Source organism: Echiichthys vipera (genome assembly GCF_963691815.1).
Source record: "Echiichthys vipera genome assembly, chromosome: 21".
NCBI lineage: Eukaryota > Metazoa > Chordata > Actinopteri > Perciformes > Trachinidae > Echiichthys > Echiichthys vipera.
Window position 1 is genome coordinate 20,166,855 of NC_139846.1, and position 72,089 is coordinate 20,238,943.

General features: G+C 42.0%; 1 protein-coding gene across 6 annotated transcripts; it reads left to right on the forward strand.

The window, feature by feature from the left end:
- Positions 1-19,048: 19,048 nt before the first annotated feature.
- Positions 19,049-42,401, forward strand: pfkpa (phosphofructokinase, platelet a). Of its 6 annotated transcripts, XM_083936594.1 has the most exons (23): positions 19,049-19,263; positions 23,743-23,816; positions 24,330-24,407; positions 24,715-24,904; positions 25,663-25,828; positions 26,705-26,749; positions 26,863-26,971; positions 27,737-27,832; positions 28,608-28,700; positions 30,207-30,332; positions 31,276-31,340; positions 31,648-31,717; positions 32,728-32,874; positions 33,914-33,984; positions 34,460-34,547; positions 35,309-35,461; positions 36,675-36,827; positions 37,901-38,065; positions 38,286-38,347; positions 38,731-38,842; positions 39,432-39,531; positions 40,390-40,495; positions 41,544-42,401. In XM_083936594.1, the coding sequence occupies exons 1-23, from the start codon at positions 19,170-19,172 to the stop codon at positions 41,698-41,700; spliced, it is 2,520 nt and encodes an 839-aa protein (XP_083792720.1). In that variant the 5' UTR covers positions 19,049-19,169; the 3' UTR covers positions 41,701-42,401. The 6 variants fall into 6 exon arrangements, with proteins under 6 accessions (XP_083792720.1, XP_083792716.1, XP_083792715.1 ...); XM_083936590.1 differs by lacking the exons at positions 27,737-27,832; positions 36,675-36,827 and adding an exon at positions 27,226-27,321; XM_083936589.1 differs by lacking the exons at positions 27,737-27,832; positions 35,309-35,461 and adding an exon at positions 27,226-27,321.
- The last annotated feature ends 29,688 nt before the right edge of the window (positions 42,402-72,089 follow it).

A 72,089-nucleotide genomic window follows, 5' to 3' on the forward strand; every position in this document is an offset into this window, starting at 1 on the left:
TTTCGTGTAAGAGCTTTAGACTCAAACGATTCTGCTCTATTCCTTCTGACCCGCCCCCACTATCAATCAAGCATCTCCGACTGTCAGCTGTGAGAACTGTTCGATCATTTATGATGACAATTTGCATCTTGTTTGTCATGATTGCTTTACATCAATATTCTATCCTCCAGCCCTCCCAGAACTTAGTAGCTGACATATTACCCCCGTCAGCTCTGGGTCTGCTTCTCCTTTCGGGGCTTCCTGATCTCGTACTGCCGCCGCTGCGGGCTTTGTTTGCTCATTGGCTGGGGCTCCAGCTGTCAAACAAGGGGAGACTGGCAGACAAACGGCACCTTTGTTTTTTAACACTGGATGTTGGGCTTTGTTTGGATGTTTTTTCGCCAGTAGGCTTCACGTCTGGCTGGACACATCAACACAAATGTCACTTTTTGGGGACAGTTGGTACATAATGTGAAGGGGATCCCTGAGATTACTTTGGTTTTATGACATATTGTGTTTGTTTCCAGACAAACACATACCTGCTGGTGTCAGTGCCTTAAAATACCACAGGGACAGCTCATTTAAGCCTCTATTTCCTCTGTGTGTGAATAAGCACATGCAAAGTCTGGTACATGCTCTGCCAGGCATGGTTGAGCTAATGGGACAGGCAGGGATGCGCCTTTGATAATTGCTCAGATGAGGTTTGACGTCACTCTACATTCTCACAAACCCATGACGGAGAATGCTGAGGCGCTTCATGCCGGGGCACATACTCCTCCATGATTGATCACTCCGCTTATAATTTCCTAATTTCTAATCCACTGGGGGACTTAACTGGAAGTTGCCATTTTTCCTGAGCACCGACCAGCTTCCTTTTATTTCCGCACAGGGCTAAATGGGAAGAATCTTCCAGCCCATTAAGCACACTTTCTGTGTCATAAAAGTTTGGTGACAGAGCCTGTTTCTCTCTCCCTCCCTCTCTCTCCCCCTTTCTCTCCCTCTCTCAGCAGCATGGAACAGCCAGTTTGATCTGCAGGCTGCAGGTTAATAGAAATCAGCCTGCTCATCAGCAATAGTGGATTGAACTTAACCACCCACCTCCGCCCCGTCAATTCAGATTTGAAAAACCCCACTAACACTGGCCGTGGTCTCATTTCCCTCTGTCAGGTAATCAGTATTTCACTATAATCCTTTTCAGGAGTAAAATTACAATGACCTATTCCTGGTTGCTGAGCCCGGATGGAGAGTTTGGTTTTGGGAATATGAGCCACAGTGTGTAAACCCTAAAAACCCAGAAAAATGTGCTATGGTGCTGATATAAAGATATTTGCCAATCCCACGATTAAAGAACACAACTAACGTGGTGTCTAATTAAACCAATGCAGCAATTTCCTGACATTTAAAGAATAGATACATGAATATAGAATATGGCACATCTAAGGCTTAGGATGGTAAATGCAGCATCTTAGTTAATTCTCGGTTGAAGTCAGTGATGTCTGTGCTGACCATTACCTCGGCTGAGTTGACCACCCTCCAGTCAAGCTGCAGCCTCTCAGAGGATGCATTTTCCAGACCCAGAGAATTCCCCATGGTCTGAAAAAATGAAGCCAACACCAAAATCTGCAGTTCATCAAGCGGCCATATGAGGCTGGCTAGTAAGGCGAGTCAATCCCCATGCCCAATTTTACAGCAGACATAAGCTAGACTTTCCCATCTCATCTCATCTTCATCCGCTTATCCGGGGTCGGGTCGCGGGGGCAGCAGCTTTAGCAGGGGACCGCAAACTTCCCTTTCCCAATTGATGAAAACTTGGTGGGGGGATGGGAGGCTTGACCCGATGTTTTATATAAGTCATCCATTTAAATTATATTAAAGCAACTCTTACCTCTCTGATATGATGCACAGCACTTCAAAAATTAAAAATTTGAACATGAACAACTCCGCCTCCCTCCAAAGTCCCACCCACTTCCCACTGCCTAACCTCTCATGACAGGCACCGCCAAGACGAGCTGAGCTTCATTTTGGCTATTGAGAAACCAACAGGTGATATCACGGATACTATGTATTTTTATACAGTCTATGATTGACACATATAACCTCTTGGACGTCACCCACAGGTTTCTGAAGAGTCAAATGAAGCTCAGTATGGGAAGCTCCACCTACTCCAATTTTGACTAATCAACACTCTTTCAAATTTCAGCTTTTGTACGGTTGAAAACAAAGGACATGTTATTAGTTCATTAGGACAAAACCAGGCTAAATGTAACACCCTTCTTTTAGTCTTTATCCTAAGCTAAACTAACCCCCTCCTGGCTCAGGCTTCATACTGGTACTGATCTTCTCATCTAACTCTCGGCAACATAGCGAAAAGGCATATGCTCCAAGACGTCAAACTATTTCTTCACGCTGTATTCAGTGTGATGTAATTAGGGCTGTTTTCACACTGTGCGTAGCCCCCCATGCTCAAGCCAGAACTCCTGCACAAAACTGGTCTCTTTTTGCACGACTGCTCATCTCAATTACAAGATATATGTCTCACACATTTTTTGGAACCAATATGAACAGACACCATTGTCAAAATATACACAGAGCCATTTACAAAAGTGTCAAATTCCATTTTGTAACTATAGCACGCTTCTTCTTTTGACTGAATTAAGGTGCCTTTCCAAAGTACCAGTCGAGTTTTCACACATCCGATGACACTCGCTTGCGTGTCCCAGAATCTGCTTTCGCGTGATTCTGGAGTCGCCTCGCCGCGTGCAGCTTTTTCGTCGTACACAGTGATAAGGAAATATCACATCCGTGTCAAATGTGAAGAAAAAAAATTGAGACAAAGTTTTGGCTGTGGTGTCAGTTTATCTGAGACCTTCGCAGCCTTCGCGCTCTCTGACTGGCCAATCAATCACTGAGAAAACATCAAGCCCGAGATTATCAGTCTGCAACTTGGTTTAATGTGTTGGGTGATGGAACGGTGCTGCGTTGACTGAGGTTGTAGTGAAAGATAGTGAGTCCAAACAAAGAGGGGTTGTGATACACAGCACATTTACTGACCTTAACACCATTAACAGATTAATTGAAATTAATGGAGAGAGGATTTTAGGATAGTGAAGGAGGCAGAAGGACCACTGTATGTTTGCATGTTACAATCAGGTGTTGATTAAAGACCTCGCTGCTGATTGAGAGACTTCAATCAGCGAACTAAATACATCTCCATAAGCAGTCAGGTGAGGGAACTTCAATCATCATTTAATCACTAATTAATAGTGATGAGGAAGAGATGCAACTCCGCGGTATTCCACTTTAGATACTGGGTGAAAAACAAAAGAAGGAGTGACTCTCTTGTCTGCGATGCGGCGTGAACAGAGCAGAGGTTAAAAATATCTATAGAGAGTTTGAAATGTGTTATTCAGAGGAGCCAAAAGTTAAGAACATGAACTTTTTTTTTCTTTGCTTCCCTTTTCTTGTGTTTGGATTACGTCTCTGAGCGGCTGGATCAAACTTTGCCGAAATGAGGAGGGGAACGCGTTTGCTTAAATTCACTTCACTTTGACCCTTCACCCTTCAATTTCACTTCGAAGGGAAGTGGGAGCCTGAAGCGGCCCTGCACAGAGTGGATGACTGTGTGTGAACCTGAGTCCATCTCTTTTATTTTCTTATTTATCACCTTCTCTTCTATGCCAGGGTGTCAGACCAGCTGAACTGAACGGAAGGGTAGGTTCATGGACATGAGGTCAACCAATGTTATCCTCCTGTAATTCCTCTACAATGAAAAGAATCAATAATAATTAAAAGTGTAATTTTTTTAATTTCACGTTAGATGTTAATGAATGAAAAAGGGTGCCTTTTGTTCGCACACTGTATTCAATATGTTTGTACAATAAACCTTTACACAGCATATATATATATATATATATATATATATACTAATTTTTTTGGGCAATTAAGCATTTTTTTAACGTGTTTTTTATGTTCTAATAACATGGTCACACCCTGATGCATGGGGTTTGCTGTATGTTGCTAAATGGGGGTTAAGGGACCTTTAAGAGACTGTGATTATTATTGGATGCTACAATACACGCGGAGCACGTGAAAACAAAAACAAGGAAGTGTTGATCTAGACATGAGGCTGAAGTAAAAAGTCAGCGTATGTTCTGAAGTAAAACGTCTGTGCGCGTCAGTCTTTCACACATAACAATAGGACAGACAGGAAATGGGGTGAGAGAGAGAGGGAGAGGCATGCCGCAGGGCCCAAGTCTCTCTGGAGTCGAACCCACAGCCAACGCCTCAAGGACCCTCAGCCTCTTTACATGGGGTGACTGCTCTAACCACTGTGCCACTGGTCACTCCCCACAGCAGATATTTTGACAGGAAAAGCACAGGTGTAATTAATAATAATCCTAAATTGAGATTGTTTTTGAAGTTTTTGCCTTTTAACACTGCTCGGGAGTGTATTAATATAATAGGGTCCTATTGTTATATCCTCTTATTGTGACATGTTAACAAGGTCGCTCAAAGAGCTTAAGGCTCTCAGAAATGTCTTTATGTACAATGGTGAAATCAGCCACCTGCTTAAAGCCAATGTTGTGGTAATACAGTTGTACTTCCAAGAGCTACATAAGGCTACATCATTTCTGAAGCAATGGTTGTGCTTAGCTCCTGCTAGAGCTGTGCCACCAAAGACTGTACATATCATCATCCAAATTCTAGATAGGTACTGTGAAGTGTTAAAATGAATGATACAAATAATGAGACATTATATGCACATAGACTGTATAATAAAGATGGATGTAGCTTCCTGTTTGCACATTTTTTCCCCTCTAGGATGGCGAAGGCGTGACCCTCCCTACTTTGCCTGTGATTGGCTGGTACTCATGTCTGCGCTGGGTGGATTGGTTAGGTACAGGCATAAGGAGCTGGGATTGGTCAGGGTATAGAATATCAGGGTATACACTCAGGGACAGACTCGGGCCGGTGGTGGTGTTCCACAAACCAGCGGGTGGAGTCATGATAGCTACGTCCATTATACAGTCTATGATTATGAATAGCTGAGTAGGCAATATGAGATCTACAGCTTTCACCGCTGAAAACTTCAACTTCTCACTGTACAACAAACTCTGCCAACAGATAAGAGTGCTGTGTGTGATGCTTTATTGCTATATAATTACTAATATTATTATTAATATTGATATCTAATACTGATATCTTATGATTATATAGTGGGGATATTCATATCAATATAGTATATAGTATGAATATTAGATGTTAATGTTAATATGATATACAGTAAGATTGGGTGATATTGATGTTAATATAGAATTGATTATCAGATATTGATATGAATATGGAATAGTTTATATCAATATAATATGTTGCATGATATATATATATATATATATATATAGAATAGAATGACTAATGATCCCAGGGAAATTATTGATTAATATTAATTATTGAAATTATATTAATGTGATATAGAGTATGATTAATAATTATATGAATATGGAATAGTTTATATTAATATAATATGTTGTATGATATTGATGTTAATATGATATATACGACAGTTATGTGATATTGAATGTTGGTTTGATATAAGATTGTATTACAATATGTAAAGTGAATTATAACACGGCTTACAGTATAAAATAATATTGAAGGGCCAATTATATCATTAGCATGGCAAAAATAACGCCGTGTTTCCATTTACAGTGATTTTTTTATTGTTTTAATTAAATTTTTATTTTAATTTTGTTATATTGATGCATTATTATAAATATATTATAAATATAATAATGTGTCTGACCCCAGGGAGAACAGTGGCAGCATTTGCTGCGGCTAATGGGGATCCTAATAAACTAAACCTAAACCCTTTACACAACGCTGATGAGTGAAAATATAATGGTAATGTTGCACTATTGTTTTGTTTCTTGCAATATTCTGAGAAATGTGCAGCAATGTAAACCGTCCTTACAGGGGTGTAAAGTAACTAAGTACATTTACTCAAATACTGTACTAAAGTCATTTTGAGTTACTTTAAACGTCTACTCCGCTACATTTCAGAGGAAATAATGCAGCTTTTACTCCACTACATGTATTTGGGAACTATAGTTACTAGTAACCGTATATATTCTTACTATTATCCAAAATATTAGACAAATGCAATAGCATATATTCTTACACATTAAGCTTCGAAGCAGTAAATAATAATAGCCTTACCATTACCGGTTGCAACATTAAAGTGATATTTACATCAATGTATCAATACGTACTTTTACATAAGTAACATTCTCAATAAGGAACTTTTACTTGTAACAGTGTTGCATTGCTACTTTTACTTAAGCAAGTGCTCCAGGTATTCTCCCACCACTCTCTCCACATTACAAAGCTGAACAAAAAAAGTAAAATATTCTGAAGCAGTGTCTTCTATTATGTATGACTCTCTCTTTTCCTCGTTCTCATGCAGCGTCAGCAGAAAGTCCATAAGCAAACAAAAAGAAGCTTAGTTTCTGTGTTCGTAATGATCAATAAAAACAAAAGGCTCACCGCAGTTCTGATAAATGGTCCCGGTGTTTTCTAGGTCAGTGTTTAACCCCAAAGCAGATGGCTGCATCTACTGTTTTGAATATTTGCATCATGGGAGTGACATTAACCCTTTATACAACCAACAATCTACTACTGAGAATTATATTACAGCAAGAGCTTTGAAGCATGAGCCTAGTTTTGCATAATGCTCGAGACCAGCTGCGAAAAACAGTTTTTGTCTCCGGAATATGAGAAGTTAAATGTGTGTGGAGACGTGTGTGTGTGAGAGAGAGTGACATTTTGTAGGGAAGTCGACAGGAACACCAGGTGCTGACAAGCGGAGAACTGTGATTGTTCCAGAAGCTTCTCCAACAAGAAGTCACAGCAGATGCTGGGGATGACGGAGCGGTCTGGGAGCGCAGTGACAGGCTTCAGCGCGCGTCAAGACACAGCTGCAGCACACCGCGCCCGACATTGTGTCTGCAGGCTGTGCTGTTCAGCGCCGTGAGAGCACAAATGTGTACTGACCGTCCTGCAGAGTCGTCAGAGGCAACTTCTTGTACTTGCAGACTTCTTCCAGGAATGTTTTAGGACATATAAGAACACTCTGCTTTGAACAGTTCTTCAATTTGATTTGGTTTTTCCATTGCAAAAGTTCAAATACTTTTACGTAGTGTTAAAAATGATTAAAATTACATAATACATTACATATAAATAAAAATAGTGTCAGTCAATATTGTCATTTCAGGAGTGCTGGACACAGGATGTCTCCCATTCACTGAAAAGTCCATTCTCTGTGTTTTTGGACTGAAGCTGCTGAAGTTTCCGCATGATTCTTGTGTAAGCTGCGTACTGGACCACGATTGGCTTCCCAATGTGTGATGTCACAAAACCCTGGTTGGACGTAAATGTGTTAAACTCATATTTAAGGTGAGCACGTGGAAACTTTCCTTCTTTACAAAAGTGAAAACAACCTTTTTTGTGTCCCATTCTGCACGTACAGCACATCATTCTGCAAATGTCAAACATCAGATCTGAAAAGTAGGATTGGAGTGCTTTAGTTGAAAGGGGCCTTTAAATATAAGCATTTAACGTTTCCATGCGTATCTTTGGACATAAATGGAAAAACATACAGTAAAAAAAAACAATATGAATCATGTTTCACAGAGAATAAAATATACAGTAAATGCCATCAGGCTCGTCAAAAACATAGCATTTTGTATCTTTTAAGACAAAAAAACTAAATATTAAGAAGGATCAGTGTCATCTGTAACCTTTCAATGAGGTTATACTACTCTCTAGTGGTTACCTGGCACTATTGCAGCAACACACAACTGTTGGAATAGAATGAACTCGATGCCTTTTCACATTGTTTTCACCAAATATTCCCTAAAATACAGATTTTTGCTGCCACACAATACATGTTCAAACATATTTGGGCTCTGCAGACAACCACAGCTGCCCTAAAATGTATTCATCTTGCCTGTGGAATTAAAATATTTGAGATTTTCTTCAAGTAAAGAAGTGTTTTCCTGTTTTCCTTCAGCTGGAGTTGTAAAAAATTGGTGCTGCATTCAGCATCCGGCAGCTTTCGCCCATTATCATGTCCTAATAGCTTGCTCAATGGTGCAGTGCGTTATGTGGGTTCACTGGTCAACCAAGACACACGCCATTAGCCCAAGCAAATGTTGCCTTGCAATGCTACACAAAGCACACCTTATTTGTATCACATTAGCTCTTTGATGTGGCATAGCATATTATATCAACAGCTGCAATTTATCAAACAATTTTGGCACTGATTTGCTTCACTACCAGCACCGGGGCGCCAGCGACACCACCATCACCCCCCCCCCCCATCTTCAATTCTTTCCTCTGCTCCTCCACGAGAAGCTGCAGCAGCAAATAAATTAAACATGTGTCATTGAGCATGCTAAATGGCTTGCAACACATAATCATCTAAATAATTATGAGGCTGCCATTAAAGTGAGCTAGATGGATGACACACGAGGCATTATGGAAAAACTGGAGGTAATGGTGCAAGTTTGATATGGGAGAAAGGGGAAATGGTGGAAGGATAAAAAAAAAAAAAAGGCAATGCAGTTTCCCGTGTGCGTCATTCTTTTCTTCTTGCTGTTAAAATCCCGGACTCAAAGTGCTGAGGGACAATAGGGTGATTAGCCCAATCAGAAGCAGCAGTGAGGGATTGTGGGTAGGCTGTGGCGCCGCTCGCAGCCGTCTTTTTGTCCTCCCACATTTCATTAATCAGCAACCTGAGGCCCCCCGAAATCAGTTTGGCAGATTGGCAGCTCGCTCGTTTGTTCCCCACGTGGCAATCAGAGGGGGGAAGGAAATCAGTTCACAACCTCTGTGCGATTACCTGACATTATAAACCATTTCTTTGTATTACCTTTGTTACTTTTCGCGGCTTTTCCTTCCTTCGCTGTGATTTTTCCGACACCAAATGCGACCTCCATTAACCCTCAGACAAGTTATTTTTTTTGTGCCTGATGCTAACAATACTGACAATTTAATGTGCCGGTTAAAGATATATATATAAAAAAAACCCATATAAAACCTAAGTTATGCTTATTTGTAATAATCAGCATGGTTAAATACACATACAGCGTACTCCCTGCATTTAAAATCAGCTGTAAAGCAGAGTCTGCCATGAAGCATCTCCAAGTACAATATTTTAATGAGCCTCATGTATCAGCCTAAATGATGCAGCACTTTAGCAGACATGCGTGGCGAGCACGATGATATTCGGTTTCGAGGAGGATATTGTTCACGGCTCTACACTTTCTACACGCCATTACCTCACAATGACTGTCCGGTGTGTACTTTACATGATCCCGCTCGAATGGAAAAGAAAGAAATTTTGTGTAAATAATCTAAACGGCCCTCTGTAAATGAAGAATATGAGAAACACAAACAGTGCGCAAATGAGTGCAAGGGTTACAGAGATGCTCATAGTGGTTTTCATAGGGGGCAATAATAGTATTTTATTCGCAACATAATTGTTTAGCTAACGCTTTAGACTGCAGCCTGCAAATTATAGTATAATGATTGACTCCGTATGCGGTATCATTTAAGGACATACGGGGTACCTACCGGGACAAACAGGACAGTATATGGGAAGAGGTACGGAGTGGAATTAGTGCCAAATGTCTACTGTATCATGATCATTCATTCATTTATCATCAACCGCTTGTCCCTGTCGGGGTCGCGGGGGGCTGGAGCCGATCCCAGCTGACATCGGGCGTGAGGCGGGGTACACCCTGGACAGGACGCCAGTCTATCACAGGACACATAGAGACGAACAGAGACAGACAACCACGAGTAAAATATTTTTTATAAATGTGTCTATGATGTGCGAGTAATTCATGATGTTCACTAATGTTTGTGAGTTTTTAATCTATTCATTCACATATTGTTTAATGTCTGTGGATCACGGATCACCTGGGTACACACACACACACACATTGGACGTACATTTGTGTGTGTAGTTTTCTCTTTTCAAGGCCTCTGAGTCTTCCAGTTTTACAATTTATGGACAAGAGGTTAGGGAATACGGAGGTAATAACTTTGTCTTTAGCAGGGACTTAGCAATAAATTGCACTGTAAGTATATTTCTGAGTACCTACCTAATAATGAGAGGGTGCCGTAGTTGTATTTAACAAGACAGGGAAATGGGTGAAACAGGATAGTGAAAAAAAACGTTTAAAAAGTAAAAAAAGAATGTATTAGGGAAATCACATTGCCAAAGGTTTTTTTCTGTAGTACTATTAATATGGTATTTAATTTTGTTGCAGGGAAACAAAATAAAAAAGTGATAATTAAACACCGTGGCACAGTCATGTAGTTTTGCTGAACAGAAAAAAATCTTCAGTGTGCATGAGCCATATTTTTCCATAAACCACAATAGTTTACCGTAGTTGTTTCTACTTTGTAAACTTTTGTGCTTGATGCCAACTTGCTCCGTGCGGTTCAGCCATGAGGCGGCAGTTCTTCTCCTGGGATGAGTTCTGTCCCTTTAGGACACAACATCTGCTTATCCCAACAAAAAAGGACCAATCTGAAATGACAACCTCCATCCAATAAACTAACAATCAATGTGAGCCTATATTGCCAAACCCGCTCAAATTGGGACCTGATTTCCCCTGGGATACAGCTATAGCCACTGAGTAATGCAATAGTTGACAAGGTGGGCAGGAAATGTAATTTGACAGAGATGAGGTCGTCCTTAAGGGACAGACGACCGTTGGGATTTGAGATGGTCTCATGAGTGACCTCTGCTGGGAGGGAACGGTTACAGTCGGCCTCATAGGTTTCCTTTATGCCTGACAATGTATTCAAATTAGATGCTATGTTGCTATACCAGTTGCTGATATATAATATATCACCTATCAGTTGATTAGCATTGCTCAACTCTTACACAGTATAATGGAGAGTGGCTCTATGGATGGAGCTGGATGATGTACTAGATGGATAAATTCTGCTGACTTTGGTGATCCTCTAGCGCCGCCAGGAGGTTGACATTCATGGTTAAGTTTGAAATATGTCATAACCATTGGATGGATGGCCATGACATTTGGTACAGACATTTATGTTCCTCTCAGGATAAATGATAGCATAATACATGTGGCGACCCCCTGACTTTTCCTATTGCTTCCTCATCAAATCAAAAAAGTATGTTGTTGTTCATGCCCAAATACTTGTAAAGAATAGGAGTTCCCATCAGCCCCCGCTGCTCTACTTTGTGTTTAGTCTAAGTAGAGTGTTGCAGGTATGGCATATGTTTTTTGTAGGCCAACCTGGGAGTTAGCATCGACCTGGTTCCCTCAGTTTTGAATATTGCAGAAAATAATATCTGTGGCAAACGGCAGTTTATGATAACTAAATGTTTTGTTGAGTAACAATTTCTAGAAATGAACACCGCTTTTATGATTTTTGAAGAGTAAATGCATCAAAAGGATGATGTACACCACGGTTGCATGATTGAACGTGTTCTGCGTGCTGACGTTTAACAAGTTGTGCAGTCTCATTTAGCCACGTGTTAGTAACTGCCTTTTTAAAGACATTTTCGAGTGGTTTACTGACATATTTTATGTCATAGAACGAAACATTTGAGTGTGTTTTAACCACTGATCTTATTTTAGGTATCTAGCCAAGGACTTAGGACTCACTTCCGCAGCGTTCTTTTAACAAATGTTAGCATGCTAACACAGTAAGATGTGAACACGGTGGCTTAAAAACAATACCTGCAAAACACCAGCATGTCAGCATGTCACTGTGGGCATGTTAGCATGCTGACATTAGCATTTAGCTCAAAGCACCGAGTTTATTACAAGCACATCAATGATATGGGACATTTAACTAATTTAGTGCTTAATCCTCCCCAACACTGAAATTGTGCAGTGATAGAGTTACTTCTGTTAGGAATATGCTTTTTGTGAAAAAATGAATTCAACATTTACTTTCTATCATTTGAAAAAGGCCCATTTTAAAGACGAATATCAGCTGAAACATTTACGATTTGCAATAAGTGTAGAAGTATTATTTGGAATTCCATTAACTGTCCCATGCTTGACATCACACATTTGTGTAAATACTTTTTTATTTTATTATCTTGTCATCATTTTACACCAAATACCGAGGGTTGGTTTGCTGTGGAGGAGCTCCTGGAAGTGTGTCTGTCTCTGTCTCTGTGTCTGTCTTTGTCTCTCTCTGTCCATCTGTCCGTCTTTTCTCTCTTTCTCTCTCCTTTTCTTTCTCTCTCCGGTGCAGACAGATGTGCGTCCTCCACAGAGCTGGGTCTGTCTGACGTTCCTGTCTGTTATAGGGAAGGTTTTCAACGCCACCGTACTCTACGGGGGAATTGTTGGGTCTATGTAAATCATAAATAAGTCATAGAGTGTGGTCTTTACCTACTCTGTAAAGTGTCCTGAGATAACTTTTGTTATGATTTAGCACTGTAAATAAAATTGAATTGAATTGATTGCCTACAGCAACATAATAATTCAATATCTGCAGTTAATGAAAACCTTCCATTTGCTATTACCAGTATTAATACCCAGTGTATGTTGGGTCCATCTGGGAAATTTTAAGTGACACAAAAGAAGTGCTTCATTTGACTATGTAGTTGGAGTAAAAAAGGTTTAATATATAAAAAAACAACAACAACAACACAAAAGTGCATCCTACTCAAATTTCAGACACCCCAGTGATTTACACAGAGCACCTCACTAATGGCTGCTAAGCAACAACGATGGAGACAAAAAAAGGGTTTCCAGTAAAGCGAACTGCATATAGATGCAATAACTCGAGATTTCCATGCAAGTGTGCAGAAGTGCCCTGACTTTAAAAGCATCCTCTCGTAGAGTCTCATGCCTGGGGAGCTCTACCTGAAGGCTGCCACAGCATTTCAACTCAGATGTCACATTTGAACCTTTTGCTTCTGGTAGTCTCTCAATGCACCATTAAATCTCACCAACATCAGACCCACAGACACGAACACATTCATCTCCCTTCAATGCAGCTTATTCAACCATTCCCTTCACATCCAGTATCATTTTCATTGCAGGCATCTAGGATGAAGCTAACAGAGTGTAACAGGCAGAGACAAAGGTTTGGTTTCCTTTTTAAATTCACAGGTCTATTTGCTGTACAGGTAGTGAGTGAAACCAACACTAATGGCAACTCGCCAGCCAGTAGAGCTCTCTCCGGGCTGTTTACATCTCTGTACACGAGAGATAATACTGATGTTTGTTCACACTTTTCCAATGGGATAGTGAAATTGGACGCTTAGAAAGTATAGCTGTCACTTAAAGGGGACACATTATGTCCATTTTCAGGTTTTGTACTTTTGTTTTGCATACAAAGTTTACATGCTTTACTGTTCAAAACACATTGTTTTACTCATACTGTCCGTCTGAATATATACCTGTGTTCACCCTCTGTCTGAAACGCTCCATTTCAGCGCCTGTCTCTATGAGCCCCCCTCCTGAAAAAGCCCAGTCTGCTTTGATTAGTCAGCGCTATCGGTTCTTCTGCATTTGTGCTGTCTGCGCCTCAGTTATGGCTAGAACGGATCCCTCTCGTGTAAATATGACATCACGTTCACATTGTAATCGGAGTGACTCAGGCCATGACCCGACCTACTCTGCCTCTGATTGGCTAACCCTGATATTCTTACCTTAAACCTAACCAATCTCACTCCTGATGCCTAAACCTAACTCAGTTTAACACAAGATGGATCCTTTCTCACCTTGGCCCTGTGTCTCTGCATCATCATTGCAGCCATGATATGACTAGAAAAAGTCTGTAGCAGCAATTTCTACCTATAAATGGTGTAGTATAGTTGTGACATCACAACCTTACAGAATTCCTGACGGCTCATTTAAAGACACAGTTTCTGAATAGGAGCTGAGTGCATTTCTCTGTGGAATGCGCGTTTGAATACTTTCCAAGATTATATAGCTCCTCCATCTGCTTTATAATTTAAAGGAAACAAGGAAATCTCACTTTTTACAATATGGTATATGGTAATTGGACTTGTACTTATATAGCGCCTTTGTAGTCTACTGACTACTGAAGGCGCTATATGGCACTGATGGCAGTGGACATCTACAGACCATCTAATCTAACCATTCACACCACATTCACACACCCATGCGCAGCACGGGGAGCAATTCGGGGTTCAGTGTCTTGCCCAAGGACACTTCGACATGTGGACCAGGGGAGGTGGGGATCAAACCGCGAATCTCTCGAATGGAGGACGACCCACTCTACCACTAAGCCCCAGTCGTCTTTAATGCTATAATAAATACTTACAGTGTGGTTATAATCATGTAAACTAGCTTGCAAAAAGGTTGCTCCCGCAATAAATATAAATAGAAGTGAAATGTGTAGACCCAAGAGAATGGATCATTCACTTGGATCTACAAATTTCACACATGGATTTCAATTTCCCAAGCATGCCGCTGAGTTTGATACTGTTTTCAGATGACATAATGTATTGGATGATATGACTGAACAGATACAGAGCTTTCATGTTCTGTGAAGCAAAAGGCTGAAGACAAAACATTGCTGAGCACAGATGAAATCCAAAGTGAAGAGGCTCCACTTGAAGTTTCCAGCTGGCAGCATCATTGTTTTGCCGTTTCCAGCAAAGCCATCCTCTCAGAAACCCCGTGGAGTGAAACCATATGATTGCTGTAAGCGCTGTAGGGCGAGGAGGCTCACTAATGTAAAGGAAGCAATTCCCTCGTCCAGAAGTAAGAGATAAAAAAAAGAAGCACAAGCAAGGGTGAAGTTGCATTTGAGGATAATGGAGATCATTACCAATCTCTTCTATTTTATAGGGGCAGATTTTCACTCTAACAACGCACAAATGTTGCTTTTGACACAGTGTTGTACTTGCGGATGGTTGAGTGGGAAGAATAGACCGGCATACAACGGAAGAAATACCCACAAAGACATTTTAAAGGGGAAGTGCACTGGTTATTTTTCTTAAAGGGTAAGGCAGGTCAGGGAATTAGAGCCCCCCAAGGGGAAATCTATGTCAGCAGAAAGACTATTGAACACAATTGAGCAAACATTTCTCAAACTTCAAGGTTCACAAGACTCTGCCTGACTTATATCCAGTGATGATTCAGGTAGATATACTTTATTGTTGCATTAATGAAATGTCATAAGGTTGGGTATCCCAGCCTCACCATCATTAAAGGTATGCTGGCATATAGGGGTTCCTTGGGGTCGCGATTAGATTCAGAATCTATTTGTGGTTCAAAACGATTCTCGATTCAAAGCGATTCTCGGTTCAAAATCCTTTTTTGAATTAGTACATGCTTCAAGATCGACTCCGGTCCTAATTATGGAATGAAAACATTAGATTATACTTTATTCTTTGAAAAAGGTATCAGCTGATTGCTATTATGCTATAATGTATGTAATGCACAAAGGCAAATCTTTGACCAAATGTAATTTAATCATGCTTAACTTCCACATTTTTTAAATACATCTGCTGACTTGAAAAGTAAAAGTGCTACTAACATAGATACAATTATACACGTAGGCTAGTAGCTGCCTTATTTCTCAGAAACTTGGCCATTTCCAAAATAAAATTGTACAGAAGTAACACTGCAAAACAGGTATTTTGCCAGTTCCTAGTTTATACAACATACTATTTTAGTGTAAAGTATATTTTCACCTTATATCTTGTAATTCCACAGTGAAAAGTTCTGTGAATATTATGCAATTATTCTCATTTCCATATGTATTTGGTATTTGGGCCTGGATGTGTAACGCTTTATTCTGAAAACCGGATGTGGACACAACAAAAATATTGTATTTCATGTAAAGTTAAAACTTCATCTCCTCTCTGCAGGTGAGAGTTTTATAGTATTTACAGTAAAGCGTTTACCTTCATATCAGCTCCTCTGTGCCGTTTCAATGCATTTACCATAAATGTCAGAATACGGGCGCACCACAAATATAGGGCCGGCTGGTTTGACTACGGAGGAGCGAATGACGGCTCACTTGACCGCAGTGGGCGTTCGCAGTGTTGCAGAAGTACTTGACTTTCATTTTGCAAACCTTGAATATTGAATGAGTCATGTCCAGCGTCTCCTTTCTTGGAGGTTGTCAAATCCAAAGTGTTCCCAAACACTCGCCTTCAATTGACGGCCATGCCTGGCAGTGCCTGAGTAGCCAGTAGCTTCCTGCAACAGTGGTTACGGAAGCCGCGAAGTGGAGGAGCGAGATTTATGGAAATGTTTACTTTTGACCTGTGCTCAGTGTTAGAAAAAGCTATAAACTATTAAACTTTAATGTTTACTTTCATTAATCTTTGCTCATTTAAAGATTTATATGTTCATGACCAAGATCTCAGACAGCATTTGTTTGATATTGTCAACGTATTTATTATCATGCATATGGGCAGTTGGATCCAAATAGTAATGAGTAATAGCAACAAGTCTGAGACCATTTATTACTGAGACCATTTATTACTGAGACCATTTATTACTGAGACCATTTATTACGTAAGTATATGCAAACCAGACATGCTGTACCACATTCACCTCTGTATAAGGATGTGAGTGCTTTACACAAATACTGTATTTTTATTATATTATCATCATATCATTTAATTATGTTAATTGCAAAATGATATTGCTTTTACATTATGTATTTATTTTCATTACAATATCATTGCCTCTCTCTCTCTCTCTCTCTCACACACACACACACACACACACACACACACACACACACACACACACACACACACACACACACACACACACACACACACACACACACACACACACACACACACACACACACACACACACACACACACACACACACACACACACACGCGCACGCGCGCACACACACTACTTAATCTAATACTCTCATCGTATCATCACATGATTCATCGTAGCGGCTTAATGTTTTTATCTGTATGTCTGTCCATTATGTCTATTTCATAAATCCTCTATGTGTCCTATCCATGTCGCTCTTTTATGGCACATTATTTCACCAATAAAACAAATTCTAATGAACTTTGAAGACCTAATTATGTCATTGTCACATATTCTGAAATAAAGATGCGTTTAATCTAATGAAAACAATTGAAACACACAGAAAACCTGGGGTCAGCAGTGTAATTTATCTGCTCTCTGGGTTTAACAGATCATATATGTGTATAACCTGTATAATGAATGTATGTATGTATGTATGACATCCAGGTGATTGTGGGAACTGTGTTTAAGATGAAGAAAAATGCTTTGTATGTTTAGTGAGAGTTACTTATACACCTGAACTGAAACTGGTAAGAAACAGGTATAATCATGACTCACTTTTTAATGATAACTGCTAAATAGGCTTCCACGCCGGCCTATACATGCTTATACTGTTGTTGAATACTACTTTTCCTTCATTGAGAGAAGAGAGTGATATTAAAGGCTTGTTTGAGTGGAAGTCAGGTTAGTTTAAGTCTGTAATAGTGTATTTTGCCTTTGTTTGATGCTTATACTGTTGTTGAATACTACTTTTTCTTCATTGAGCGAAGAGAGCGATATTAAAGGCTTGTGTGAGTGGAAGTCAGGTTAGTTTAAGTCTGTAATAGTTTATTTTGCCTTTGTTTGATGCTTATATTGTTGTTGAATACTACTTTTCCTTCATTGAGAGAAGAGAGTGATATTAAAGGCTTGTGTAAGTGGAGGTCAGGTTCGTTTAAGTCTGTAATTGTGTATTTCGCCTTTGTTTGATGCATCCAAATTGAGTGTCCATGTGCCTGTAATGTCTTCTTCATGCCCCTGGATGGAGACAGTGAGGCAAAAATCTAAATTGAACACTAATATACAAGTTCATTACATGTTTTACATTTGTCAGAAGGGATTTTGGGCAAACCGACTGTAAAATGAGGCTTTAAAGCCAACCTAAGACCACAGAAGATCTTGTTATGCACCAACAATAATCAGTGGTTGGGGTTTCATGGGTTTTAGGCCCAACTGTAACGAGACCACTTCCTAATCACTCATAGGGGAAAGCAGGCTGCAGGGGGTTGTTCAGAGATGCACTTCTAAGTAGAGGTTTGTGAATTGTGACAAAAAACAATCATGAGGAAATCAACAAAAAGTCATTTCATTTCAGGAAAGTGTCAAGCTGTGTATTATAATCTATAACCTTAGCTATGCTTGTTTCTACTATTCTGCGGTCATATTCACATTACTATAGATATTATTATAGTTGCTGGAAGTGTGTCTGTGTCTGTCTTTGTCTCTCTCTCTGTCCATCTGTCCGTCTTTTCTCTCTTTCTCTCTTCTTTTCTTCCTCCCCAACCGGTGCAGACAGATGTGCGTCCTCCACAGAGCTGGGTCTGTCTGATGTTCCTGCCTGTTATAGTGAAGGTTTTCGTTGCCACTGACTCTACGGGGAAATTGTTGAGTCTATGTAAATCATAAATAAGTCATAGAGTGTGGTCTTTACTTAGTTTGTAAAGTGTCCTTAGACAACTTTTCTTATGATTTGACACTATAAATAAAATTGAATTGAATCACATTTTTTTCAAACTACATCTTTGGTGCAGATAAGGTAATGGGATACATTGTTAATACTTGTGTGTACAAGAATACAAAAAATACTTTATTCATTCTTACTACATTGTGTCATACCAAGGATATTACACTGCTACATTTAAAAAAGGTGCTGTGTGGAACTGCTACATTTAATATGTTGCCATGTGTTGTGGCCTAATCGAAAATGCTTGCAGAAGGCATATTAAAATTAATTTAGTAAAATAAACTTAGTTTAAGTGGGTTTACCCCTCAACGAAATCACTGGATCCACACTGGCATCCTTCAACTGTCCGCCCCGCCCACAAGACATCTACGTCTCCTCCCATTGGTTTAGAATCAATGGAAGGCTTCTTAAACCGGGATCTGGTTGGCTCACGGGGATGTCAATCACTCTTCCCACGGTCGTTCTATGCAAATCGACGAATAGATGCGGAACAGGGAGAAAGGAGAGCATAGCGGGCATAAGTAGAGGGGGCGGACGAGTGTTGCCCTTCATCAATTCAGCACAATTTTATACTCTTGCGGTCCCATTGTTTTATTTTTACCGTAGTGGACTGGGATATACACGGAACAGTCGGGGAAATGGCGCAACCGGACGGCAAGAAGATATTCTTTGAGAACCTGTCGGGAGCGGGCAAAGCCATCGCGGTGCTGACGAGCGGAGGGGATGCTCAAGGTAAACTGTGGAGTGACACTTTCAAAGATACATGTATGTGTGTGTGTGAGTGTTGACAGGCCCGCAGAGGGCGAAAACACACCTGTGTGATGCTGTACTGTTACAGTGGAGCGGCACGACCCTTCGTATTACAGTGTTAAAAGCACCGTACTGCAGCTAAATGTATGACAGTGACATAGCGTAGTAAGGTGACGACATTATTCATTGAGGAAACCCGCCAGTTAGCATGCTAACGTGAAGTATCCTGCTAACTCGCTAACAGCATCATCCCCTGGCGTTCATTTGGTGGCGTGTTGTGTCGGTGACAGCAGGTTAGAGAGCAGTCAAGGTCACATTTTCACATTCACAGGGAGTTTATGGGTGCAATGACTCACGAGCTGCTGCTGCCGCCATTTAATTAAGTAAGGGTTAATTGACTCTGACTGTTAAAGCAGTGACCGCCATAGAGGTGCAGGCCACTCTGCACTGCGGGCTACTGCCAAGGAGGTAGACACCGCAGACATGGCTTAACATGCGCCTTTTCCTTGAGATGAGACCTTAAGGCCGTGCTTGTTGTTAATTAGCATCCACAGTGAGGGCCGGTGGTTTGATGCCTGTATCCTGTGTACGTGATGAGCTGCATAGCCTTACATCTCTGCTCCGGGTTTGCGTCACAGAGGAAACCCTGGTCACGTGCTCACCGGCTTGTCTCTATTTGACTGGAGCAGGGGTGACACACACACCTACAGCATAAGTACTAATACCACACTTTAAAAACACCCTGTCACAAGTTAAAGTCCTGCATTCAAAGTGTTACTAAGTCAAAATGTACTTTAAGTACAAAAAGTACTCATTATGCAGAATGGCCTATTTCAGAGTATCCTATATTATTAACATATTATAAGGATGTAAATATCACTTTAATGTTGCAGCTGATAAAGATGGGGATCATTTTGTTTACTTTATATTCTGCTGTGTATCTTACTCTATAACAATACGTGCTATTTCATATATTGACAATAGTGTGTATTGATAATCTGATAAGGTAAAGTAACTAGTAACTTACACAACAAATGTAGTGGAGTAAAAAACAACACAGTGGTGCTGAAAACCAGTATAGCTTTTCAAATCAAGCCCTGATATGAGTTTCTAAATGCGGAAACTAAAAGTTAATACGTGAAAGATACCAGTAACTAACAGCCCTTCAATGTGAATCTTGCAACTTTAGAGACAAATTACTCCAGAATTTACACTTTGCAACATGTTAACGCATTGAAGATGTTCTGGCATATGTTTTTGGTTAAAGGAGAACACTTAAACACACCTAAATTAAGATTTAATGTTATTTCCATGACTTAGGAAAGTTCAATCAATACTTGTAAACATGAACTAGTCTCTCTCAAAGCCTAAAGTTATGATGTAATCAAGTATAAAGCGTGATGTTGCTCCGTAGACAATGAATTGTGAAAGATGTTAGAGATGACACTGAGAGCACCCAAGAAACTTTGTGGACCTGCAGAATGTTTGTTTTCTTTATTCTTATTGTCGTGTTAACTCTAGTTTTGGGAGTTAGGAGAGAGAATTTGGAAAATGGGCACAGCTCCCCTCTAAGGGCTGCCTCTAGACAGCCATTGAGATACGGATTAGTCATACTACGATTATGTAACGGGATGGGCTTAGATAAATGCACCGTAACACTGACTTCTTAATAGCATAGTAAAATCATTTAGTATAGGTGGGTCGTCTAAAATGGGAAAGAGTAAATATCCTAATAACCGAGTGTTCCTGTATTGATGCACAGGTATAATTTATGTGTCTGCTAAACCATAATAATAATTATTATAATATATTATTACCTGTTATGTTGTGTAGTTGATGTACGACCATTTTGACTTCCCCAAAACAGTCATTTTTCACAGCAGGCATTATGACTTAAAGGAAAAGCACAATTTAGTGCTCCTAAAACTTTAATGATGGCTCAGTTGTATCCCAGTATCCCAGTAAGTCATGTGGGAAATAACCAGGGTTTTCCTTCTTTCTTTGTAAGTGTTTCTCAGTCTATGATGTAAATCCTTGGTTTCCGTATGATGATTAACACAACAGTCATTCTGTGAATGAGTGCTGGGGGGATTGCGGAGAGGAGTCAAATGGGGGTTGCGAATGGTGACATTTGGTGGTCGTAAAACATTGATAACATCTACTGGGGTCAAGAACATTGTGCAGTGTGTTTTGTTGTTTTTGTTACTTCAGTGTCCTTGTGATTGTGAAGGTGCTGCGATGTGACTGTTTATCTGCTGCAGCTACTTGGAGAGAGCCAGAGAACATTTCGGACCTGGTTGTGGTAGTGTCTCTCCTGTACGCATACAGCTTAGTAAAGACATGATTTGAGAAACACTGAGGACTCCAGAGCATTTCTATCACAGTCATCGCAGTGTGACAGTGAGTCAGCATGCACAACACAAACTGAAGCAGCTAAATGGAATTGAGCCATACTTTAATTTATTTATATACACCTGTGCTTCGCCTACTGTGACGTCTCTAAAGTTCTTCTGTGAAAAAGGCCCGTGGGAGGTCAACCTGGAGATTTTATTTTAGCTTGCTCTCGTGACTTTCTGCATTTTCAACAAGAAGCAGCACTGCAGTTCTTTGCACTGTACTGAAAATTGCCAGTGAAGTTATGGACATTTATAGCTCTCTTTGGCTCTGGAGGAATGAATCGATCCTTGGTGGGGGGGCTTTAGAGTTAGAATCCACCGTTAGCAGCACACATGAACACACAGGGGGAAAAAACACACGATGAGGTTGGCCCCAGAGCAAACCAATGAGGCGGTGGCATGCATGACAGGAACTGAATGTCGTGTCAGAGGGCATTGTGTAGCCTTGGCTTGGTCTTTTCACTCACTCTGCACGACAAAGTGTCAGTTATGCAGAACGAGTAGTCCAAACTTAATGACTTTCAGCTTTGATAAAGACCTTCATGCTTTGTCTGTCTCTAAACTGCTTCTGTCTTCCGTGATTAAGCCAGGATGTTCATTTGAACATAGTTATGTAATCAGTAGGTCATGGGCTGTTACACTGGACGCTGGGCAGTATGGTGAATAGCCTGTCCTATATGGGTGCTTTGTTGGTTCTGTGACTGTAGGGATGTAGACATATATGTACTAATTACTTCCCAGAATAGTTTACTGTATAGATTTAACTGTCTTTTCACTTTCATTGCTGTCTTCTCCATTGCCCCACTGTCCTAAACCCCTGTGTTGCTTAGTTACAGCACTGCTTGGCTGCCATTAGATGTGCAGTCCTCACCAGTTTTTGCAGAGAAAGGAAACTCTGTCCTTTCTTCTGTTGTTTATACCTCCCCCAGTCAGCCAAGTTTCTGTCGGCCTCCTGTGGGTAAAGCATCACCCATGATTCCCACTGCCTGTCAGTGTTTAGCTAACCAGCCATTGACATTCAAGTCACAGAGCAGTACATTATGGTTACTGCTGAGTTCACTTGGACTAACCTCAAAATAACTGGGAGGCTGTAGGAGGAGCTGGGAAACCATCTGACCAAAAATGGCAGTGTGCTGTGTAAGGGAAAAAATGTGGCCCAAGCCACCGATAACAGTATAAACACAGATAGGCTGCATTTACACACACAGGCACAGACGTTTCAAATTTCAGTAACACACCTCTTCCAAATACTGTGACAGCTTTTACCTAATAGCAGTACAAACAAATCAATTAACAGGGAAGTTTTACTGCTGCAGTTCTTTGTGACAGAGATGAAATACTTATTCATGCTGCAACTGTGGAACAGCGATGCAAGGATGGCAGGCTTTTTCAATGATTTGCTGCAGTTAAAACACTTGTTTGCTCCCCTTAAACTAGGGCTTGAATAGTTAGCTGTTTGTGATAAAGCGGGGTAATATTCCTGAAGATAAGAATTACCGTTTCAAATTGGCATTATCACTAGAATAAAACCTGTATGATTACCACACTTTGAAAAACTCAAGGTAAACGGTCCAGTATCAACTTAAGTTGGCAGCAGTCTCCCAGATGCAGGCACAGCAACATGGGTTTGTTTAATGCCAATGAAAACATGGCTGAAGGCAGTGACAGCACTTTTCAGCCTTCCAAGAGAGTCTAAGTCTGAAGTGTGGTTGGATTTGTCTTTTATAAGAGTGCTGAGGCAAACCTGATCGAAGATCGTCACCCTGTCTGCAGAACATGCAGAAAGAAAATTGCTGGAAAAGCTCATTATTCATTTAATGTTTATGCAAACAAAAGTGCTGCTAATTGTATTTGTGGTTTACAGTATAAAACTTGTGTAATAGTAGTTTTGGAACATTTTCAAAACATTTGAACAATGCCACGATAACACTGACAACCTTGGTCATTTTGCTCACTATAATCATGGTATGAAATGTTCTTACCGCTTCATCTGCTTATCACTGCAGTGCTGCACAAAGTTGTTGTTTTTAAGATATTTTTTTTGCTATTCTTTATTTTTTTTCAGGGATGAATGCTGCTGTACGTGCCGTGGTTCGAATGGGGTTATATGTGGGAGCAAAAGTTTATTTCATTCATGAGGTGAGTCCCTGCTTTGTGATGATCATTGTTAAGGCCTTTTTTCCCCGGTCTACATCCATGGATACAGGAATGTTTATCTCACGCAGCAGATGTTAGGCTTTGGCGAGGGCCCGTGTTCTGTTTGCTGTGCCTGTGATCCCTGCACATTTGTTTATATCATGGACCTCCTCGCTCAGTGTGTTGTTACATAACTCGAGCAGATGCCTCGTATGACACTCCCCTCCCACTCAGGTACCATAGTACATTGCGTTCTCCTGCATCCGTCTGCAGAACACTGTATTAGGATGGACAACCGTTAAATCATTCATATCAAATTCTTAACAATAACACATTTGTACTTTTCTATGGTATTGCATTAGGTTGAAATATGTGTTTAATTATGAGTGATGATGACCTACTGATGTTGTTTGGAGTCCATATAACTCCAGCTGTTAGCTTAATGCCGTTCGTAGTATCTGTTTGGAAATCCCATTTATTTATTAACGAATGATATCCCATCTTTTTTTAAATCAGGGATATCAGGGTATGGTGGACGGCGGGGAGAACATAGAGGAAGCCACATGGGAAAGTGTCTCCAGCATGCTTCAAGTGGTGAGTAATTATCATGGGCAGCATTCCCCTCATCGAAGGCCATTAAGGGGAACACGCAAGTCATGGAGCTAAAAGAAGAAAAGGCTGTTTTGTGGTTAGAGAGGTCATCCCATAACATCCCAGCAGTCACTGTGTGTTCATCAGCAGTGTTTACTCTTGTAATTGTGTCCTTGAGGAAGACACTCAACACCGTACTGCATGACGTACAAATAGAGGAGTTGTAAAAAGGAAGCGGAGTGATTTAAAGTCACTGGGAAAAGAGAGTGTATTAGGCCGCAGACATTTTCACACTTGTCGTCATCATCAGGGTGGGACTGTTATCGGCAGTGCCCGCTGTAAAGAGTTTCGCAGCCATGAGGGACGCCTGAAGGCAGCTCACAACCTGGTGCGGCAAGGCATCACCAACCTGTGTGTGATCGGTGGTGATGGCAGTCTGACGGGAGCCAACCTCTTCAGGGAGGAATGGAGTGGGCTGCTGGGGGAGCTGGTGGAGCAAGGTACGGAGTAAAGATGGACATTCTCTTTGCTTTACCCGCACACTTTTTTCTTAATTCAGGGTGGGCTCGCAGTAGTGCGGGCTCACCTGCTGCCAGCAGACATTTCATTTTGTACAGTAGGTTAGGCATTTCACTCATTCCACCTACTCTGATACTCTCACTGTATTCGAACATCTTCTATTAGCTTTCCTATCACTACTGTTTTTTCTCCATTATTATTCTGACTGTTGTCTCACACAGTCTTTATGAAACCCTGCCTCTTCTTTTGTTTGATGTGAATGTAAACAATGGTCCACATCGTCTTCATAAAAGTTTCCACTGTTAGTAAACTTTAGGTCATGTTCTGCTATAAGTTGAAATGTGATGCCTTTTTCACACAGATGCATTTACATTTAACAATTAACATTTATTTTTTACTAAAAGGGGCTCACTTTTGGTTAAAGTGGAGTTGCTTAATACAATGTTTTATAGCACCTTCAGAATTTGACAGTGCAAATCACCTCCAGCATGCAAAAACAGGATGAATTAGTCGCTCCAAACACAAAGTAATAATCCAAAGGGGGTCGCACGGTAAATCAACAATGTTTCTTACGCTAAATAACTGTTCAGGTTTTTCCACTGAGCTTAACAGTTTCCATCGCTGTTCATGCTGTTAGATTTTGACAAGCCTAGAAAGTAACCAGTTGGAATTACTAGTGAAATACACTGTAAGACACAGAGGAGACACTGGTTCAACTCTATCTTACTGGTCCCCTCAGGTTTGATCGAGGCTGAATCCGTTCAGAAGTATTCGGCCCTTCACATCGTGGGGATGGTTGGCTCCATCGATAACGACTTCTGTGGAACTGACATGACAATCGGCACGGACTCTGCTCTGCACAGAATCATCGAAGTGGTGGATGCAATTATGACAACTGCACAGAGGTGAGGGAGCAGCTATATTTTTTTTATTTCTTTATATCTGTTATCTTGATTAGGCTAGGAGCAGTGGTGCCTCCTAAATTGGTAATAAAAGAGAGATAATGAAAAGTCTATTTGATGTCCTTAATAGGATACTTTGTAATTACGGTGACTAGGGCTGACAACTATTAAACAAAGTCTTAGTCGACTAACAACACGCACGCACGCGTGCACACACACACACACACACACACACACACACACACACACACACACACACACACGCACACGCACACGCACACGCACGCACTCGCACACGCACACGCACACGCACACACACACACACACACTAGTGATTTAATCAACAGATCTGTAAAACTGAGTTTCTCAACAAGTTAAAATGTAAAAGCACCACTTTAAATCTTGTGTTGACAGGAGAAATAAGTCTTTCAGAATCCGAACGATTATGAAAAAGTTTAGTCTGCTCTGATTGGTCAGAGTTTCCGGGTCTTCTGCGCTCTTGGAGTCTCCGCATCGTTATTGCAGCCGGGGAATTCCACACAACAACCTGACGGCTCGTTTAAAGGCACAGTTTCTAAATATTGGCTGTGTGCATTTCTCTGTGGATTGAGTATTTCGATACCTTCACAGTGTTCATATAGCACCTCAAGCTGCTTTATCAGAACAAAGACATGGTAACTTACTTTCCACAAGATGGGACATTTAAGGTACTGAAAAATAGATTTTCAGCGTATCTTAAGGAATATAAAATGCATGCTTCATTGTCGACCTGTCAGGAGATTATCTTTTTGAGTTGGGAGCTGCCCTTAAATACCTGTTTTTGTATGCTGTATTACTCAAGTGCACTGCTAAGCCATATTTTCTGTTCTGATCTTTCAGTCACCAGAGAACATTTGTATTAGAGGTCATGGGGAGACATTGTGGGTAAGAATGCATTTGATAAAGTTAATAGCAGATCCAGATAGAAAATTCCCAAGACAGAGACTATTATCACCTATGTTTATACACACAGTGTTCATCTGTGTGTTTTATCATAGCTACCTGGCCTTGGTGAGCGCCCTGGCTTGCGGAGCAGACTGGGTGTTGATTCCCGAGATGCCCCCAGAGGACGGCTGGGAGGACAAGATGTGTGAAAAACTGTCTGCGGTAACATGATCCCATTTGTTCTCCACAGTAAACCCAATGAACCATATTGCAGCAGTGACAGTGCTCTATAATGCTCCCTAGCTGTCTTGTTTAACAAGACGATGTTGTTATTTTTCACAACTTTTCTACAAGGAGTGAACTTGACCTTTTTTAACAAAAAAAAAACAATGTCAAGGAAAGTGTTAAGTCTCAGTCTTCTGGTGTCTTATCATATTTTTTCTGCTTTGGAAATGTGCTATTGTTCTATGATTCAGACCCGTTCCAGGGGCACAAGGCTGAACATAATAATAGTTGCAGAGGGAGCCATTGACAGGCATGGGAAGCCTATAACCTCTGGTTTAGTCAAGGATGTGAGTACCTGAGTGCAAAGAAAGGGGAAACCAGAAGCATAGAGACCCGTCTGATGGAAAGTCTTCTGAATCACAAAAACCTTAAATGTTCAGTTTTCCTGCAGTTCGTCTTGCATGATGATTGGCCTCCCAGGATGCTATTGTAAGTGGAAAAAAGTTCAATTTTTCTCCTGGTAAAAAAATCGTAATGCTCCACAATAATACAGTGGTGACAAGCACTACGGTTGGCAGGACATTGCTGATTACAAAGCGTAAACACAAGCTGCAGTGACATCTCTCATTTTGAAAGAATATATTCTCAGCTCCTGGACTCTTACCATCGTCTGGCCCCCGTGCTTCTGAGAGCCCACGTCACAGCCACAGTCTCAGTCTCAGTTTTTCTGTCATGTTGTTTCTCCACCACCCCTCCTTGTAGAACCGAGCAGGGATGAAAAGGCTGAATATCATAATTGTAGCCGAAGGGGCGATTGATCGTAGCAACAAGCCCATTACCACTGACTATGTCAAGGATGTAAGTACAGAGCTTTGTGTAAAAGCCCCGACTGCCTCCTGTATGACCTCTACTACTGTACTGCTGCCCTGGTGTGGCTCTGACTTTGCTGTGTTTCTGGAGTGCTCTATCAGACACACTTTCTAGTTTGGTAAGACGGCTGTCACGATACTACTGCTGTAAAACCCTGAGCAGATACCCTCACTAAACCTCACAAAGACAAATGTAATTTCCTTCTAACGGCCTCACACATAGTTACATTGAATAGGTTTTTTTATTTGTATAATACAGGAATGCTTTGACACTGTAAATTTGCTCACAGAGGTTATCCCTGTATGCCATGACCCTGCACTAACATGTCAAGCATTTTGTTTTCTTGTACAGTCCCCGAGTGTCACCATTTGATTTAGAGCTTCCCACTTGGTATTTCCTGTGATGTTCAGTTTAAGCTGAGAGCTCCCCGCTAACATGACTGAGAAATTAGATTGGCTTGCTTGTGCTTTGCCGTTTCCCCTTCTCTTTATCTTTTCTACTGTGTTTGCATTCCAGTATGTGATGTGCCTGACCATGTATGTATGTATATATGTTTGCACATTCATTTCACAGAATAGCTATTTTCACTGTATAGTTTTATTATAACGACAGAATTTCACCTTTAGCTGTATTACTAATATGCATGAGATAAGTTTGTATAATTTCCCAGAAGGGTCCTTTAGTTTATACTATAATTCTCATGAGAGGAATAACAGTATGTTGACACAGTATTTGCTAAGACCTGTACATTTTATCCTCCTAGCTTGTTGTCAAATGCTTGGGTTTTGACACGCGGGTGACAATCCTGGGGCATGTGCAAAGAGGAGGGACCCCTTCTGCTTTTGACCGCATCCTGGTGAGTCCACACATTTTTTTTTATTAAACAAATAAATTAAAATAAAAGAAATGAGTTAATAATTTGTTTGAGTTTCTGATGCTTTGTCATATATGCACTTCTATCTATGTACTGGCAATATTTGCTGCTTGATATATGGCTCTCATGTTCCTAATTCTAAGGGGGCTTACATGGGTAACTGTTTTTGTGTTTTTTATCTTTATTCTTTACTTTTTTTACTCTTGAAAAGTGTTATATCTAAATAGATCACCTTGGGCAATTTTAACCTGCATTTGTCACCATTATTGAATTTAGAAAACAATCATTGGTTGCAGCCCTAATAGAAAATTGACTAAACACTGATTTTGGATCCATAACGTTGTCAGAGGTGATTTATCTATCTTCCTTGACGCACATAAGAGAAGTTGGACTTCAGGGCTTTTTGACAGAAATCTCTCCGGTTTAGGGAAAGATAGTGGTTCAGGTTAAAATCAAGCCCCCACCACAGCAACTTCCTGGTTGATCCAATAAGGAAGTGCCAAAAACTGCAGTTCTCAGAGTGTCCACTAGGTGTAGTTTGCACGATAGAGCAATTTGTCATTGACCCCCATGTTAAACAGGCTGTATTCACAGCATAATTAAACCTGTTTAAGGCCTGGTACAAAAAAACATTCTAGTCCGTATGTTTAGGTCATATCTCCATGACAACACTGAGGGGGGTGTTTTTTTTTTTGTACCCGGCTAGTTTTTATTTTATTGGAGGTTAAAGTTTATGAATAATTAGAGGCGTGGACAGCTAGCCCTCACTTCTTGGAGGTAAACGTCAGCCAGATAGACGTCTCTCCCTCCCCCCAATATCACGGACATGCCCTTTTTTGGTAAGTGAAAATGAGGCGACTCCTGTAGGCAAGGGCGATTGGATCAAGTTGAGAGAACGGTCCCCACGGGTATGCTATATCAATTTTTTATAGTCTATGGTTAAAAAAACACACTCTGACAGAAAGCCATGAAGGCTTACTTCTCCCATGTGCTGCTTGGACTACAATTGACATGCTTGACATTTTTAATTTTTAGTTTTTATAAAATAAATTCTCTATATAAGTCAGTACAGTCTTCACCCTTTTAACCTGTTTAATGTTTGCAGTGTGTTGTATTAAAGGTATTTTAGTAGAAATCGTCCAGTCGTCCAGAACATTTCCTGTTTAATCCTGTGTATGTGTCTGAGGGGAAATGACCCCAGGTTTTAGGTTAAGCACATTAACAGATTTATGGCTCAGCACATGCATTACAAAGTGAGTGACAAATCTCTTCATGTTTACCAGAAACCAACTAAAAATTGAAGCAGAGTAAAAGATATAGCAGAGAAGTTTCTCCAATTTTGTGTCCAGTGTGAAAAAGAAATCTCTGGATTTGAGGGAGAATTTGTTGGTAAAGAGATCATTACATGTTTTTTTTTTTGAGAACATGACATGTTTTCAGGAGAACAGCGAGGATGATGCCGTTTCATCTGTGTGTTTGCTCACACAGGCCAGTCGTATGGGTGTGGAAGCTGTTCTTGCCCTTCTGGAGACTACAGCTAACACGCCAGCCTGCGTGGTCTCTCTGTGCGGTAACCAGTCGGTGCGGCTGCCTCTGATGGAGTGTGTGCAGATGGTAGGCACTGGACTGGGCTGGAGACAGGCCACACATTCAATACACACACAAACACTTGGTTACTAAAGTACGGATGTTGAGGAGAGAGGGAAACTGCAAAGCACGAAGAAACACAAATACCGGGAAATGACTCAGCTGGAGAGTCAGTGGGGACGGGTTTGAGGAATATTTAGTCACGATGACAGACCGCACAGCCCATTGGGCCTGGAGTGGCTCTAGTGTTCACGAGAGAGTTGTATTGTTTGAGAGGCAGTTGATTCTGGTTAATGGTTCTCTGAAGCATTTGGCAGGGTTTGCGATAACTGCCCGGTGGATGGTGGTGTAATAGCAACCCATCTCTGTAGAAACGCACAACGAGGCTTTATTGTTGTACTCGCAAACCATGTTTGGATTTTGACAGAACTCAAGGGAAAATCAGCACAGTTTTTCAGTAGTTCAGGCAATAAATCACTTTAAATTGTCATCTAGGATTTTGTCTTCCAAAGATTATGAAAACAAGATAAAATGAGCCGCGTTCTGCGTCACAATGATGCTCTTGGTGTGACTTGTGTTAAAAAAATCCAGTGCACCCCCTTTCCTATACTGACTGGAATATGTTGAGTATAGTTAGGTGTTTTCACTAGGTTGTGGCAGTGCCCTATACCATATTTGATCTACTTTATCTTGGCAAATGTATTTTTATTGATTTTTTATATATGTATTTAATGCATATATACAGTATGTGTATAATGCAATTCTATTACAGGTCAAAACAACGTTACACTTGCATTGTTCTGTCTCTTTAAACTAGAAAAGCGATTAATGCTGCAATTCACAATAGGTACTTCAAAGACCTGAGTATGAATGCAGATAGATATTTAATCAAGGCTTTAATAAAGAGCCTATTCAGTGTATGAAATCATACTGACTTCAAACAGTGAGAATACTGCTCTCTTTCCCTTAGACTCAAGAGGTCCAGAGGGCCATGGATGGAAAACGGTTTGAAGAAGCTGTGAAGCTTCGGGGCAGGTATGACTGACAGCCTGCTGGGACAATCCGATATACCAAAGCCATCACTCCTCTCGAGATCAAGACACGGCCTCAGTTTGATGTTGCTTACTGTAGACAGGTGTAGTACGGATAGGGGATCATGGTATTTAGAACCCCACCAATCTGTTGTTTATACACAGGATACAATCAACAATCAGCTGGACATGATGAAGCAGATAATGCAAATTACAAGCCCTCAGTTTGGGTCCCTATGTTATGCATTTTCAAGCATGTGGTACAGACATGTTGTGTTTTTGAATATTGCATGTGCCATGTTTTACTGCAGGAGCTTTGAAAACAATCTGAAGACATACAAACTGCTGGCTCATCGTAAACCAGAATCCGAACTGCCAATTGTAAGTCACCTCACGTCCTCTTGACATTTTCTTTGAGACTTTAGAAAGTGACCGTCTAAAGATCTGCTTCTTCTTTTTTGTACATGTTAGGTCCCCTAAAAGGCTCCCATATAACAATGTATTATTATTATTATTTAGAAATATACATACACTAAGCAGGAGTTATTTTCACACATACAATAGCTGTCTCCACCATGCCTGGAGTGCAGGATGTTTCTAGAGCATTGAATTTGCCTCCCCAAGCCACTGAGATGTTTAATTTTTTATTACACTGACGATACTAAGAACCTGCCTACAAATGACTCAGCTACTGCAATCATTGTGTACTGTGCTGCTGCTATTTTCAGAGGAAGCCTTGAAAGCAAGGCTTTTATACTGGGTTTAATGTTCCTGGCAATGCATGCTTTAGCCACATATAATATAAAAAGTCATAATAATAATGTGAGTATTTCTCTGAAAACAGGTGCATTAAAGCATGCTAGGTATGCTGGCAACCAGCATATACGCTGTCAGTTGTTTCCTGCTGTTAAGTGGAAAATAAGGTGACTTGTAGTTATAGCGACCAGTTAATGAAAAACTTATTTTACCTGCTTGCTGTGCAGCCTATAGTCGCAATGAAATGCTTCACATGAGGCACAGGTGGCTCAGTGTTGGTGTGTCGTGCAGTGATATCACATGACACCTGGCTCCCCGCTAAGGGATGACTTGTTCAACCATGCCAGGAGCTGTGGCAGCCTGCTGCTGTAGCTCCAAAGGAGGCCGCTCAGACTGAAGATCAGTGAAGTGTAGAGACAGCAGGGCAGACTCCATGCTGTGGAGCTCGCCTCAGGGCTCGGCTCCCCCTGCTTCTGTGATAATGACCACTGTAGGCTCAGAGTGTAGCAGCCATTTATTGATTCACTCTGCAGAGCTTAATCAACCGTCCTCAAACTGCAGCAAATAGTACTCTCTTTATTTAGAGTGATGATTTAAAGATTTAAGTCACATTTTACGTCTGTTTCTGCCCTCAGAGTAACTTCAATGTGGCAGTGTTGAACGTCGGCGCCCCTGCAGCGGGGATGAACGCTGCCGTCCGTTCAGCCGTCAGGGTGGGCATCTCTGAGGGCCACAAGATGTTTGCTGTCAGTGATGGCTTTGAGGGATTCTACAAAGGACAGGTGGGTACTATATCACTGATATACTGGTGCATGTACTGTAAGATTGCATGTATACACCACTTTGTAATCTCAGTCCGACTCTCAGTCAGAAAGTCATCACACGAAGGAGATTTAATGTTTTAATGTAATGCAAATAATCTGCTCTAAAAGTTTAATTAAATATTGTATGTATTACTTTCATGTTTTAATCAATAACTCAGAGAGAATTGAGAGAGTCAGATAGTACAACACTGTCCCAAGGGATAATCTGTCCAGATTAATGTAAACCAATTTCCAACACTCTCAATCCTCTGCCCTGCTCAGCCAAAGTTGATGCAGTTCCGCAGTAAACCCACAGAGGGCAACAGAATATACAGACTGTAAAGGAGTAATGAGTCAGTGGGCTGATTCTCACCTCATCTAACCCTGGAAAAGTCTTACATTTTGAATGAAAGGTAGCAGACATATAAGTCTTTAAGTGAAACTTGTCCTGTGTGAGTCAGTATTGTAATCTGAGACGTTGCTCTTATCCCGGTCCATGACTGGTAAAACTGGTTTCACACTCCTGCCTCTTATCCTCCTTTGACCTTTTCCCAGTGAAAAATCAAATGAAATCCCCTCAGTCCACAGTTGGCTCATTTAAAGAACAGCACTTAAACGATCTGATCATTTATCTTCATCAGAGTGTCCCCAATATCAGTGGTTAGTTAAACATCCCTTGTGTGCACTGGCCAGCTGAAATCTGGCTGTGCCAACTGATACTAACAAGATTAGACCACCGGGAGTGATAGATTTCTATACTTCAGTGCTCTGGGACTCTTTGTTGTGTAGCCACAAAATAGACTTTCTGCACTGACACCCCACGAAGATGTGTCAGAAATACAGCACTGTATCTAACACAGGAGGGTCTGGGTGTGTTAAGGTGTGTGAAAATGAACCAACAATACAGAAACACTTTTAGGCATAGGATTCATTCATTCATTTGAATGCTAAAGGAAGGAATTGTTTAAAACTTGATGGAGCATGATTGTGTCATATTCTGCTGTCGCCTTCCCCTCAGATTAAGGAAATTAAATGGGCTGATGTGGGAGGATGGACGGGACAAGGTGGATCCCTGTTGGGAACCAAAAGGTAAAGTCTTTCGTCTTTCCAGCTTTAAAAATGAGATCTGTAGTTTTTTTTCATTCTTTATTTATTAAGTCATCCCATAGAGGGGTGGAGTATTGAAACAGTCAGAAAAAAGTCAGAAACAGACTTTAAAGGGTCGGACTGGGACAAAATATTGATACGGAATTGATTATATTGTCAATACACTGGCACCAAATATCAATGTTAATGGAGGTTAGCTCACACTCACTGGGGCGACCCGGGTGGAACCGAAGGGTGTGCGTTAGCTTCTGGGACGACAAAGTCCAGTTACTGTTAGTCAGTAACCGACCCAGGTTGTGTGCGGTGCAGAGTGGCGGCGATTAGCTAGGCATCAGGATATAAACACAGGCAACAGTTTTCACACCTATGTACCTATAACTGGTCAAATGTTTTAAATGCTCTGTAAAAGCTTATATTTCGTAAATAAACAACACATTTGTTCTTTCCCTTCCTTCAGAACACTTCCTGCAAAGCATGTTGACAAAATTGCTGAGCAGATGCGAAAGCACAACATTAATGCACTCCTAATTGTCGGTGGATTTGAGGTACGTTTTAAACGTTGTTTTCCCCTGCTACTTAGTTTTGCTAATGAGGATACATTCTCATTTATACTTTTCATAAGCTTTTTTTTAGTTCTTGTCTTTTGAAAATTCACGACAGTAGTGCTAATGTTATATTTCATATTCAGCAACATGAGAATGCACAAACACTTAAGAATGACAGAGTAACTGTTGAAGCATTACCAAGTTTATTGTCAGATGTCCATGTGTACAGTATATGACAGGGAACATTTAAGTTGATCATTTCCATCAGTCTTATGCCATTTAATGTCAACACACCACCATATGGCTCCTTACATAATCATGCTTCAAACACATTTCTCTGTCAGAAGACAAAAAAAATGTAGCATAAACTGTTGATTTTCAGTACTGTGATTATATATATATATATATAAGAAAACTGTAACTGAAATAGAAATAATGATGATTTGGTTTTTATTGGAAACAGAGAGCACCTGCTTTTTTCCAGCCATTTCACGCACTCCCATTTAGATGCTCACCAGCTTTACTTTCCTGTGATATATGCAAGTATATGAGTTCCATGTGTATGTATGGATGTGTGTGCGAGAGAGTCGTGGAGTGGTACCTGTCTGTTTCGCTGCTGTCCGTTGTGATAGACATGGCTCCTTCCCTTGGCACCCTCAACCTTTGTCTTTCCCTAACATGTGGCAAGTAGCACCTCTCCACTACACCAACCTACCAGCTGCACCCTTGCAGACACTAAAGCCCTTGGCTTTGCCCTGCAGGCCTTCCTGTCACTGCTGGAATTGATAACGGCGCGCGGGAAATATGACGAGTTCTGTGTGCCCATGGTCATGGTCCCAGCCACTGTCTCCAACAATGTGCCGGGCTCAGACCTCAGCATTGGCGCTGACACGGCTCTGAACGCCATCACTACTGTAAGTGATGGGGCTAGCCACCAGAATAGATGATCTCAGCTACACACAGTCGGATGTAAAACAAAACACGCATGAACACAAGCAGATAAACACTCTCAGAACATCTTTCTGCTCACTTAGCCAGCCAGCCAATCATGTTTGAAGAAGGGAGAACATCGCTCACTCAGTCATTTTACCAGCCTGTCAGTGAATTGTTTAGAGGAATATTTTTTTGAACATGGCATTGGGAAAATACCAGAAACATCAGAAACTCAGACAAATTGAGTCACATCTGTATTGTAAGGCATGACAGAGTAGCGTCCCTCCCTTCACTATCAGGTGAGTAAGTGAGTGACAACATGGAGGCATGCTGTGAGGTGCCCGAGTGTCGTGACCGCCATGTTTGCTCTGCCTGCACTTCTCCCTGTCTGCTTGTTTGTGTCCTCCCACATCATTAACATCAAGATGAGTGGTTAACAGGGTTGATGTTGTCTAGTTAGCTCATAGAGCACAAACTAACACATTGTAGTGCAGTTAACATGCACTGTATTGCATGTATCTCCTTGATAATGAAGCTTCTAAACTAGCTTTATTCAGTAACGGTGCACACATTGTGAAGTTCTTTCTGCAAAGAATACATTAAAAAATACCACATTATTCCTGTTTTGTTTAAAGGATCATGATAACTTCAAATGAACATGAACTTAACCCTGTGTGAGACTCAAGAACCAGCGCAAATAGAAAGAGAATAACATCTCCCAGCCTGAATCTTTGCCGCCCTCTTCTTCATACGTCATCCTCCTCTGTGTATGCAGACTCGATCGGTGCTTGTCTTGCCTGCATATAACCTCGCACAGCAGACATGGTCGTCATGCAGTGTCACTGCATTAAGCTGCTGAGGCTCACAAACACACAGACCTCTGTCTTTCTTCCCTCTATTCTGTCTGTTCCATCACCTTCCTTCTACATTTTGTGTCCTCCAACTTTTTGTGGCTCTACTCTTTCACTCTACTCCTTTCCTCCTTCTCTTACTTTCCCCTTCCTCACTTTCTTCTCCATCTCTCTATTCACACTTTCCTCCGGTCCTCTCTGTCAAAGGGAAGCCATTGCCACTATCACACGGAAAGAGCTGGAATGGCAGGATACACTCAAACAAACTTAGAGAGACTCACCTGTCTCTCTCAGTGGCTGTCCTTCTGTGGCTCTAACGCGTCTTCATATACTGCCGCTTCAGGCCTTTGAGAGTCTGCTGCAGCTGTATGAGGCTCGTACTACCTATGAGGAGCTTTGCATCCCGATGTGTATGCTGCCTGCCACCATAAGTAACAATGTACCCGGCACAGATCTAAGTATCGGGGCAGACACGGCCCTCAATGCCATCGTGGAGGTAAAGTAGTCCAACCGCCGTCCGCACGACTTTGCCCGCTTTGTTCAAGATGCTAATGCACAGAGGATAAAAGTGTACATGATATTAAACATCAGTGGAGTTAATGGTCCAGTGCTTATACTCAAGCAGTAAAGTGTTGCATTAGTATTTGCTGCAGTCTATAGATTTCTGTAGCCATTAACAACATGATCTTAAACTAACTGTAGTTCTAAAATTAACTTCAGGTATAAGACTAACTTTAACCCAAACTGTCTAATATTTAAAGGGGCACTCCACAGATTTTACACATCAAGACGAGTTTACTTGTCATGAGTAGTACTTCCTGGCCAGTGTTTTTTTAGTGCATTACCACCTGCAGGTTTGCAGCTGTAGAGACGTTGACATTTAGAAGCCAAGATGCTCAAGTTGGATTATGGGAAAGGTACCCAGAGTTTTTGGAGCTTGAGCCATACTAGGTACTGAAAATCTGAATATGTCAGCCTCTGATGCCCTGATTTTGGCCATTCTTTCTCTAATGTGTTTGAGTTCCCAAACCTTATGACAGTGCGGTGCTAAATCAGTGGAATGCCCCTTCAACACTGTGGTAGCATCAGTTCCCTGATTTAAAACTGATTATCAGCATTGGACTTGTAGAAGATAGTTTCCCTCTTGAAATCTAATTCTTTCCAAGTGTTTAACATGTTAATTGTAATTGGTATCTTAAGTTTACCATTTGCTGTGTTCTCTCCTTACGCAGGACTCCAGTCTAACTGGGGAAAGTAGCCTTTTAGCTTGAATCTGCTTGAACTGTTTAAACGTAGCATGTTGACATTTGTGCAGATTGAGAAAATAAGCATGCTGGCCTTGAAACTGCTGTCTCTGCTGTTGTTATTCTATGTGGAACGTCTTACTTTTACAGTACATGACCTCTGATCATCACTGTTCTTAAACCTGTTGGTTTCACTTTTTGACACCTTGATATGTTGAACACGACATTTAACCTGGAAGTATCTCACATGTAACTTGTCATAGTGCTGAGCTTGTATTAATCACCTTATGTATACTGACATTGTGAACTTGTATGCATGTGTCAGACTTGTGACCGCATCAAGCAGTCGGCCAGTGGAACCAAGAGACGAGTCTTCATCATTGAGACCATGGGAGGCTACTGTGGCTACCTGGCCAGTGTAGGAGGCCTGGCTGCCGGAGCCGATGCTGCGTACATCTATGAGGAGCCGTTTGACATCAGAGACCTGCAGGTAACACATCGTCTCTTAGTAATAATACCCCGAACATGCACCCCTCATTGACTGACGCTGCTGTTTATGTCACTCTGATTCGTCCAATCTCTGTCAAGGCATTCAGACCCCCAACACACACTTCATCCACTAGAGGGTATTCAGGCTTGATTCTGGGACGGCCTCTATGGTACAATGCCATGTACTGGTTAACATAACTCGCATTTATTTTCCCCCACAGGCCAATGTTGAGCATTTGACAGAGAAAATGAAGACCAGCATCCAAAGAGGACTGGTCCTCAGGTAACATAATGACGGCTTAAATTACACCAGTGCAGACAGTCACAGTAAATTTTAAGGTTAAGCCACTTAGTGATTTTGTAATGGAAATAATAAAGACAAATTCAGACACATAACCAGGGAACAGCTGCTGTATTTGTCAGCAGGGCTTATGACCCAGTATTTCCAGCCATTAGCACTTAATTTTAGTTTGCTTTTATAGCAAACAGATCCATTTTGCACTGCTGCTTTCATTTTGATATCACTAAAACATGAATTCGGTAGGGAAAGAAGCTGATAAAGCAGCAAACATCCCTAGTTGCACTTTGGGAACAATGGGTACATGTAGCCTCAGACATCGTTTTCTTTCTCTGTGTATGTGCGTGTGTGTGTGTGTGCGCATGTAGGAACGAGAACTGCAACGACAACTATACCACAGACTTTATCTACCAGCTGTACTCAGAAGAAGGGAGGGGAGTGTTTGACTCCAGGAAGAATGTGCTGGGACACATGCAGCAGGTAGGCACAGCTTCACTGGTTCCCATTTCACATTGACTAAAATGTAAGTATTCCCTTCTGTAGCAGTGTCAGGGGGAACAATTCATCCAGACATAGAAAGATTTAATAAACAAATTTCTATATTTGTATCATATCCCCATTTTACACGGATGGGCTTTGTTGTATTTTAGCTTTGTGTCTGGAGATTAGCACATATAAAACTGGATCAAACAAAACTTTTAATGATCCCCAAGAGGAAATTTCATTGTGCTTGCAGTAAGTAATAGGATACAGAAACAAAATGAAGGAAAATTTGCAATATTTATATATTTTTAAAGTAGTTTGTTGGGTGTTGTGGCAGCTCTGGGTGTTGAATCTGGCTCAGACTTTTACATATTGTTTTGCATATTCATGTCTCTGTTATTATTTCCTGTGTCTTGGATGTTGATGTGACATATTTAAAACATAAAGGTAAAAACATACATATGCACAAACGAGATTCATCAGCAAAACTGAGAGAAAATGCCAAATTTAATTAATACACAGTATATCTGGAAAACACGCCACACAAGTGTCACCGCCAAATGCAACATTTTGATTCTCCTGACAGGGCGGAGCACCGTCTCCATTCGACCGTAACTTTGGGACCAAGATCTCTGCTAAGGCAATGCAGTGGGTTACCAAAAAGCTGGTAGAGACCTTCAGACAGGGTAAGGTCAACGCTCCAGTTCAACGTTAGTAAATTGACCCGTGGTAGTTGATCCTCCCTCCCTACAGAGGCGTGACCGTTGTGAAGCAGATCTGTCATGGAGTCACTTTCTGACATTTTGATGTATTTTTGACCTCCAAAAAAGGAAATGACTTATTGATCATTGACATTCATCAGCATGACTATTTAAGGAGGCTCGGATGTGATAACAACACTAACAACTGTGAGAGATGTGTGATACTTCTGAACAACAGTTTGTCTTGAAAGCACAAGACTACAAATAAAGTTAAAACTCCTCTTTGTTTTTGTATGTCTATTTCCAATACACATGGATGACATAAGATGAAGGTAAATCTTTTTTTGCTGGCTCCATGACCATCTCCATCTTTATATTTAGCTCCATATCCCTGTCTGTCTTTCCTGACATGTTAGACAGTAAATCCGCATAGACACTTGTGGGGCACGGCTATGACTGGTGAGCATGCCAGTCTGTGTCTATGCCTTAGTCTCAAATTTAGCAGATGTCACAAAGCTACACTATTTCCAGTTCGCAAGTCATTGGAAATTGTAAGACTGGAAACTCTGAGCATGAGCTGTAAGAATAACGGACACATTTTCCTGCTTTGCCCCACATGCTCTCGATGCTTCATGTTGCTTCAGTTGCTTTTTGTGTTTCATTCAGTTGCACCCCATTGTAAGTCCTCCCGTAGATCCCCACAGAGCTGTTTTAGTTACTACTTTTTTAAGAATAGTCACTAGTCATCACTCTCACACCCACTGCCAAACAAAATTTGTTTGCAAGCAGCTGAAGTTCATTCCCGTGTTTCCTCCTCTGACTGTTACGGGCTTCCCCCTGCAGGCCGAGTATTTGCTAACACAGAGGACACCTGCTGCCTGCTGGGGATGCGTCGCAGGGCTCTGGTCTTCCAGCCCGTTGTTCAACTCAAGGACGAGACTGACTTTGTGTGCGTATTACACTTCTTTACCATTTTCACAGGCAATTTCACATTCTTTTTTTTTTGTTATTTCTGGCTCACGCCACCTGCCGGGGTGTCACAACTAAATGAATGAGGCCTACATTGATGTTTGAGCTGATCTGTAAATTATCCAGTATATCAGTTTTAGCATTTGAAGGTCCCATATTATAATAAGTAAGATTCCCATGCCTTTTTTGATTAAGTATAAATACTATGATTGTATCAAAATACTCAATCCACAGAGAAATACAAACAGCCTGTATTCAGAAACTTTACCTTTAAACGAGCATGGGGGGCGTTCCCCCCTCTGCTTACGTTCTGGTCTGGTAAATAAACCTCCTATATACCCGCCAGTCCAAAATGCAAGTTGATAAGCTTACTATTTTAAAAAAGATGTTATGGGGCCTAGACGTGAGTTGATGGATCTGAGCTCACACTGAGATGAGTCGATAGAAGCGCGGCCGCCTCAGAAACAACTCCGCAAAGTGTCAGTCAAAACAGCGAGGTGCGCCCACCTGAGGATTTGCTGGTGTGATGCTGAACTCAAGCCCCAATTCCCATAAGGCCTGTAATGCGCAAATAAAACAGGTCTTTTGATTAATTGTTCTACAGTTTCTTCTTTGTCTTGGAGACTGACACTCTAAAAACAGTTCACTCAGCCCCACAAAAAAAATCTGTGAATCTCTTAAAACTTCTCGCTCCACTTCTCACTCCCTCAGGACACTTTTTCAGCCGTGTCTCTATTCTGAACAAGGGGTAACCGGGCTATCGGCTGTGCGTGTCATCTTTTTTTTAACAAGGCTGGCCATAATGCATTAAACATTAACATTAAAGCATGTATACAGTACATGTTCTAGTGGAAAGGCAGCTTGATATGGGACCTTGAAAGCCACCAGATAAGAATTGATCTTTTCGTTAATCCTTATTCATTAGAAGATATTCGATTTGTGCTGCGTGTGACCATCAGAAGTGAATATTTTTGCCATTTATGAAAACGTGAGAACCACAGTGCTGAGATATGCTCGTCTGTCTGCAGTCACAGGATCCCTAAGGAGCAGTGGTGGTTGAAGCTGCGTCCTCTGATGAAGATCCTGGCTAAGTACAAGACGAGCTACGACGTGTCAGACTCCGGACAGCTGGAGCACGTCGTCCGCAACCGACCTAGAGAGTTAGACGCTTCAGTAGCCATGTGAAGGCCGGCGCATACTGTACGGTGGCCTGCAAAGTCCTGTCTGTGTGTAAGACTGCGTGTGTTGTAAAAGAGCTCAAGTAACAACGTCAACAGCCGTCTCTGTGTGGCCACATACCGTTTTCATTTCCTGTCTGTGTCATTTCCCCTCAATGTCACTCCGCTCTGTTTGGTCTCGACAAACTCATGAACTGTAACCTAGCCTCCGCAGTGCTCCTGATATCAAACACACACACACACGCTCTCGCACACATCCGCACAGCTGTCCTGCCATGCATCTGTGTGTCCTTGTTGCCCTGGATGTTTAATGTCACCGCTGTTTTTAAAAAAAAAAATGCACTTTCTCTGTCTCCAGTTGCTTAGGCAGGCTCTGAGCTCAGAGCTGCGCGAGGACAGAATAGACACTGTATCTGATGTAAAAACCAGTGTGTGTATCTGCCTAGAACCAGTGTGAGGTTCAGCATATTTATGTGAGACTGATGCAATACAGTTCTACTGCTGCAAGTCAAGAGAACTGCATGCTGTGCTTTACACTGAAACTAATATTTATCTTTTTAACTTTGTTTATTATGTTGCTCGTAACCATGGATATATTATTAACAGTAGGCACTGCTGTACTGAGTAGCTGTCTGTCATATTGCACAAACAAGTTAGATGTGTAAGAGACTTAATGTTTCCCACAGAATAAAATCAGACTTGAGAAGTGTACCCTACTGATTGGTGTCCCTGGATTCATTTATGTATTTAATCCCTGAACACCCAGGTTTCCGGTCTCATATATATATATTCTTTATCATGATGTTCCAGCACTGAGTTAAATATTCAATCACAACACTCCATGTTTTTATAGCTGCATCATTCCATCTATTGGAAATATTTGATATGTCTTTTGCATCATTTGATACACTTGTTTCCCAAATATTTCTAACAGAAGTTGGTGAATATCTTCTCTCTAGTTAGACATTTTCATTACCGTCTGTGTGTAAATTAGAAATGCCATAAACACGTCCATTAGCTCTTAGTGAATACACCGGAGAATAAGCGGCTGTATTTACAATATTAAAACAGTTTCTGTAGTAGGGAGCTGGGAAGGTAAACTGATCCAGACAGTTGCGTTCTCACATACACCCCCACCAGGTAATGTCTGGATAATTCCAGGTTTGAAGTGCATGTGTGAAAGGGGCCGTACTGTTGTAGAAGGGTTGGGATCCTCTTGCATGTCTGCATCCAGGGGCCATTGTCCGTAATCCGTCCACTTTGGGTCCAGTCTTTCCCCAGTCTGATGCCGAACATAATGTTTCCCGTTTGGGGACGATGTAAAGCAAGTAGAGAAAAAACATGACGGCAGCAAATTAAAATAAATCCCTTCGTATCATATCTAATTTGAATTAGTATAAAGTTTGTTTGTTTGGAAGAAATTGCTGGATTTGAAAACGGGGCTGTTGTGACTGAAAATCAGCTCCAGCTCATCAGAGCCTAGGGGCACTGATGAGAAGAAATCCAATGTTTACCCTCCCCAATAAATCCAAAGATGTCAGGAATGAAGTGTGGAAACAGAGGATACACAGGAGCATCTAGGGATAAACTTGGCCTTTGGATTAAGAAATGACAAGCAACCCCTCTAACATGACAAACCGTCGACCGATTATTTAAAGCCAGATTCTTTGAGCCTCCCAGACTCATACGCTTGTGCCGGTGTCTCCATGTTCTACCTAAAAGCCAGCAGGTGGCGGCAGAGCACCATCACATCGCTGCTCCCCGGGTTCATCGGGTGCATTATGACACGGATTCCCTCCATCGGCTGCTGTCCACTTCTGCTCTTCACAGTTTCACTATGTGGCGACTTATTACTAAAGCAGATTAAGTGTGTGAGGCCTTGTGTGGATGTGCGTGTGTCCGTAGCCATAATTAGGAATTAATCTTATCATTTGAAAGAAAATGTCTATTTCCCATGGGTATATTAATTGTGTGTACATGTAATTGGGCTGCTTTTCTCCACCTAAATGAACCTTTTTTTTTCTGTCTTAACTGCGAGTAATTACACGCGTATATGGCTGGGCTGAGGCCATCGCTTAGCGACAGTGCAGTGATGTGAAATGTAATTTGAAGCAAAAGCTACCTGAATCACCTTTCCTCCCCACAGACCCTCCTAGAATAATTACCATCCTCAACTTAAAGCGGTGTAGTTAATTCAGCCTCACACCCACGCCTCTACACAAAAAGATGCCATAATTTCCTCAGACCCCAGCGGGCACATGGTTCATTGTGGAGGCATTTTCATGTTGCTGGCTACTTCTCTCTGAGCATGAAATTAGTAAATCCAATAATTTGGGTTGATTTAAGAATGCAAGAGGAGACCTGCGGGGTCATACGCTCATAGGTAATCAATACTAATTACCATTCCATTTCTCCCCCCACTTATTTTTCGTCGAGAATCACATGTGAATCTGATCTCATTGGACTGATTAAAGGTTGCAAATGAAGGGTCCTCACTCCCTGATTCCCATCAAAGGCCAAGCACACGCTCACTAACTTTGTCTTCATTTAATTCTACATTGTCTTCAGACAGGGCCCCAATTATAAGCTCGCAGTGAATCTCCAAAATAGCTGGCACAAATTGACCTTTTTAGATTAAAAAGCGCGTTCACTTTCTCACGTTGGAGTCCTATACAGTCCAATTTCCCTTCTAATGAACCACGGTGGGTGGAATTTCTAGCACTGCAACAACTAGTGAAAAGCAGCGATGCCAAAATAAGATTACTATAAAAGGTATCGTGATAACAATAGCAACGGGAGTCAATAAATCTTAGCAGGCTGAGATTGAAAAGGCGATATTTATTTCTTTTTCACATAAATCACACATGTGACGTTCAGAATGAATATTTATGAGTAAATAAATCCATGCAAAAATAAACGAGCATATAATAAATTTCAGGAGAGAGAGTGCGAGATGAAAAAGCACGAGAACAGTACAAGTTATGGATTTCAGATACTGCGGTCCCCGTTGGCTGCCTTGGAAACATATACTTTGCTGGAGCCGGATCCCAAATAAACAAGAGTGAATCACACAACCAGACATTGGATAAGGGATTTGATCCACCTCGCACACACGAGAGAAGCTCTGGCTTAAAACAAGCCCAGCGAGTCGCACTCCAATTTAGACTCCCAACAATCTTGCAGGCGAGTGGCGAAAATGCTCATATGAGAATCTCCCTTTGACAATTAAGACACCCATGGAGGCATGGAAAGCTCTCAATTCCATTAGCCCCTGTGCTGTTTCACTCTATCTGTCCACTGAGCCTTAACTTACTTATTAGTACAAGTCTGCCGTATTTTGTTAGGGAAGCGATTAGTGAAATCTACATGAAAAGGCAATTTCCCTCTTCTTCTCTCCCCCTTCACTCTCACACTTCATTGAGATCAGACATCTAAAGAATGGCCTTTGCGCGCTAATGAAATTCGCTCTGCATCATTTCGGATGTTATTCTTTGGACGGAAGCGACTTGTGTCTTTATTTACTCGTTTCTGTGTGACAAATGGCCGCAGTTGGCTGAAATTACATCGCCGCTGGTTCGCTCTCCCCTATTTAACCAAAGGCTGGAACCATGGGCTGGCAGTCATCTCAGAGACTGCGGCTCCACTTTGATGTATTGGAGTTAATATCTTCATGACATTTCTCAGGACAGATTTTCATCACTGGATTCATCTGTACTTTTTGGGCAATGTGATAAATGAGTCAGGACATTCATTTTCCTCCGCTCATCTTCACACTTCTGCAGAGAAAAGATGTGTGTATCTACTAGGGATGTGTGTATCTACTAGGGCTGGCCATGAGTACTCGAGTACCCCATTTGGACGCCAGTATTTGTTCACCGTTTTGAGTACTCGATTCTTTTTTGCTTTCTAACTGTCAGTGTCTTACTACAGTGTGCTACGATGACAAGTGGCTCATGCCAGCCACCAAGCTAACTTATTTCAATGTCTATTTGCAAAGAGACAAGAATGTGGCATAAACCAATGCCACCCACTGCAGTATGGCCTCAGCTAATTTGTAATGCCCATCCCTAGATGCCTACGACTATGTTGAAACTTTTCAACAACATCGAACATGCTCATCAAGTCATTTTTAGTTTGATTGTTTTGACTACGGGTAACAGCACGACGGCCACCTCATGATGATTGAATTCCCCACATAGGCTAGCTACCGTAGCTGTATTGAATGAATGAATTGTCTTATCGTCATAGTACCAGTACAACGAAATTTACAGTACAATCCTTTAAAATGCATAAAATAATTTAACATTAAAAGCATCAAAAAGAATAGGCTAGACCTTTCAAAAGACAAATTTAAAACAACAAGCTTACACACCAACACGCACACACACACACACGCAAACGCACACGCACACCGTAGCAGCTTAAGGAGACAAAACAAAAAACAGTAGATTGCAGAGACCCTGATCATCATGCACCATCATAAGGGTAACCTAAAGGTATTTGCGGTATTAAGCACTGTTATAGCTTTTGGATGAAAACTGTTCTTAAGTCTATTAGTTCCAGCATTCAGCATACATTCCTGAAACGTCTGCAATAACTCAAAGTGTTGGTGGCCTGGGTGGGACGAATCTCGATTGTATGGGTAGTCAACTCTGGTACAGTTAATGTTATGTCAATACTTGTGGCTATTTCATTTGAATGAAATGACATAACGTGAGTAAATGTTAATGAATGTGAATGAAACTGTTGTGCTACTTTAACAAGTGGCTAATTCCAGCCACTGAGCTAATGCTAACGGTAACGTCACAACAACTCTCGACACATTCCTAAAGTTATGTTTAGTGTGCTTGTTTTGACCACGGGTAACCGCGCTGGGAACCCTCACGACTGAATTCGCCACATGCCGTTATCTACAGTAGCTGTACGGGTAGTCCACTCATCTAATGGTAAGTTAGCAAGCTAACATGCTAGCTGACATTACGTGCAGCTATTGCATTAGAATGAAATTACATAATGTGAATAAATGTTGATAAATGTAATGTGACTAAAACTACTTTTACAAGTGGCTAATTCCATCCACTGAGCTAATGCTTACAGTAACGTTACATCAGCTTTCACCAACCTCATAAAGTTAAGTTTAGTATGATTTTAACTACGGCTAACAGGGCATGACATAATTCACCACATAACTATGATAGATAAAATAAGTGGCTATTTCATTAAAATTAAATTGCATATTGTGACCTCAATGCATTAACTCGTAATATAGATTTTCATTGGTAATGGCTGATTAACAATGAAGACAACTCTCATAATCCCACATATTGCAGAGTACTTTTTATTAATTTAATATAATAATTATCATTGTACTTCTTGTTAATACTCTATAACAATTTAATGTGAGTACCAGAATATGGAAATATTTTAAAATGCCTATTCCTAGTGTAGGCTATAATGTCGAGATGCAGGGGCTTGCATTCATGAGGTATGTTGTACATATGTTCATGTGTGTGTGTGTGTGTGTGTGTGTGTGTGCGTGTGCATGCGCGTGCTCGTGCGCAAGCTCTTTTGTGTGTTTCCATATTCAGCCCCAGTGTGCCCGAGCAAGCGGGAGTCTGAAGCTAGCGTACCAGTTATGACACGAAATAGACGGTGGCATTAATGGAACTGACATTAATTTGACAGAGCGCTCACTAACATGCGAAGTCACTCGCAGTTCATAATAATAATATTAACTCGGCATTAACATGCAAGGCTGTCTGTTGCACCAGATGCCGAGCATTTCTGAGAGAGCGTGCTGCTGCAGCCTGTCTTTCTGGGCCATGAGTGTGGATGGTGGCTAGAGTATGCGCAACAAGAAAAGCCTCATTCTTACTGTCTGTACATGTAGTGATGCTGAAACTCCTCTGCTGTGGCTGCAGGGAGACACGGCAGCATTCTCAAAATAGCTAAAGGCAACCAGACGGTGTAAAGGTTATAGTTTATGGAGCAGGTTTAGACATAAAACCTGTTCATCACCGCTGAGCAGATACAGCTTTTTCTACTTGATGAATTACTTGCATGCCCTTGAGCAGAGCAGCACACAAACATACACACACACAAATAACAGGTGTAGCCAGTGGAAGAACTGAAGGCCATTTTAGTCCCAGCCATTAACACTAATCAAAAACCACTTTACCTGATAAGAACTGCAGAGGCCGTCTACCAACCACAGTTACCCACATCCCTCTTTGCTAATATTGACCGGGCTTAAACAAGGTGCCACTCGTAGGGACCATGGGGGTGATGAAGAGATTCAGGTAAGAGTGCTAATTTGTGGCAAAGAGATAGAGGGATCACTCAGTCCCTGACCTAAATGATTAGTCTATGACAGATTGGAAAGATTGTGTCCCCAAACAGGTAAGAAGGCAATTACAACACATATATAAAACATGCCCTCACATGGATGGACACAAAAACATTAATGCAAGACACAGTGAGACAAAACACGCAGAGTGCAGAACAGAAAATCACATGCAGGGGTACACACACACACACACACACACAAAGGACTATGCAGTATGGATTGGGCATTGACCAAACCTCATGAAAGATGCAGTTATGTAGATGAAGTCAGCGTGAGTGAGTGCAGGCCATAGGGGGCTTGTGTGGAGCAGCCAAAAGCTTCCCCCTCAGCTGAACGGTCAGCTCTTCCAGGCGACAGAAACCTTCTGGTGTCACATTGAATCGCTAAAATACAATAGTGCATAGTGTTCATTTCATAAGCAACAATTTTGTAGAAATATAGTGAACAGCGTTTTTTTTTTTTCTCTCTAAGAGACCATGACTACATCTCCGTATGACTCGGTGGACAAAAAGAGTAGTTGAAGTAAAAAAAAAGAAGTTAAAGCTACTATGGTCGATGTTTTCATATTAACCATTGATCCTTTGACTTCTTGCGTGTGAAAGGAAACACAGGGATGAAGCCGGAGAGAATTATTCCCCTCAGCTATACTGAGCCACTTTCAGCTCATTTCTTTCATCTCACAGCCCAGGACTGTGGTTCCCCGTCACCGGTCTCATATGAGTGTTTTCAACTCAAGCAGTCTCCAGATAAAAAATATTAAAACTGACATTACGTGGTATGTTGCCTGCTGTTACTGTCGCTGTTTGCTCTGGAGGAATCGTTGGGTAAATCATAAATAGGTCATAGATTGATGCTTGGACCTACTCTGTGTGTAAAGTGTCTTGAGATCACTTTTGTTATGATTTGGCACTATTGATAAAGTGAATTGAATTACACTAAATACCAAGGTGTGGTGGTTAGCACTGTGGCCTAACAGCGAGAGGGTTCTTGGTTGGAATCCCGGCTGGGGCCCTTCTGAGTGGTGTTTGCATGTTCTCCCCGTGTCTGAGTGGGTTTTCTCCGGGTACTCCGGTTTCCTCCCACAGTCCAAAGACGTGCAGGTGTTCGGTTCATTGATGACTCTAAATCACCCGTAGGTGTGAATGGTTGTCTGTCTCTGTTCGTCTCTATGTGCCCTGCGATAGACTGGCGTCCTGTCCAGGGTGTACCCCGCCTCACGCCTGATGTCAGCTGGGATCGGCTCCAGCCCCCCCCCCCCCCCCCCCGGGGACCCGACAGGGACAAGCGGTTGAAGATCAATGAATGAATGAACCAAGCAGCAAGCTCTTAAAGAGACAGAGTTTTATCTCAGGAGTGGGTGGAGCCCAAAAACTGTTCAAAGGACAGTGAAAATTGGACTTGCATGTTCCTTGTGGCCAGAAACGTGACTCTGAATCTCTGCATCTTCTCTATTTGTAAACAGGTGGATGTTTCAGGGGTCTCATGTCATTTTGGTTCATGGGTCACATACAGCCCAATTTGAGCCCAAGTGAGCTGGATCACTAAAACTACTCCAGTAAGATCCGGACTGCCACAGAGTTTCTCATCAGGCAGATGTTGGCAAAGGTCTGTTGCTTGTTGGGGCACGTGCTTCCTGCAGTCTTCACCCTCACCCTCAGAGCACGGCTTTGACGCTGATGCTATTGCATTAGCAATAAGGTAGCAAGCTGTCACAGCTGCATCACCAATCTCTCGGCAATGGCTAAAGACAGACTGCTGTTTCCCAAAACCTGCCAACAATGTATTTATCTCCTCTGTCCTCAGTTGTCCTTGCAAGTCGTTGTATTTTTTGCCGTGATGAGTCTGACGTAGTGCCGGATATTCGTTGTGCACTGAAAGGTGCCGTGAACACACCGAGCACACCGGCTTCCCATTTATCACTGTGAAGAAACAGGAACTGGCCCATTTTTTTTTGACAAAAAGCATTTTCCACTAGCTGCTCTTGCATGAACAGCAGCCTGTACACTTGGCAGTGTGTAGCCTTAACGTAAGCACATGGGGTTTGTAATAGCGTATCCAGCATAGGGCCGGCTACCCTTATCAGGACAGCACATTAATAAGAATAGTAGTGCATTTTAATGAAAAAATTTAATTTCTCTAATTCTCTGCAGTTTTTTACACTTTTCAAAATGGCTGGATTGGACCCTTTGGCAGGCTGGTATTGGCCCACAGGCCGTGTGTTTGACTCTTTGCGAGGCTGCATTCATTCATCATTCACCAATCATTTTGTTGCCAATTTTCAATGCCAGTTTCTTCAACGTCGGATCAATTGGAGTTTGATGAAATGCTTGTTCTTGGCAGTGACTGGACACTTTTTCTCCCCCCGGATTTTCAAGGTTTTTGCAACTCATCTATTGATACAAAAACTAGACTACAATGTTTTCTTTGACTCAGATAGAGATTAAAGTGGACTATAAAGAGCGAAGTTAATATGAACAAAACTCGCTCTCGTACTTTTGATCTCAGGAATTAGACTGCATGTAAAAATGGATGACAAAATGAAAACTAATAGCACAAGATGGTGTAGCTGTGGCAACTCGGAGAACATCTTTTCAGGGCTGTGTTTTATTTCTTAGAGCAGATCTTTTATCCTTCAGCTTGTGTTGGCTTCACCTCCTACACAACCTGCTCAACCAGTCCGTTTATGTCTGCCATGCGTTTGATGACTCTTCCACACAGCCTTTACCGAGAAATACTGTAATTTACTGTGCAGCAGGACGGATGGCAGTGAAACAGCACCCACATGCACGCAGAAGCCTGGAGTCTGAGGGTCATCGGGGCGCATATCATGAGCAGAAATGGGGGAAGAAGATCATGTTTCAGAAAAAGACAAGAAGAACCGCAGTGTCCTACTGCAGATTTCCATCGTTTCATACATGCATAATTCAATTTAATATTTTCCCATTTTATGGCCCTAAATATTCATGAATGATAAGAGCTCAGGGCGAACTTGTTCAAAACTTGGCAAATCTGTGAAAACTTGCTTTCTGCAACGTATGTTTTGGCCAAACTTGTTTTTTTTCCAGCGCTCTCTTTGTTTTAACAATCTATATGGCGACGTCGGCGTACGCCCTCATATTCTGTTATGTTACACCACCACCGGTAAATGAAATAATGAATTCACGGCTTGACACAAAGGCACATGAAGGCATATTTGAACATTCAAAGAGAGAGAGAGAGCGAGGGGAGAAAGAGGGAGAGAACATTCCCAAAATTAATTTTCATCTCCAGGGTTCATGCATATTTAATGGAGAGCGCTTGAATATCATAGGGTAATACTAGCCCGGCGTGCATACAGAGGCCGGGCTGTGGAGAGAAAATAAACGACCGTGATCGTTGTCATGAGCAATAACTCTCTGTAGAGCTGGGAAACAAAATAGCCAGAAATGCTTTGATGAAGGAGAGCAGGAGAGAGGTGCAGGAGGGAGGGAAGGAGAGAGAGAGAGAGAGAGAGAGAGAGAGAGAGAGAGAGACACAGCAGAGTGAGGGAAAGCGAGGGAGACAGAAAGAAGCTGTAGCAGAGGTTAAATACTGTTGGAGTGATGGTCCCGCTGGATGCAGCCGCTGTGGCTGCCGCCGTCTTTGTTTTGCGGGGGGGATCGGAGCGAGGGAGTATGGGATGCAGGAGTGAGGGGGTGGGTAATGTGACTGAGTGACAGTAGTTGACAAGCCCTATGGACGCCATCCCAGGAGGCTCTGTGTTGCCCTCCTCCCCCTCACCTCCACCCCTCTTTCAATGAGTAAACACATCACAGAATCAGCACATGCAAGCATGCTGTGCAATGTGTGTACTACGCGCACACACACACATCCTTGAAAACATGTTCTCGCACACAAACACAAGTTTTCAGTTGTCAGTGAGGGACAGAGTGAATACAAAGCTTCAGCCCTTGTTTTAAAAGCGCACATTAAACATTAAAGCCTCTGCTATTACCAAACATAACATATGCACTGGAGTTGCTGATAAGCTTTGCAGGATGTGTGTGTGTGTGTGTGTGTGTGTGTGTGTGTGTGTATCTGTTTTCAACCTGTGCACCAGCAGTGTCTACCTCTCAAAGTCTCAGTGCTTATCCCGTATTCATCCCACGTCGTGACAAAAAATGAGGCATGAAACAGCGTTGTCATGCTGAACAGAATTTTAATTACCGAGCCTCTCCTCCCTTCCAAACGTGTGCGCTCCCAATTGGTCTGAAATAACAGTGGAGAGAAAAAAAGGGAGAGCGGCGAATGGAAGAAGAAGAAGAAGAAGAGGCCTTTCTGAGGGGTAGACGGTGCCATTAACAAGGCGCTATCAGAGCGTGCTGGAGAAAAGCCAATATCAGCGCGCAATATGAACAGCACGTGGGACAATTCAACCACCTGAATTCAATAAGAAAAGGGAAAAAATATGTCAATCATTTATCCTAAAGCACAGACACCTGTCTTATTCCAGTGGATGTTAAAGGACGACATGTCGTGCTCATTTTCACGTTCTTACTTTTATTTTGGGGGTCTACTAGAACATGTCTGAATCGCTGAAAAGCCCAGTCTGCTATGAGTGGTCAGAGTTTCGGGGTCTTCAGACACTGTAGCAGAATTTTGTATCTATTTATAATGTATAGTTGTGACATCACAACGTTACAGAAGTCCCGATGGCTCGTTTAAAGACAGTTTCTGTATACGGGCTGTGTGCATTTATCTGCGGATTGTGTATTTTGATACTTCCACAGTATTTATATTGCACCTCCGCCAGCTTTATAATAAAAAAAAAGCATTTACAATTGAATGGAAGATACTGTGTATGCCCCATGTTAGATTTACATGCAGAACACATGATGAAGAAGTCCCTTGTTTCTCCTGCTAACCGCTCAGACTTCAAGTTGCTGAGATGCAAAGTTAAAGGCTGATGTTGATCTGAATAAACTTGCATGATTAGGGTGGCTGTGCCCTCCCCATCCTTCCCGTTCCTCTCTCTGATCCCAACCCCCACGCCGCCACGTCGAGCTCTCTGACAGCTCGGGGAGCCCCACTAACTCATCTTAGCCCCCCGAGCTCCGACACCCTGCTTGTTTTATTTCCCATCCTCTAAATTGAGTCGTAAAGACTTGTAAAAATAACGACGGGCGCGGATGGGCCGTGTTCCGTTTTTTACTCCCCTCCCACCCCTCTACCACCCACTCCCTTTCTCTTTCTTCCATGAGTCCCAGGTGGGCTGTTTGTCGATCCATTTAAAAGCCGTGACACGTTAACAAGAGCGAGAGGGTATTTATGGAACACTGACCTTCGGTACGGACGAATTTGTCGCTTTTTCTGTTGCAGGTGTGTGCTAAACTTAAATTTATTCCCCTCATTCAGTCACGGGGAGGAGGTCGAGGCAGATCCGAGGCGTGCAGACAGATGTGTGCTATCTGTTTATACGCCGTCCTCCGGGGCCTCAGACAGAACATATGGATACAGTAACATGAACCTAGACCTCCACAAACACAGTAGTTCAGAGGGTTAATCTTTAAACTCGGCGTGAGAACACACTCTATAAATCCCACTTAGGGCAAGAGCAAATCAATCTTTCATATTCTGCATTTCACACCATTTACTCATTAACCATTTCAGCATTGATTGGTATTCCTGTAGCCGTTAACCCACGTTAAACAAAGGCAGTAAAATGAAGGGGGTGTTAAATTCAGTCAGTGGCAATACAATTCATTAGGTGCAATTTAGGGAGTGTGTACCTCATAAATCATACTCAGCTGGGTGCTAGCACTGCACCACTGTACAACATGGGGTGGCATAGGCAGAATAATGTAACCCAATCTGCAAAATCCTTTCTCCCTGAAGCCTGCTATTGCTCTCAGCCACCGCAGTACAATAGAACCACGAAGAGGGAGGATGTAAGTTATACAGCCCTGTTAACATGCATAAAAAATGTATGCATTGAAAAATGTACAAGTCCTGCAGCATTTAATCTCGCCCTTATGAAGATTTTTCACACAGCTAGGATTTCTGCACTCGGAGGGGATACAGTCCGAAGGAAAAAAAAAAATGGAACATCCATTAAACCTATTGTTCAGGGAAGAAAAATTCCACCGGAGCAGTCTGACAAGTTTGACGGAGAGTGAGGTAGACTGCTCCTGCTCAAATGGTCTCCTTGTGGACTGATGGAGCGTGCTTTCTGTTGTTAAGACTGATGTCCAGACTCCAACTTCTCTCTCGGGATTAAGCCACCACTTTCTTATGTGTGTGTTTGTGTGTGTGCGCGTGTGTGTGTGTGTGTGTGTGTGTGTGTGTGTGTGTGTGTGTGTGTGTGTGTGTGTGTGTGCGTGTGTGTGTGTGTGTGTGTGTGCGCGCACGTGTGCCCTTGTACATGCGTACATGCTTGTCCCCAGTCAGGTATAACTCGCACTTTCATCTCCTTCAGGACTCGGCCATGTGTGAAGGAGGGACACACTCACTCTGCTGCTGGTAAAAGCTTTACGTGCTACCAGTGTCACTGTGGATCTCCTGTCACTCATCTGCACTGAGCAAAAGGGACAACTGACAGTTGTTTCCATGGAGAGGGTCTGAGGTGACGTACTTGAACACTTTCTAGCAGCTATATTTAAGGTCAGCTTCCTGGTAACAACAGCTGTGATGAGCTGATTGTGTGTGTCTGAATGTAAAGCTCTGTCTCTACAACATGGACGCATGCAGCCACCTCAGGGGCTGAAAAATGTGGACCAACAAAACACAAAAAACTGTAAACTCGTACGGCCACTCGAGGCTAGCAGTATATATACAGAATCCTTGGTGTTTGTTTTAACTGGTTTCCTTATTTGGTATGAATTGTACGTACCCAAAAGTTGTTTTTTTGCATTTTGTATGTTCAGTGAACACAACGGAGGCAAGATGAGGCAAATCAGAGAGAATTTACAGTGAGATACGTGCAAACTCGTGTCGTATCGGCTGTCAATCCTTCGATCGCCTTCTTTGTAACACAACAGCCTGTCAAAATAAATGCAGGTCTGTGTGAGTTACGCGTACAGCTGGAAGAGTAGAGGAGAGATCGCAGAGCCTACGGGTCCAAAAGAGAAGGAGGCGAAAGAAGTGAGCACGTGTTGTCTCCATCAGGATTTTACAAACTTCACGTTATATAACATTCCTTTAGACTCACAGTAGGTGTGTGTGTGTGTATGTGTGTGTGTGTGTGTGTGTGTGGGGGGGGGTGTAAGAGTGAGTCAGAGACCAACAGACAGCAGTATATGATTGAAAGGTAAATTACTACACTGCATGAACCGGAGTGAAAGAAAACCCTTGTAATGTGCCAATTAAGTAAAGTGGTGAAAGAAGCACTCAGATACTTGACTTTAGTAAAAATAGGAAAACCACATAGCAAAAAATAAAAGTAGCCTAAAGACGTATTGGAATCAAAATGTCCCTAAAGTACCAAAAGTAAAACTACTCATTATCATGGACACATTATGAGATGAGACACTGGGCCCTGAGCACAGACCCCCCCACCCTGAACTAGACACCCAAACTCAATTCAATTCAATTTTCAATTCAATTTTATTTATAGTGGCAAATCATAACAAAAGTTATCTCAGGACACTTTACAGAGTAGGTAAAGACCACACTCTATGACTTATTTATGATTTACAGAGACCCAACAATTCCCCCGTAGAGTACGGTGGCAACGAAAACCTTCACTATAACAGACAGGAACATCAGACAGACCCAGCTCTGTGGAGGACGGACATCTGTCTGCACCGGTTGGGGAGCAAGAAAAGGAAAGAGAAAGAGAGAAAAGACACACAGATGGACAGAGAGAGACAGACAGACACACTTCCAGAGATGCAAGCAAAGCCTAACAGTATCTATAATATTTATAGTAATGTGAATATAACGTATTTGTTAAGGCAGTTAATACAACAGAATACTCAAAGTCTACTTTCAGCCATTTCCACCTCCTTGGGGTCGTTTTCTAGTTGTAGTTTTTAGCTGTTTGCGTGCTTCTGGTTGTTTGCAGTCATGGTATGTATGTTTTTGATTCATTTGTGTCAATCATTTGTGCTCAGCTTGGAGGAGGCCTCTGGGAAGACCCAGGACCAGGTGGAGAGATTATATCTCCACACTGGCCTGGGAACGCCTCAGGATCCCCCAGTTAGAGCTGGTTAATGTGGCCCGGGAAAGGGAAGTTTGGGGTCCCCTGCTAAAGCTGCTGCCCCCGCGACCCGACCCCGGATACACGGATGAAGATGAGATGAGATGAGATTTGTGCTCATTTTGCATCTGCGTAGTCATGTTGGGTCGTTTGTAGTTGTGTGTGTGTGTGTGTGTGTGTTTGTTGTTATTTAGCGTCTGTGATGGTTCTGTGTTTTGTGACTGAGGGCCCCTGACCCTATGGGCCCCTGGGCCTGTGGCCAGTAGGCCCTTTTAGTAATCCAGCCATGCTCATTATGTAGAATAGTCCATTTCAGAATCATATACATTATGTTATTGTACCATAGTTACTGATGTATTAGTTAGTTCATCAGTTTAAGGTGGCAGCTGGTAAAGGTGGAGCTCATTTGAATGACTTTATATGCTGCTGAGTAGCTCTTGTGGAGTGGAAGTATAAAGTAGCAGAAAATGGGAATACTCAGGTAAAATATATCACAATTGTACTGTACACTACTTCAGTAAATGTACTTAGTTATATTTCACCAATGTTTTTCAACTCTGGTCACTAAATATTTAATGATAGCCGTTGTGAAGTGTTCGGTTTACTAACTGCTGATATTTTTTAACATCGTTGATTCTGAAATAAATGAATAGATCTAAATAAAGGAAGCATTTGCAAACCTGCAGTGTCGCCATATTAAGACTTTTCTCACAACAAGTCATGAAAATTCAAATTTTAGTCCGTCTTCAACCAACAATTAGGCATATAGTGTATGATTATGTCACCGCCATTGACTTGACTTGACTTGATATCAGATTTGCACGACAGCAAGCATGTCCATCAGTGGTGTTGTAGTGGTAATTAGCAGGTTCAGTCATTTGCGTTCCCCATTTGCCTGCTGGCTAGTACGCTCGTCACCAAAGCAGAGAGCCACTGTTTATTTAAGATAAGTGAGCTGATGCTTCCAGCTATGCATTGTAGTGCACTGAAGTGGTAATCAGGATCAAAGCGACAGCAGCTAAAGACAACAGAGTTTACAGTAACCTACACTGTGTTTGGAGACAGGCCGCCTTATTAGACTGTGAGACTGCAGTATCCTCCAGCAACATCACAAGAATCCTTTTCAGGTTTTGTTCTCTTTCTTGCCTGGATATTCAGTTCTGCAGAAATATTCTCCTCCGGACCTCCACGACGGCGGCTGACAGATTAGTTAAGCAGATTTGTGGGACACCTACAAAGCCCTGAAATACAGAGGAAAAAAGAAGAAAGAAAAACTGTCAACTCACGAGCCATTCATCGGCTCTGCGGAGACAGACAGGTCTTATAGTTTGCTTCAGTGGGTGAATAAGCTGTGCTGCTCCGTCTTTGCTCTTACAGTGAAGAAAGGGACACACATGCGCTATCTGCAAGCAGAAAATAGGGTATCATCCTGAACTCGAGGAACACGATTCAAAAGAGCTTGTAATATTTTCGGCACTTCAAAATCTTTGATTTAATCTAGAAGTAACTCTTTTTATCCTGTGTTTCCATGGAAACGAGTGGAGTTGGGGCAGGGGAGAATAGGCAGGGGGCCTGATAAGGGGAGGAAGAGAGAGGAGTGGAAGGGGAGGAGTGATGAGGGAGGGGTAGTTTCATTTAGGAATTGAGGAGAGGGATGAAGGGATGAGGATTAGCTGTCACGATGAAGAAAAGGTGTCCTCTCTCTCTCTCTCTCCCTCTCTCTCTCTCTCTCTCTTTCTCTCAAACTCCCTCCCATCACCTCCATGTCCTTGACAAGCCTGCTCACAAAGGTATTTATCGGTCTCCATTCCATTAATTACCATCCAATTAGCTACTCCCGCAGTGGAACTGCTGCAATACTGCACAGTGTCAAGTCAGTTCACTTAGCGAGTCCTGACACCTTCATGTTTGCCTTTCTTCAAACTCCCAGTGATAGTGCGAAGAAAGTTTTTCACAAAGAATCCCTTAGCGTGTTAATGCGTCCATTAAAAGTGCATTCATCTCTTCACTTGTACATTAGACGTGGTTTCATTTGCGGGTGAGAAGATTTGTCACTAAATTGCTATTTTAGCTAATTGGCAAGGCAGCTTATCCTTGTGTATTTGATGTTTCTTGCTGGACGTCTTTCATGTCAGTGATACAGGCTTATTAACACACAGCCCCTTTACACTCCTCACGGACCCCCTTCATTCAAAAGCCTCAAAGGGAAGAAGGGGGAAAAAAAGTTTAGAATGACTTTTCAGGGGGGGGTTGACAGACCCAGAGGGAGCTTGGCTAATTGGTTTGCTTTGAGACCAGTTCACTGGGCTGTGGGCAAGGACAGGCATGTGGCATCCCTGACTTGTTAGCATGGAATTAGCCTCCGCGAGTGAATTAGACCAACTGCCTCCAGCCACTAGCCATCACATAAGAGCATATCACCTCGAGAGAGCTCTCCTCTTTGACGAGTGCAAAACAAACACACATGCACTCGCACAAATGCTGACGCGCACACATGCATTGCACACATTAATGCAGCATGCACACACAAACTCATTAAGCCTATAGCCACAGACTAAATACCCCAAGAGCTTTTTAGCTGTGTGCTTTGCATTCATAACAAATCAAATTCTAGTTTCTCATAACGAGCTCCCGTACTCCTGAATCTTAACCACTGTTAAAAAAGACCCGTCCTCGTGGGTAACGAGCATACTGGGCGGATGAATGCAGACAGTAAGCATGTTAATGTGTGTACAGTTGGGTCCGTGATGATGATGATGATGATTTGTGTGTGTGTGTGTGTGTGTGTGTGTGTGTGTGTGTGATGCTGGGCTGAGAGGCTGAGTCTGCAGCATATCATCCCACACACCAAGCACAGCGCCTGGGGTTGTTGATGAGTTCTTTAGCCATGCTGTGTGGACCCCCCCTCCACCCGCCCCCTCGGACTGTGAGTATGCTGACAGAGCAGCTGCTGAGATGGACTCACACTCGCACACACACACACACACACACACGCACACACACACGCACACGCACACGCACACGCACACGCACACGCACACACACACACACACACCCTGAAGTCTGCTGTTTTCCTCTTTGATCAGGCAGGCGTATGGTTTGTGAGTTCAGGAAAGATAAGATGTTGATATTTAAGGTGATTATGAGCGTGTGTGTGTGTGTGTGTGTGTAGCCATGTGGGTGTGTGAGAGGGAGATGATCTGTGCAAGGGAGCAGTCTGTCTGCTTTCATTCACATATAGGTCATGGTTGGTGAGTGTGTCAGATAAATGTATTAGACTAATTACCCTCAGTCCTAAAACTTAAGAAAAATAACTTTAGGTTCTGTCTTTAAAAGCTGATGGTGAAGGTCTTAGAGTCAAATACATTGTGATAGCTAAAAAGAAGTATATTTGCCATCCATTTACTGAAGCTTGCAGAACTAGGCTCATAGCCTAATCGTCAGACATGTCTGTCTGTACCAAATGTTATGGATGTTCATCCAAAACCACAGGGGATCACAATGTCATTAGAATACAACACCAGGGAGCAATGAATGTCTGAACAAAATTCCATCTTGTTGAGAAATATTACAGGATAAGTAAAAAGTCTGACTCACTGGCTGCACTAGATGAAAAGCCAGAGGATCACCAAAGTAGTTAGGATTCTGGTCACCATGGTTATCTGTACCAAATTTCACGGTAAATACTTCCAATTGTTACCGAGACAAAAAAAAACTAAAACTTTGGGCTAAAATACAAAAAATGTCAACCTCATTTTGACGCTAGAGAAAATGTCAGAGGTCTCCAAAGTTTCTAGCATTCATCTTCTGGGGACCATGTATTTCTAAACAATAGGTTAAAGGTAAACTATTCAATAGTTGTTGAGATTTTTCAGTCTGGACCAAAGTGGTTCCTGATTCCTGTCCTGCAGTCATGCTGCTGATATGGTTCAAATGTCCATTAAGGCTACAATAAAATCTGATTTGTTGGAAAACTGTAGTTCTGCTCAAAGTCAACAACATGAAAGATGGATTCCAAAATGTGTGGGACAGGCAAATCATGCATTACTTTTGCAATGCCAGAACCTTTAGGCAATCAGTCTGACAACAATTTAGTCTCTGGGGACATCAACATCGTCAATTTCATTGGGGTTTCAGTGTAACTTGGTATATTTGGGTCAGGACTTCCTCTTCTGTGCGCTATGTCCGATTAAGAGAAACACATATCTGCAGCTAGGGGCAGCACAGTGATGTGGTGGTTAGCACTGTTGCCTCACAGCAAGAGGGTTCCTGGTTCGTGGAGTTTGCATGTTCTCCCCGTGTCTGAGTGGGTTTTCTGCGGGTTCTCCGGCTTCCTCCCACAGTCCAAAGACGTGCACGTGTCAGGTTAATTGGTGACTCTAAATTGCCCGTAGGTGTGAATGTGAGTGTGAGTGGTTGTCTGTCTCTGTTTGTCTCTATATGCCCTGCGATAGACCGGCGTCCTGTAAAGGGTGGACCCCGCCTCACGTCCAATGTCAGCTGGGATAGAATCCAGCCCCCGCGACCCCGGTAGGGATAAGCGGCTGAAGATGAATGAATAAATGAAGATATCTGCAGCTGATGGGCTGATTTGGTTTCAATATTGCATTTCAGTCAACGGGTTCCGTCTCTCCACACGGACTGTTTACTGGCATTCAACCAAAGCCTGTTCAAATGTGATTGGTCGATACTAATCAGACAACAAACGGACGCCAGAGCGTGTCCAATACCAAAATCTTCCCGTCCCCTTGCCTACAAATTCTACATTCATATGTAGATATTTATAGAGATTATTGGTTGTGTAGTCTGCACAAGGCTAAAGCTGCAGTGCAGCATGTAACTAATGTGTATCGCTGTGTATTGTGTGCCCAGGATTGCATTACTAATGCTTTAAAAGCAATCTGAGCATACTTGTGCACAGCAAGTAACCACAGTGCAATTCAGCAGATACGGCACACAAGATAAAACAGCCATCACTGAGGGCATTAGCATGTACACCTGACCTGAGTGCAGCCTGGAGTCCTGACGCAAGCTTGAATATTGTACATCATTTGCGGCAGGCTTTAGTCCGTTCAATTCATTTGTAAAACTGAAATGAAGCCTTGCCATTGCGTTTCCACTGATTCTCTGTATGAGCTACTTGTCCCTCGAATGCATCACAGCCAAACACATTTGTTGTTGCGGATACTGCGCTGGTTCAAAAGTGCAAGGTCATTAGCCACACTCAGATGTAAGGCCGGGCACAGAGGAAAGGTGCAAAGAAAGAAACAGACATGGGGAAAAAACAGGTTCTCAAAGGACTGATTACAGCTGTGACCTTTAATCTGATGGCTCACTAATTGAATCATGTAGTAAATAGATGATGATGGTGGCAGTGGCGATGACGATGATAATGAAGGAAATGGCTTTTTTTTTTCTTACCTGGAGGAGTGGAGGGGCGGTAATAGTGGTAATTGCGGTTTAAATGGAGGGTGCTGTAGGAAAAGTCAAAGACACGAGGATGACATGAATAATACAAGAAGTAGCAAGATAAAACCAGAAGCCCTGAGCTTGCACTAAAATAGAACTAACCTCGCAATTATTACTGACAGAGAGCGAAAATGATCATTATGGGGACCATATACAGGCCGTTAGTAATTTAGAATGAGCTACCAAGCTCAAAGGTAATAGCGCCAGAGGCGAACAGAGCATGAATTTTTAAAAAGTTTTTCTACTGTTAAGAGAGAATATACCTCAAACAGCCATCAGACACATGAGGGGAAATAAAAAGCGAGGCTCATGCTACTGCTATGTGACGCCACATGGAGCAGAGAGTGAAATGATTGACATAATCAGAATCATAATAATTGCCACGGAAATAACACTGCCAATCAGGCAATCACGTTGGTGTGCAGGCTATGGTAATTGGAAAACATGGTGACTGACAGTATCAGTGTGAGCCGACCCATCCAACACCTGCTAAATTGCAATTGGCACAACACAGACGTAGTATGAGTTGAGTCACGCAAGGCAGATAGACCAGCCTATTCATAATCACATGGATGGAAAGTAGTGCTTGTTTCTCAGGATAGAAAAAATAAACATGTAGCAGATTGGACTGTGAACAGAGACTCATGCTGATTTTCTCTCTTTCTAAATTAACCTTCTCTTCCCTGCTAATCTAAACCGTCCGTCTGACATAGACGCAGGCTCTGTGCGTGTTCAGGCACACAGGCAATTGTGAGCACCCATGGGGAAATCACAGAGTGGGGTGACCATAGAATAGAATAGGACGGAGCAGATAATAGGCAAAGCAGAGTTTTAACTGCAAGCTAAACCTGCGTCCATTTCTATATTAAACTTAAATTACGTTTCCACCACTCTGAGCTTGCACACAGTGATATAAGGTCACTTAACACACCTTGTGAAATGCTGCTGTCTGACCAAATTGGCTTGACAAGTGCACAGAAGTTTATAAAAATTAAACCAAGGGCTTTTAGACCTTTTACAAACTGTTTGAAAGACAAGGTAGAGTTCCCTAGCCTCGCGAGACCATCCTGATCTTGCGAGATCTATTGTATTGTAGTCGCAGATCAGTCTGGTAACGTGCGGCAGAGAAAATTTGGAGAAGTTAACCAAGCAACCGAACCAATCAGCGTTGGTTTTGAGGCACATTGAGACGCAACGAGAAGCGACTGTTCAGTGTAAACAACATGCCGGCTTCCAGGGATGAGATGAGTGCAGCTATCGAGCAGGCTGCTTTTTTCTCTTGGATCCTTCTGTTGGAATATGGACCGGGCACCTGAAATTGTGTCTTTTATCTGTAAATTCACGTTAAACAAACCTAAAAATATCCTTTACCCACATGCTGTTTATTTTCTGAGATGTCATCGTTATTGTCATCGTTTCTGAACTTTGCCTCGACGCTGTTAGCACGTGAGACGCTTCGTTGATCTGATTGGTTGATTTGGCCCGTATGTTGGTGATAGACAGAGAGTTTATCCAATCAACAACCAGTATTTCCACCCCTTCCCAAAGATCTCCAAACGAGAGTTCCCAGATGGATCTGCAGAGCAAATGTGAATAATGCGAATCAATCCTTCCGGCGGAGTCGGGTTAAGAGTTCCCCTCTCTTACCAAAACCTCTCTCTTAGGGTGTTTTCACACATGCCTCGTCTGGTCCAAACTTTCAGTCCTTTTAGTTTGATCTGGATCAAAATAACTGGTGGGAAAACTTCCCTGGACCAAACAGCCAAACCTTTGTCCGACAAAAAAAGGTGGTCCTGATCAAGATCGAGTGAACAATGGACCAGTTGCGTTTTAGTTTCAGTTTTTAGTGTGAAAGGATTTTTTTGGATGGCTCTGACTCTCTAACCGAAGTTCTGACAGGTGGTTGTCATGTTTTAAGAGTCGGGAAGCTCGTGTAAGAAATAGCTCAGTGTTATGTGTGTGTGTAGTGGTTGATTAACAGAGAGAGAAAGTGACAGTAGATGCTCTCAGAGCAGACAGCTGTGAGCGATCGGAGCAGAGAAGAATATTGCATTTATGTTGTTAAGTGGTTGTAAAGGTACAGTCGGTTTTAGGGTTCAGAGTGTCTCTGGATAGATGCTGCAGCTCCTCAAGACCAATAAAGTTTTGGTGACTTGCTTCTCAACACCCCAACAAAACAAAATGAGCATGAAGACAGCAAGAGTCAGGTTGAAGCAGCCCTCGATGGTTTTAATAATGGCAGAGAGTCTCGACAGGTGCAATTTTCTTTATTTTCTGTAGCACCGTGAAAACTAAAAGTAAGCACAGAATGAACTTAATAACACTTTCACATGACACAAATATGACAAATCTCATTTCACAGTGCATCTAAATGTACCTTTACACTACACATAGAAATACTTAAAGTAATTCAAAATAATAAACACATATATGACAACAATAATTAGATTAAGCTTAGTTAACACAAGTTTATCTACAATTTACACACAGACAATATTCAAGATACACACCTCACTCCGCTCACCAAGGGTGCAAAACCCACACATGGCTGTTTCATCAACGTGCCGCTAGCTTGATGGACTCTTTAAAGTACGAACAAATGGCACACAAATACAGCTCAGGTAAGGCTAATTATGCACAAAACACGGAGTATAAGTAAGTAATAAATGTACAAATGAAGAAAAATCACAATCAAGATGATCGTGCATGTGCTAACTTACTTTACAACAGAGGTTCAGGAGATGTGAAGAGCCGGGAGAATGAAAGGTTGCCGACTAGCGCGTTCCCGGGCTTACAGTGACGAAACATAAACAGGGGAGCGAGCTATACAGGTTCCGGGGTTACATTGAAGGAACGTGAATAATGAAGAAGCCTGTCACTTACACATTTGGAAAGAAGTCTAGAGAAGTGCTATGGATGGGGAAGCCTCTCTACAAACCAATCAATGTCAAGTATAGGGAGACGCAGCTCACAGAGATGTTCAGTAAGGATGTAAATATGTCAAGTAAAGGTCTTTAGTGCACTTGCATAAATGCATCAACCAAAACTAACCAGATCAACTGTATGCAATGTAATAAAACCTGATTGAATCAATTTAGTGAGGGATTTAGGAAATTTGTTTTGTAGCATTTAAGTGTTTTTCACTGATGGCGCGGCGCTGTAGCTCCATATATACACAGTAACCTGAGTTTCAAGTCATTCTGCAACATGTTCCATGCAGAGGATGGGAATGGGTCTTCTTCCAAGGAGTCCGCCATGTTGCACCACCATACTTCTACAGTAGCCCAGAACAGATGATCCAAACACTGGCTCTAGAGAGGGCCTTTCATCGCCCACTCCACACTAAGAAAGGGTTGGGTGAGGGAAGGGGTATTCAGTTGATTGCAATCTGCAACCTCAACGCTAGATGCCACTAAATCCTACACTCTGCTCCTTTTATTAAAAACTTTTTTTGATTTTCAAAACCATGTTGTGTGGACACTGAAGCGGTGGAATGGCATTTTAAGTCAATGTAAAGGCATAAATTGATGCACATTTATCCTGGGTGGTGTAAACTGAGGTGAAGAAGCAAAAGCAAAAAGTTTGTATTTAATCAGAGGTTATATGACTTCACCTCATAAACATGCAGCGACAAGAGGAAAAAGGAGAGAAACTGGAGAAAAACAACAGGAAGAAGAGGACTTCCTGATAATTGTAAGATCATTAAGAGTCTGAGGCTTCACGTAACCGGCATACACACATCGTCAACTAACTAATAACGTCTGTACATTTAGGTCGCTTTCACACCTATAGTTAGTATAGTATAGTTTTTTTTAAGCGGACCAAACATGTCGAGCCAACCAAAAACTGTAACGTCACGCCGTTGATACGGCAGCGTAGAAACAGTAACCTAGCAACATGCTTGTAAGCTAGAAAGGTGAAATAAAGGAGCAATGGCAAATAAAGGTTTCTGGTTTTGCGTTGGTGTTCCTGTCAAATCAAAGTCAAAGTCAAAGTCAAAGTCAGCTTTATTGTCAATTCTTCACATGAACAAGACATACAAGGAATCAAAGTTTTGTTTCTCCCTCTCCCATGCATAGACTAGACAAGACAAAGACAAGACACAATTAGTAAAGTGCAGGACACAAGTACATACGAGTGAGACGGCACAGAAGGAGAAGACGGGCCAAGAGCGAGAGACTTCCATGTACTTGTTCCACAGACTACGAGCGAGGTATGGTCATAATAAATGATGGCAATGTTTTTTGGTTCACTTCCTGTATTTGGTCCAATTTGCTTTCACATCTCAAATCAACCGCACCAGGGTTCACCCGCTCACTTCGCGAGGGAACCGACGCCTACGTTTCCAGGCGCACCAGTGTTCGCTTGTGTGGTCCGCACCAGGGTTCGATTGTGCTTTCACACCACCCAAAATCAATCGGACTGTCAGCGGAAACAAACCAGTGTTCGCTTAATGGGGACCAAAAAGCCCAGGTGTGATAGCGGCCTTAGTCCCACACATAGGCAGGTGAACATTTGCTTTGTATTCAGCCTTTACACACTTTCAGCGAGTGTCCTTTTTTGTTATTATTACATTATTTCTCTGGCACTATTTAATAAATCATGCTGTGTGTGACAAATGAGATGCTATTCTCTTCTTTGCTGTCCTTATTTGAGGGTAAATTATATGATTTTTAAAAATGTATGTCTGTAAATACTTCTCTAAATTAAATTACATAAATTACATAAAATGTTCTGCCTCTCTGCCATGACCCCGCTCATGTTTGTTCCCTGCCCCGCACACTAAAAGCCTGGCTGGAAATCATCTTTCCACAACAGCCTATTGTGGCCTCAGGTTGACTCAACCTTAAGTTCACCCCTCTTACACACCCCGGTTTCCTCGCCACGCAAATCTCCCGGGTGCATTTTACTGCACACGGCTCGCTGTTTGTCTCAGGCTTCAACTTCCAACCCCGGGGGCAGGTAGCAGTAATGGGCTATACAGGAAACAACATTGAACATTGAAGCAGGGCTCTGTAGTGTAGATCCTAATGAGAACAGGAACGCGCAGACACACGGGCACACATATTTCTCACTCAAGCCACTAGGGAATTTGATTATTAAAAATGGTTCTTGTGCAGCAACATGCCAGTCACTGGATTCTCAGGGCTTTTATGTAAAGTGGTACTCTCAGCCCACCCTTCACAGAGGAATACTCAGTCGACAGCCTAGGGTATCTAAATATAAACACAGACTGTACTTTTCATTTCTCTGGTCTAAATTAAACTAATATCTACAAAAGGTGCTGATGAATACGCCTTGGTATTTGAAAGTAACCGTATAATTAACACATGTACAAAAGCATGTTTGTAGTGTAGAAAGCACTACATATTTAAAAAAACTGATAACTGCAATATAATCTGAGAACACAGTTTCACTACAAAACACCTACATTGGCTACAAGATTGTATCACAGATCTCAAACCGCTCTCATATTCCAGGCAGGTACTTGTAGCAAAATTTAAGTGGCTCCATCTGCTGTGACAGCCTTCAGTGAGTGTGCATTTGTGAATGTGTTCCAATGTGTGTGTGTGTGCGTGTGTGTGTGTGTGTGTGTGTGTGTGTGTGTGTGCGTGCGTGCGTGTGCGCCCACATGAGTGATTGAGTGTGTTCACCAGACTCTGTCATCACATGCTTTCATGGCTTTGTGAGCTCCTGAAGGAACCCACATTTTTCCAGTCAGCAGTTTCAAGCACACACTGACGCACACGTGCACGCTCACACTCGCACTGTTTCGGTTTTGTCTCCTCCAATGGTGTCTGGCAGGCTGTTCCACTACCTCACCCCCAAGTCCACGAAAAGATCTGGCACAATCCCCCCCCCCCCCTCCCCAAACATGTTGCCTTTCTCTTTTCCCATGTTGCCATGACAATCGGACACACTGCATGAAAATTCCCCATCTCCTGTTTCCAGAAACTTGAGGTGTAGGTTTCTGTTTCTGTTGTAAAAGCAGTTATTATTCTACATAATCTTTGCCCCCCCCCCTTGTTACTGGCACTATCTTGTTGTTGAATTATGATGTCATTAATGCTACTTACACCCTCATTTTTACATTGTATGAAAATGAATGATAATAAAAACATAATTTGGTATTTAAGCCGTCAAGTCCTAACAGCTTTGCGCTCACACTTCTTCATAATTGCCGCAGCTTCACATTTTCTGCAGCAACATAATAATGTATTTACACTGTCAGTAGAGAAGAAAGTTTGAGAAGAGTTTTGTAAACTCCTCAACAGATGGGATTTTGGGGAATAGAATATTAATGCAGCTTTTGTTTGGGGGATGTGTTTCTAAACAGGAAAAATAAAGCAAAGACACTTTCTTGTGTTTATGTCCTCGGTGATCAGTGTCCTAAATGTAATTTATGGAAATAATTACAGATAATCGTATTCAATTATGCATTTAATGCTAATATGACAAATAATGTGCTTTAATGAAGACAGCCTTGACAATTTATAATTTGCCAAAGTAGACTGCATTGCATCATAATTGAAAAGTCTTCTTGCACTAAATGTGTGGAAAAACTGTTGATTTAATCCTTCATGCTAAATCCAAACTGCATTCATTGTGGTTGTTGACAGCACACTAAAAATACAGGTGGTCTGTTTCAGATGGGGAGGGCAATAACACACTTAGATGTTATTACCATAAATATTGATGTTGTAATATAACCTCGACCTAGCGCTCATACATTTCAAGCCCATAAAGGTCATGTCATGCCACGCTATCAAAGTCACCATGAAACTGATTATCACCATCACTGACCACATTATTATATGTGGAATGGCCCAAATACTACATACTGTATGTTGATCCTCCTTTATTTCATTCACTCAGCAGCACGCAGACAGTGAATGCAGTGAGCAGTGATTGGCTGAAATGTAGAATGTGACCTTTGCTAAGGAGTGCCAGCGCCATTAGCCAAAAGGTCAAACCAGACGACACATTCAACATTAGCCACAACTCCACTGGCAGTGACATGTAACCACACAGGACCACAAGCCCACCGCTGGTCACGGTTCAAGGAGATCCATCTCCTTGTGTAGCCCATGTGGTGCGCTACAACAAGGGACACTGACAATGATGGACTGTTTCCCCTATGCCTGTAATAGATGAGAGGCTTATTGTCATAGACCTATACAAATAGGAATCAGTTATGAAAGACTGTTGTTGCTGTTGGACAAATGACTGCAGTCTATGGGTTTGACCTTATGCAGTGTTCAAGTCATTCAGACGCTTTTCACAAGCAAGTGAGTGGAAGAAACTTCATGTTTGCTTAATTGTAGTTCTCTTTTGGGGATATTGGGAGTTTCTAACAGGTAGAACATAGGTTACATCTATGCTACTACAATTTCATAAAAAAAGAAAAAATCACAAACCATTCACATACATTGGGTTGGTTCGTACTAGCGTAAACACAGTGTAAAGCTGATGTCACCGCTGGACACGGGGAAAATCGTAAATGACGCGAATCGCTTGAATATTAGCTCGCCTTTTGTCTGTGTAGGCAGTTAGCATTAAAAAAAAAAAATCAGAATTGGACACTGTTAACCAAACAGCAAGCAAACGTGGGTGTCTGTATCATCATTTCCAAAGGTCTCACTTTCTGTCCAGAGTTGTTGTATTTCAGTCCGAACAGAGTTTTCAAACTCAAACGGGTCAACAGTGTTTCCAAAAATGTCTGCAAATGAACTGTCACAAGTTACATCTCAATGAAAGCCATGATTTTACTTCACTGCAGATGTGTAAAACAAAAAATAGTCAACACAAGGTTACAGTAGCAGTAGAGCAAACCATTCTCTAATGTGTGAACATTACCAAGTTACAATAACAAGACGTTTTACGGCTTTTAGCATTCTGCCAATACTGTGTGAATGTCACACACATACTGGGAAATTCAAACCATCATCACAAGCTCACACTTGGGATTTCACCGCACCATCTCCCAAATATAGTCTAAGAAACAAATAAGAATTCAGAAAGATGTTGGTGCTGAATATTCTGTCAACCAGTGCTAGTAGCTAGCTAGGTAGCAAGCTAGCTCTCTTCTCTATGTTAGCTCTAGGATTGATAGCTAATTTGTTCTTTCTAAAGAGTGCATTTAGGTTTCAAAATGGCCAGAAGAATAAGGTCAATGAAATGCTAATTTTTACTGTTTATACAATACTACCCCATTCTGAAATATTGAAATTGCACAGCCCTCATTAATTATACATATTATGATTCCTTACCATTTCTGACAGTAAGAGGAGTCTGCTGAGTCCTCCGCAGTGTGTATAGTGTTCGTCTGTGTCTGCGTGGTTTTTGACCTGAAGGCCCTGTTAACACTCATGACATTGGCATGCTCAGACTGGTGTGGATAATGGGGCAAAGGGACGACCTTTATGATGAATTAATAATTAATAGAGTAATTGGGTTGGCCTCTTACTGGGCCGAAGGAGCCCAAGGTTTTGCCTCGACCGCTCAAAGAGAGCCATTATTCTGCACTGTGTGGCCGGCAAAGGGCAAACAGCAGATCAAATATTCACCATGGAGAACACACACACAATTATTCCTGACTTAATGGGGCTGACTTCACAAAAAAAAGTCTTTGCTAAATGCAGTGGACTGAAGCTGACCACGGTTATTGGCGGTCACCTTGGAGGAGTTGGTCAATATTGCTGCTAATGTGGCCGGTAGAACTTCATCTGGCTTTGTCAACAGAGTAGCGGGGGTTTGATTAAATATAAAAGGGTGGGGTGGTGGGGTGGGAGTGGGGTGTTCCTCACTGCAATTAGACTTGATAGCACTTGCCACAGAATTGCTTGATCGGAGATGATCTTACACAGGGTGGTGCCACACCAGCATGTCACTCCTCCATCAATCCTCTCTCTGTCTCTCTGTCTCTCTTTGACGTGGAGATAAATGAGCTCTGTCGTCTCCCCCTAAACGCCGCTGAGGCTTGCATATCAATTTTTGACAACGTGGCTTCGCCATCCATTAAGGGCGTAATTATGTTAAATATCTTTTATCTATTATTTGGTGCTTAGCTGTGCACGCAAATCGCAGTGAGGTCAAGCTCTAATCGAAGTCTGGCGTTTAGTGACTCTGAGTGCCTTGTAGGTTTTTGTAATTGGCCTTTTGAACACTAATGGTATGTCATGACTGATGAACACTTCAGTTTGAGGCTCAACGTATGCTTTTTGCCTATCAAGGCCAGACATTGAAATATGCAGACATGGGGAAGAGCGTTTCAACTTAACGACTGCGAGCACATTCCTCAAACAATACATCATTGGTCTTATAATAAAATATCTATCTATTTATTGTGAGAATAAGATATTGTGTGTAGTGGGCTGGAATAAAGACAGAAAGGGAAAGCTAAAGAGAGGTGAGTTCAGACGGGTTCCTCAGGCACCAAAGGTGAGGTGCCCTGCCTGACTTATGGAAAACACTGCATATTAACCGGCTCACGCTCGCCTGCTTGCTCACACATACTCTGTGAATAGAGCATGTATAATGAATAATTCCTATTTGTTTTGGCTGCTGTGTGCTCCCCCTCTGCTGGCCCCTCATACATTATTTGTGGTGGTATTGTTTTCCAGCTGTGAGAGTACTCAACACTTCTCCTCCACTCACATCAGGACAGAGAGGAGTTTTGGCTGTTTGCAGCTTCGCAAGAGGTGACTTAACTCACTGCTTTTGTTTTATTTATTTATATATTTCTTTCATTGCTGTGGTAAAATAACATCCCCTCCACGTTTTTGCATGAACAAAAACCTGGAATAATAGCTAAAAATGGATTTCTTTTGACAAAACTGTAACCAAAGAGCCTTGCAGCTGAGACACATTCTTTGAAGTGTACTTCCTGCAGCTCAAAGCTGTGTAGCTGCTCAGTCGATCACCTCCTGAATATTCTCTCAACAACATGACAACAGATGAGTGCAGACGAGTCCACCGTTTACAAAAAAACAGTTTGATGTCCCAGTCCAACCCCCCTCCTCCCTGAGTGGGACTGCAGTTGAAAAGCATGCGGTGCGATGTGCACAGCAGGTGCCTGCAAACTCCAGTGAAACTCTGTTAAACAAACCAAAAATGTTCCTCTCTGTCCTCTGTCTGCACTGACGGCGGATCAAAAGCGTGAATGCTGACACATAAAAAAACAGTGATGCTTGATGACGAGATCAAGTGGAATTTTTACTGTATTGGTTTGGCATGAGTGTCCCATGCTGGATGTGCTGCAGCGGAGCTGCCTAATTAGCTATTCCAGACCATCTCTGAGACAGCGCTCGGGGCAGGTGGGCTGCAAGGAGCCGTCTGGATCCCTGCTGTGATGAAAGGCGTCTGGTTGTCACACAAATTTGATTGGATGGTGTTTAATTGCTGCACTCTGGTTGGATGGAGCATT

Bases quoted from the DNA above. Each gene is read 5' to 3' on its own strand.
- pfkpa (XM_083936594.1), top strand. From the start codon at position 19,170: ATGGCGCAACCGGACGGCAAGAAGATATTCTTTGAGAACCTGTCGGGA. The intron at 27,833-28,607 runs GTAAGTACAGAG...TTATCCTCCTAG, and splicing joins CCACTGACTATGTCAAGGAT to CTTGTTGTCAAATGCTTGGG. The intron at 34,548-35,308 runs GTACGTTTTAAA...TTTGCCCTGCAG, and splicing joins TAATTGTCGGTGGATTTGAG to GCCTTCCTGTCACTGCTGGA.